This window comes from Triticum aestivum, chromosome 1A, assembly GCF_018294505.1.
Source record: "Triticum aestivum cultivar Chinese Spring chromosome 1A, IWGSC CS RefSeq v2.1, whole genome shotgun sequence".
Classification (NCBI taxonomy): Eukaryota; Viridiplantae; Streptophyta; class Magnoliopsida; order Poales; family Poaceae; genus Triticum; species Triticum aestivum.
The window spans coordinates 25,984,395-26,056,483 of NC_057794.1; the positions used below are offsets into that span (position 1 = coordinate 25,984,395).

Below are 72,089 nucleotides of genomic sequence, written 5' to 3' on the forward strand. Positions count from 1 at the left end.
CTCATGATTACCCATATCAATAGCATAATCAACTAGCAAGTCATAATAATAAATCTCGGATGACAACACTTTCTCAAAACAATCATAATATGATATAACAAGATGGTATCTCGCTAGCCCTTTCTGAGACCGCAAAACATAAATGCAGAGCACCTTTAAACATCAAGGACTGACTAGACATTATAATTCATGGTAAAAGAGATCCAATCATAGTCACACCCAATATAAATTAACAGTAATGAATGCAAATGACATCTGCGCTCTCCAACTAGTGTTTTTTAATATGAGGGTGATGACTCAACATAAAAGTAAATAGATAGGCCCTTCGCAGAGGGAAGCAGGGATTTGTAGAGGTGCCAGAGCTCGGTTTTGAAATAGAGGTGAATAACATTTTGAGCGGTATACTTTCATTGTCAACATAACAACCAAGAGATGGCGATATCTTCCATGCTACACACATTATAGGTGGTTCCCAAACAGAATGGTAAAGTTTATACTCCCCCTCCACCAACAAACATCAATCCATGGCTTGCTCGAAACAACGAGTGCCTCCAACATACATCAGGTCCCAGGGGGAGTTTTGTTTGCAATTATTTTGATTTAGTTTGCATAAAGCATGGGACTGGGCATCCCGGTGACCAGCCATTTATCTCGTGAGTGAGGAGCGGAGTCCACTCCTCTTGAGAATAACCCGCCTAACATGGAAGATATAGACAACCCTAGTTGACACATGAGCTATTCGAGCATACAAAACAGGATGATTATTTGAAGGTTTAGAGTTTGGCACATACAAATTTACCTGGAATGGCAGGTAGATACCGCATATAGGAAGGTATAGTGGACTCATGTGGAATGACTTTGGGGTTTAAGGAGTTTGGATGCACAAGCAGTATTCCCACTTAGTATAGGTGAAGGCTAGCAAAAGACTGGGAAGCGACCAACTAGAGAGCGACAACAGCCATGTACATGCATTAAAATTAATAAACATTGGATGCAAGCATGAGTAGGATATAATCCACCATGAACATAAATATTGTGAAGGCTATGTTGATTTGTTTCAACTACATGTGTGAACATGTGCCAAGTCAAGTCACTTAAATCATTCAGAGGAGGATACCACCCTATCATACCACATCATAACCATTTTAATAGCATGTTGGCACGCAAGATAAACCATTATAACTCATCGCTAATCAAGCATGGCACAAGCAACTATGATCTCTAATTGTCATTGCAAACATGTTTATTCATAACAAGTTGAATCAAGAACGATGAACTCATCATATTTACAAAAACAAAAGAGGTCGAGTTCGTACCAGCTTTTCTCATCTCAGTCAGTCCATCATATATCATCATAATTGTCTTTCACTTGCACGACCGAATGATATGAATAATAATAAGAGTGCACGTGCATTGGACTAAGCTGGAATCTACGAGCATTCAATAAACAGTAGAAGACAAAGCAATATGGGATCTTTTGTCAGATAAACAATAATGCATATAAGAGCCACTTCAACAATTTAATCATGGTCTTCTCCTACTGACCCCCAAAGAAAAGAAAAGAAATAAAACTATTTACACGGGAAAGCACCCAACAAGCAAAAGAAGAACGGGAAATATTTTTGGGTTTTCTTTTTAATTACTACTGCAAGCATGGAAAGTAAATTAATTAAAAGCTACAACTATTTTTTTTGTTTTTTCTTAAGGTTTATTAAACACACAAGAAGAAAGCATAAAAGGAAATAAACTAGCATGGATGATACAATGAAAACGTATGAGCACCGACATCTAGCAATGAGTGTGTGTGAACATAAATGTAATGTCGGTGAGAAATACGTACTCCCCCAAGCTTAGGCTTTTGGCCTAAGTTGGTTTATGGCCTCGGCTGGCCTGGCTGATATCCATAATAATAGTTGTTGGGGTCATACTATGATGCAGCAGCTATCGCCTCCTGAGCTGCAGAGTGGCGACGAGCGGCCTCCGCTCTCCTCTCGTACTCATCTGCCTCCTCTCTGGTAATAGTATATCCTCCTCTTGCCTGATAATCAAAGAAGCAGGAGCAGGGAGAGTAATATGGACAGCACGGCGTCTGTCAAAGATTAGTCGGTACTAGAGAGGTGATTCGTTCCTCTCGACAAAATGGTGGGAAACCATTGAATCAAAATATAAATAAGCAGGAGGCAACTCCATGTCTCCTTCACGAACGTCTATCTCAAGAAATTTAGCTAAGCGGGTTGCATAAATTCCTCCAAAGAAATCTCCATTATGTCTATTATGATGCAACCTATGAGCTACAATGGCTCCCATATGATAAGATTGGTCTCCTGACACAGCACTACTGAGAATGCTAAGGTCAGGGACACACATGTGACATGCTTCATCCTTAGCATTTATGCACCTACCTATGAAGAGAGAGAAATAATGTATAGCACGAAAGTGAATGCTCCCTATGGTAGCTTGCGTTATATATGTAGATTCCCCTACGGTTATACTAGCAAGAAAGTTTCTAAATTCAGATTTAGGGGGATCCCTAACACTACCCCATTGTGGAAGATTGCAAGCAAAAGTGAAATCCTCTAAGTCCATGGTATAAGATTTGTTATAAAGATCAAACATGACTGAAGGAGATCGAAAATGGCAGCAAAACGAGCTTGGACTCGGGTTTGAGCTGGTTTTTCATGTTTGTGGGAGGAAGAAGAAGAGGATGGGTGCAGGAATAAGTGGAGGAGGGCCACCGTGGGCCCACGAGGCAGGGGGGCGCGCCCTAGGGGGTGGGCGTGTCCTCCACCCTCGTGGCAAGGTGGTTGGCCCCCTGGTGTGTTCTTTGTTCCATAAATCCTCAAATACTCTATAAAAAATCATATTTAATTTTCAGGGCATTTGGAGAACTTTTATATTCGAGGTATTTTTTTATTGCACGGATAATCAGATAACAGACAGAAAATTATTTATTTTTACTTTATTTCAACTAAATAACAGAAAGTATAGAGAGCGTACATAAGGTTGTGCTTCTAGTTTCATCCATCTCATGCTCGTCAAAAGGAATCCACTAACAAGGTTGATCAAGTCTTGTTAACAAACTCATTCCGATTAACATGAAACCGGAGAAATTTCAAATAACACTAGGTTACCTCAACGGGGATATGCACATCCACAATAATAAGTATATCATATTTCTTCTTGACAGTAGGAAGAGGAAATTCAAAACCTCCAAATATAATCGATGGAACTTTTCCGATAGAATTGATACTATGAACTTGAGGTTGTTTCCTCAGAAAGTGTACCGTATGCTCATTACCATTAACATGAAAAGTAACATTACCTTTGTATCAATCAATAACAGCCCCTGCAGTATTAATAAAAGGTCTTCCAAGAATAATAGGCATACTATCGTCCTCGGGAATATGAAGAATAACAAAGTCCGTTAAAATAGTAACGTTTGCAACCCCAACAGGCACATCCTCACAAATACCGACAGGTATAGCAGTTGATTTATCAGCCATTTGCAAAGATATTTCAGTAGGTGTCAACTTATTAAAGTCAAGTCTACGATATAAAGAGAGAGGCATAACAGTAACACCGGCTCCAAGATCACATAAAACAGTTTTAACATAGTTTCTTTTAATGGAGCATGGTATAGTAGGTACTCCTGGATCTCCAAGTTTCTTTGGTATTCCACCCTTAAAAGTATAATTAGCCAGCATGGTGGAAATTTCAGCTTCTGGTATCTTTCTTTTATTTGTAATAATATCTTTCATGTACTTAGCATAAGGATTGGTTTTGAGTATATCAGTTAATCGCATACGCAAAAAGATAGGTATGGGTTTTTGAACCCAACGCTCTCTTTCTTTACCATGTTTCCTAGCAACAAAATCTTTCTTATCATAAGGTTGATTCTTTGATTGTGGGTTATCAAGATCAACAGCAGGTTCAATTTCTACATCATTATCATTACTAGGTTGAGCATCATTATGAACATCATCATTAACATTTTCATTAGGTTCATGTTCATTGCCAGATTGAGTTTCAGCATCAGAAATAGAAAGATCATTTGGATCATCAGGTGGTTCAGCAATAGGTTCACTAGAAGTTTGCACAGTTCTATCATTTTTCTTTTTCTTCTTTTTAGAAGAACTAGGTGCATCAATATTATTTCTCTAAGAATCTTGCTCAATTCTCTTAGGGTGGCCTTCAGGATACAAAGGTTCCTGAGTCATTCTACCAGTTCTAGTAGCCACTTTAACAGCATAATCATTTTTCTTACTATTCATCTCATTGAGCAATTCTTTTTGAGCTTTAAGTACTTGTTCTACTTGAGTGGTAACCATAGAAGCATGTTTGCTAATAAATTTAATTTCACCTCTAATATTATCCATATAATCACCCAAGTATTTAATCATATCAACATCTTGTTTTAATTGTCTACCAAAATAAGCATTGAAGTCTTCTTGTTTAAAAATAAAATTATAAAACTCATCCAAGCATTGACTAGCAATTTTAGCAGGAGGGATTTCAGCTTTATCATATCTATAGAGAGAATTTACCTTTACTACCTGTGTCGAGTTATCGGGGTCTGGAGGTTCTTCAATAAATAAAGGATTAAGATCATATGTTTCTTCGACAGGCAGTAAATTAGGACCATGTATTTCTTCAATAGGAGGTAAATTCTTAACATCTTCAGCTTTAATACCTTTTTCTTTCATAGATTTCTTTGCCTCTTGCATGTCTTCAGGACTGAGAAATAGAATACCTCTCTTCTTCAGAGTTGGTGTAGGAATAGGATCATTAATTGGAGTAGGAGCTGGCTCAGGAGGTGCCCAATTATTTTCATTTGTCAACATATTATTCAATAAGATTTCAGCTTCATCCGGTGTTCTTTCCCTGAAAACAGAACCAGCACAACTATCCAGGTAATCTCTAGAAGCATCGGTTAGTCCATTATAAAAGATATCAAGTATTTCATTTTTCTTAAGAGGATGATCAGGCAAAGCATTAAGTAACTTGAGAAGCCTCCCCCAAGCTTGTGGGTGACTCTCTTCTTTAATTTGCATAAAGTTGTATATTTCCTTTAAAGGAGCTTGTTTCTTATGAGCAGAGAAATATTTAGCAGAGAAGTAATAAATCATATACTGGGGACTACGCACACAACCAGGGTCAAGAGAATTAAACCATATCTTAGCATCACCCTTTAATGAGAACGGAAATATTTTAAGGATATAAAAGTAGCGAGATCTCTCATCATTAGTGAACAGGGTGGCTATATCATTTAATTTAGTAAGATGTGCTACAACAGTTTCAGATTCATAGCCATGAAAAGGATCAGATTCAACCAAAGTAATTATATCAGGATCAACAAAGAATTCATAATCCTTATCAGCAACACAGATAGGTGAAGTAGCAAAAGCAGGGTCGGGCCTCATCCTAGCATTTAGAGATTGCTTATTCCATTTAGCTAATAACCTTTTGAGTTCATATCTATCTTTGCAAGCTAAAATAGCTAAAGAAGCTTCGTGATCAAATAAATAACCCTCAGGTATAACAAGTGATTCTTCATCATCACTTTCATCTTCATAATCAGATTCAATATTTTCAGTCTCTCTGGCCCTAGCAAGTCGTTCCTCGAGAAAATCACTAAGTGGCATAGTAGTATCAGGCATAGAAGTAGTTTCATCATAAGTATCATGTATAGCAGAAGTAGCATCATCAATAACATGCGACATATCAGAACGAATAGCAGAAGCAGGTTTAGGTGTCGCAAGCTTACTCATAATAGAAGGTGAATCAAGTGCAGAGCTAGATGGCAGTTCCTTACCTCCCCTCGTAGTTGAGGGATAAATTGTTGTCTTAGCGTCTTTCAAATTCTTCATGGTGTCCATTAGATATAAATCCCAAGTGACTCAAAGAATAGAGATATGCTCCCCGGCAACGGCGCCAGAAATTAGTCTTGATAACCCACAAGTATAGGGGATCGCAACAGCTTTCGAGGGTAGAGTATTCAACCCAAATTTATTGATTCGACACAAGGGGAGCCAAAGAATATTCTCAAGTATTAGTAGCTGAGTTGTCAATTCAACCACACCTGGAAACTTAGTATCTGCAGCAAAATGTTTAGTAGCAAAGTAATATGATAGTGATGGTAATGGTAACAAAAGAGTAATGAAAGCAAAGTAATGTTTTTGGTATTTTGTAGTGATTGTAACAATAGCAACGGGAAAGTAAATAAGCGTAAACCAGTATATGGAAAGCTCGTAGGCATTGGATAAATGATGGATAATTATGCCGGATGCGGTTCATCATGTAATAGTCATAACATAGGGTGACACAGAACTAGCTCCAATTCGTCAATGTAATGTAGGCATGTATTCCGAATATAGTCATACGTGCTTATGGAAAAGAACTTGCATGACATCTTTTGTCCTACCCTCTCGTGGCAGCTGTTGGGGAACGCAGTAATTTCAAAAAAATTCCTACGCACACGCAAGATCATGGTGATGCATAGCAACGAGAGGGGAGAGTGTTGTCTATGTACCCACGCAGACCAACTGCGGAAGCGTTGACGCAACGTAGAGGAAGTAATCGTACGTCTTCCCGATCCGACCGATCCAAGCACCGTTACTCCGGCACCTCCGAGTTCTTAGCACACGTACAGCTCGATGACGATCCCCGGGATCCGATCCAGCAAAGCGTCGGGGAGGAGTTCCGTCAGCACGACGGCGTGGTGACGATCTTGATGTTCTACTGTCGCAGGGCTTCGCCTAAGCACCGCTACAATATAATCGAGGTGGAATATGGTGGCAGGGGGCACCGCACACGGCTAAGGAACGATCTCAAGGATCAACTTGTGTGTCTAGAGGTGCCCCCCTGCCCCCGTATATAAAGGATCCAAGGGGGAGGGGGCGGCCGTCCAGGAGGAGGGCGCAGGAGGAGTCCTACTCCTACCGGGAGTAGGACTCCCCCCCCCCCCCAATCCTAGTTGGAATAGGATTCCCCGAGGGGGAAAGAGAGAGAGGGAGGCCGGCCACCTCTCCTTGTCCTAATAGGACTAGGGGAGGGGGGGAGGCGTGCGGCCCACCTTGGGCTGCCCCTTTCTCCTTTCCACTAAAGCCCACTAAGGCCCATATAGCTCCCGGGGGGTTCCGGTAACCTCCCGGTACTCCGGTAAAATCTCGATTTCACCCGGAACACTTCCGATATCCAAACATAGGCTTCCAATATATCAATCTTTATGTCTCGACCATTTCGAGACTCCTCGTCATGTCCGTGATCACATCCGGGACTCCGAACTAACTTTGGTACATCAAAATGCATAAACTCATAATAACTATCATCGTAACGTTAAGCGTGCGGACCCTACGGTTTGAGAACAATGCAGACATGACTGGGACACATCTCCGGTAAATAACCAATAGCGGGACCTGGATGCCCATATTGGCTCCTACATATTCTACGAAGATCTTTATCGGTCAGACCGCATAACAACATACGTTGTTCCCTTTGTCATCGGTATGTTACTTGCCCGAGATTCGATCGTCGGTATCCAATACCTAGTTCAATCTCGTTACCGGCAAGTCTCTTTACTCGTTCCATAATACATCATCTCACAACCAACATATTAGTTGTAATGCTTGCAAGGCTTATGTGATGTGCATTACCGAGAGGGCCCAGAGATACCTCTCCGACAATCGGAGTGACAAATCCTAATCTCGAAATACGCCAACCCAACATGTACCTTTGGAGACACCTGTAATGCCCCTTTATAATCACCCAGTTACGTTGTGACGTTTGGTAGCACCCAAAGTGTTCCTCCGGTAAACGGGAGTTGCATAATCTCATAGTCATAGGAACATGTTAAAGTTATGAAGAAAGCAATAGAAACATACTAAACGATCGGGTGCTAAGCTAATGGAATGGGTCATGTCAATCAGATCATTCAACTAATGATGTGACCTCGTTAATAAAATGACAACTCTTTGTTCATGGTTAGGAAACATAACCATCTTTGATTAACGAGCTAGTCAAGTAGAGGCACACTAGTGACACTAAGTTTGTCTATGTATTCACACATGTATTATGTTTCTGGTTAATACAATTCTAGCATGAATAATAAACATTTATCATGATATAAGGAAATAAATAATAACTTTATTATTGCCTCTAGGGCATATTTCCTTCAGCAGCGGGGTCCTAATGGAATCTAAGGGATATTAAGGCCTCCTTTTAATAGAGAACCGGAACAAAGCATTAGCACATAGTGAATACATGAACTCCTCAAACTACGGTCATCACCGGTAAGTATCTCGATTATTGTCACTTCGGGGTTAACGGATCATAACACATAATAGGTGACTATAGACATGCAAGATAGGATCTAGAACTCTCATATATTGATGAAAACATAATAGGTTCAGATCTGAAATCATGGCACTCGGGCCCTAGTGACAAGCATTAAGCATCGCAAAGTCATAGCAACATCAATCTCAGAACATAGTGGATACTAGGGATCAAACCCTAACAAAACTAACTCGATTACATGGTGAATCTCATCCAACCCATCACCGTCCAGCAAGCCTACGATGGAATTACTCACGCACGGCGGTGAGCATCATGAAATTGGTGATGGAGGATGGTTGATGATGACGATGGCGATGAAACCCCCTCTCTGGAGCCCCAAACGGACTCTAGATCAGCCCTCCCGAGAGGTTTTAGGGCTTGGCGGCGGCTCCGTATCATAAAATGCGATGATTTCTTCTCTCTTATTTTTTCTCCCCGAAAGCAGTTATATAGAGTTGGAGTTGGAGTCGGGGGGTCTCCAAGGGGCCCACGAGGTAGGGGGCGCGCCCTAGGGGGGCACCCCCACCCTCGTGGCAAGGGTGTGGGCCCCCTGGTCTTCATCTTTGGCGAGAATTTTTAATTATTTATTGTAAGATATTCCATGGAGTTTCAGGTCATTCCGAGAACTTTTGTTTTCTACACATAAAACAACATCATGGCAATTCTGCTGAAAACAGCATCAGTCCGGGTTAGTTCCATTCAAATCATACAAGTTAGAGTCCAAAACAAGGGCAAAAGTGTTTGGAAAAGTAGATACGACAGAGACGTATCAGTCCTGGATGGAGTTGAAGCGTCTCTTGATGTGCTTGGTTCTCTTGTGAAATCTGGATTCCTTTGCCAAAGCAATTGCACCAGTATTGTCACAAAAGATTTTCATTGGACCCGATGCACTAGGTATGACACCTAGATCGGATATGAACTCCTTCATCCAGACTCCTTCATTTGCTGCTTCCGTAGTAGCTATGTACTCCGCTTCACATGTAGATCCCGCTACGACGCTTTGCTTAGAACTGCACCAACTGACAGCTCCACCGTTTAATAAAAAAATGTATCCGGTTTGCGATTTAGAATTGTCCGGATCAGTGTCAAAGATTGCATCGACGTAACCATTTACGACGAGATCTTTGTCACCTCCATAAACGAGAAACATATCCTTCGTCCTTTTCAGGTATTTTAGGATGTTCTTGACCGTTGTCCAGTGATCCATTCCTGGATTACTTTGGTACCTCCCTGCTAAACTAATAGCAAGGCACACATCAGGTCTGGTACACATCATTGCATACATGATAGAGCCTATGGCTGAAGCATAGGGAACATCTTTCATTTTCTCTCTATCTTCTACAGTGGTCGGGCATTGAGTCTTACTCAACTTCACACCTTGTAACACAGGCAAGAACCCTTTCTTTGCTTGATCCATTTTGAACTTCTTCAAAACTTTGTCAAGGTATGTGCTTTGTGAAAGTCCAATTAAGAGTCTCGATCTATCTCTATAGATCTTGATGCCCAATATATAAGCAGCTTCACCGAGGTCTTTCATTGAAAAACTCTTATTCAAATATCCTTTTATGCTATCCAGAAATTCTATATCATTTCCAATCAACAATATGTCATCCACATATAATATCAGAAATGCTATAGAGCTCCCACTCGCTTTCTTGTAAATACAAGCTTCTCCAAAAGTCTGTATAAAACCATATGCTTTGATCACACTATCAAAATGTTTATTCCAACTCCGAGAGGCTTGCACCAGTCCATAAATGAATCGTTGAAGCATGCACACTTTATTAGCTCCCTTTGGATCGACAAAACCTTCTGGTTGCATCATATACAACTCTTCTTCCAGAAATCCATTCGGGAATGCAGTTCTTACATCCATTTGCCAAATTTCATAATCATAAAATGCGGCAATTGCTAACATGATTCGGACAGACTTCAGCATCGCTACTGGTGAGAAGGTCTCATCATAGTCAATCCCTTGAACTTGTCGAAAACCTTTTGCAACAAGTCGAGCTTTATAGACAGTAATATTACCATCAGCGTCAGTCTTCTTCTTGAAGATCCGTTTATTCTCGATGGCTTGCCGATCATCGTACAAGTCAACCGAAGTCCACACTTTGTTCTCATACATGGATCCCATCTCAGATTTCATGGCTTCAAGCCATTTTGCGGAATCTGGGCTCACCATCGCTTCTTCATAGTTCGTAGGTTCGTCATGGTCTACCAACATAACCTCCAGAACAGGATTACCATACCACTCTGGTGCGGATCTTACTCTGGTTGACCTACGAGGTTCAGTAACAATTTGATCTGAAGTTTCATGATCATCATTATTAACTTCCTCACTAATTGGTGTAGACGTCACATGAATCAGTGTCTGTGGTGAACTACTTTCCAATAAGGGAGCAGGTACTGTTACCTCATCAAGTTCTACTTTCCTCCCACTCACTTCTTTCGAGAGAAACTCCTTCTCTAGAAAGGACCCATTCTTAGCAACGAATGTCTTGCCCTCGGATCTGTGATAGAAGGTGTACCCAACAGTTTCCTTTGGGTATCCTATGAAGACACATTTCTCCGATTTGGGTTCGAGCTTATCAGGTTGAAGCTTTTTCACATAAGCATCGCAGCCCTAAACTTTAAGAAATGACAACTTTGGTTTCTTGCCAAACCATAGTTCATAAGGTGTCGTCTCAACGGATTTTGATGCTGCCCTATTTAACGTGAATGCGGTCGTCTCTAAAGCATAACCCCAAAATGATAGCGGTAAATCAATAAGAGACATCATAGATCGCACCATATCTAGTAAAGTACGATTACGATGTTCGGGCACACCATTACGCTGTGGTGTTCCGGGTGGCGTGAGTTGCGAAACTATTCTGCATTGTTTCAAATGTAGACCAAACTCTTAACCCAAATATTCTCCTCCACGATCAGATCGTAGAAACTCTATTTTCTTGTTACGATGATTTTCAACTTCACTCTAAAATTCTTTGAACTTTTGAAATGTTTCAGACTTATGTTTCATTAAGTAGATATACCCATATCTGCTTAAATCATCTGTGAAGGTGAGAAAATAATGATACCCGCCGCGAGCCTCAACATTCATTGGACCACATACATCAGTATGTATGATCTCCAACAAATCAGTTGCTTGCTCTATAGTTCCGGAGAATGGTGTTTTAGTCATCTTTCCCATGAGGCATGGTTCGCAAGTACCAAGTGATTCATAATCAAGTGATTCCAAAAGTCCATCAGTATGGAGTTTCTTCATGCGCTTTATACCAATATGACCCAAATGGCAGTGCCACAAATAAGTTGCACTATCATTATCAACGCTACATCTTCTGGCTTCAATATTATGAATATGTGCATCACTACTATCGAGATTCATCAAAAATAGACCACTCTTTAAGGGTGCATGACCATAAAAGATATTACTCATATAAATAGAACAACCATTATTCTCAGCTTTAAATGAATAACCGTCTTGCATTAAACAAGATCTAGATACAATGTTCATGCTCAACGCTGGCACCAAATAACAATTATTTAGGTCTAAAACTAATCCTGAAGGTAGATGTAGAGGTTGCGTGCCGACGGCGATCACATCGACTTTGGAACCATTTCCCACGCGCATCGTCACCTTGTCCTTAACCAGTGTTCGCTTAATCCGTAGTCCCTGTTTTGAGTTGCAAATATTAGCAACAGAACCAATATAAAATACCTATGTGCTACTGCGAGCTCTGGTAAGGTACACATCAATAACATGTATATCACATATACCTTTGTTCACCTTACCATCCTTCTTATCCGCCAAATACTTGGGGCAGTTTCGCTTCCAGTGACCAGTCTGTTTGCAGTAGAAGCACTCAGTCTCAGGCTTAGGTCCAGACTTGCATTTCTTCTCCTGAGCAGAAACTTGTTTGCTGTTTTTCTTGAAGTTCCCCTTCTTTTTCCCTTTGCCCTTTTTCTTGAAACTGGCGGTCTTATTCATCCCTTGCATTTAATTTCTACCTCCGCAGCCTTTAGCATTGCGAAGAGCTCGGAAATTGTCTTATTCATCCCTTGCATATTATAGTTCATCACGAAGCTTTTGTAGCTTGGTGGCAGTGATTGAAGAACTCTGTCAATGACACTATCAACAGGAAGATTAACTCCCAGTTGAGTCAAGTGATTATGATACCCAGACATTTTGAGTATATGCTCACTGACAGAACTATTCTCCTCCATCTTGCAGCTATAGAACTTATTGGAGACTTCATATCTCTCAATCCGTGCATTTGCTTGAAATATTAACTTCAACTCCTAGAACATCTCATATGCTCCATGACGTTCAAAACATCGTTGAAGTCCCGGTTCTAAGCCGTAAAGCATGGCACACTGAACTATTGAGTAGTCATCAGCTTTGCTCTTCCAGGTGTTCATAACATCTGGTGTTGCTCCTGCAGCAGGTTTGGCACTCAGCGGTACTTCCAGGACATAATTCTTCTGTGCAGCAATGAGGATAATCCTCAAGTTACGGACCCAGTCCGTGTAATTTCTACCATCATATTTCAACTTTGCTTTCTCAAGGAACGCATTAAAATTCAATGGAACAACAACACGAGCCATCTGTCTACAACAAACATAGACATGCAAAATACTATCATGTACTAAGTTCATGATAAATTTAATTTCAGTTAATCATATTACTTAAGAACTCCCACTTAGATAGACATCTCTCTAATTATCTAAGTGATCGCGTGATCTAAATCAACTAAACCATAACCGATCTTCACGTGAAATGGAGTAGTTTTCAATGGTGAACATCATTATGTTGATCATATCTACTATATGATTCACGCTCGACCTTTCGGTCTCAGTGTTCCGAGGCCATATTTGCATATGCTAGGCTCGTCAAGTTTAACCTCAGTATTCTGCGTGTGCAAAACTGGCTTGCACCCGTTGTAGATGGACGTAGAGCTTATCACACCCAATCATCACGTGGTGTCTGGGCACAACGAACTTTGGCAACGGTGCATACTCAGGGAGAATACTTTTATCTTGAAATTTAGTGAGAGATCATCTTAAAATGCTACCATCAATCAAAGCAAAATAAAATGCGTAAAAGATAAACATCGCATGCAATCAATATAAGTGATATGATATAGCCATCATCATCTTGTGCTTGTGATTGAAACGTCCATTTTGCATCATGCTTTTATAACGATATTTATTGCATTATGGACTATTATTTCACTTTATGCCAAAATACTTATGGCTATTCCCTCTTATTTTACAAGGTTTACATAAGGAGGGAGAATGCCGGCAGCTGGAATTCTGGGCTGGAAAAGGAGCAAATATTAGAGACCTATTATGCGCAACTCCAAAAGTCCTGAAACTCCATGGAACATCTTAAAATAAATAAAGAAAATTCCACGCCAAAGATGAAGGCCAGGGGGCCCACACCCTGCTCACGAGGGTGGGCCCCCCCCCCTAGGGCGCGCCCCCTACCTCGTGAGCCCCCTGGTGGCTCTCCGACGTCCATCTTCTCCTATATGAAGCCTTTCGATGAGAAAAAAAATAAGAAGGAACTTTTTGGGACGAGACTCCGCCGCCATGAGGCGGAACCAATCTAGAGCTCCGGCAGAGCTGTTCTGCCGGGGATACTTGATACGTCTCCAACGTATCTATAATTTTTGATTGCTCCATGCTATATTATCTACTGTTTTGGACTATATTGGGCTTTATTTTCCACTTTTATATTATTTTTGGGACTAACCTATTAACCGGAGGCCCAGCCCAAAATTGCTGTTTTTTTGCCTATTTCAGTGTTTCGAAGAAACAGAATATCAAACGGAGTCCAAACGGAATAAAATCTTCGGGAACGTGATTTTCTCACCGAACGTGATCCAGGAGACTTGGACCCTGCTCCAAGGAACAAAAGAGGCGGTCACGAGGGTGGGCCCCCCCTAGGGTGCGCCCCCTGCCTCGTGGGCCCCTTGTTGCTCCTCCGGCATACTTTTTCCTCCTATATATACACACGTACCCCCAAACGATCAGAACGGGAGCCAAAAACCTAATTCCATCGCCGCAACTTTCTATATCCACGAGATCCCATCTTGGGGCCTGTTCCGGAGCTCCGCCAGAAGAGGGCCATCATCACGGAGGGCTTCTACATCATCCTAGCCCCTCCGATGAAGTGTGAGTAGTTTACCTTAGACCTTCGGGTCCATAGTTAGTAGCTAGATGGCTTCTTCTCTCTCGTTGAATCTCAATACAAAGTTCTCCCCCTCTCTTGTGGAGATCTATTCGATGTAATCTTCTTTTTGCGGTGTGTTTGTTGAGACCGATGAATTGTGAGTTTATGATCAAGTCTATCTATGAATAATCTTTGAATCTTCTCTGAATTCTTTTATGTATGATTGGTTATCTTCGCAAGTCTCTTCGAATTATCCGTTTGGCTTAGCCAACTAGATTGGTAGTTCTTTCCATGGGAGAAGTGCTTAGCTTTGGGTTCGATCTTGCGGTGTCCTTACCCAGTGACAGAAGGGGCAGCAAGGCACGTATTGTATCGTTGCCATCGAGGATAACAAGATGGGGTTTATTTCATATTGCATGAATTTATCTCTCTACATCATGTCATCTTGCTTAAGGCGTTACTCTGTTTTTAACTTAATACTCCAGATGCATGCTGGATAGCGGTCGATGAGTGGAGTAATAGTAGTAGATGCAGAATCGTTTCGGTCTACTTGTCACGGACGTGATGCCTATATACATGATCATGCCTAGATATTCTCATAACTATGCTCAATTCTGTCAATTGCTCAACAGTAATTTGTTCACCCACCATATAATACTTATGCTCTTGAGAGAATCCACTAGTGAAACCTATGGCCCCCGGGTCTATTCTCATCATATCAATCTCCATCACTTTAATCTTGTTTTGCTTTTTACTTTGCCTTTACTTTTTACTTTGCATCTTTATACCAAAAATACCAAAAATATTATATCTATCAGATCTCACTCTCGTAAGTGACCGTGAAGGGCTTGACAACCCCTAATCGCGTTGGTTGCGAGTAGCTATCGCTTTGTGCAGGTACGAGGGACTTGAGCATGGGCTCCTACTGGATTGATACCTTGGTTCTCAAAAACTGAGGGAAATACTTACGCTACTCTGCTGCATCATCCCTTCCTCTTCGGGGAAAACCAACGCAAGCTCAAGACGTAGCAAGAAGGATTTCTGGCGCCGTTGCCGGGGAGTCTACGCAAAAAGTCAACATACCAAGTACCCATCACAATCCCTATCTCTCGCATTACATTATTTGCCATTTGCCTCTCGTTTTCCTCTCCCCCCCAATTCACCCTTGCCGTTTTATTTGCCCTCTCTCTCTCTCTCTCTCTCTCTCTCTCTATCCTCCCTCTCTATTTGCCTCTTGTTTGCTCGCGTGCTAGTTTGTTTGCTTGTCGTCATGGCTAGTCTCGTATCTTCTCCGTTGTCTCCCGAGAGTTAAGTTCTAAATTTTAAACAAAGGGAGGGAGAAAATCTAAAAGATGCTTAGTATAGAATTTGCAATCCTCAAAATAGATCTACCAAGAAGCAATCTACCTTAGTTCTTCTCCTCAATTTTTATGTAGGTGTTAATCCTTGGTATAGATATATCCTCGATACCATTACCGGAGGGAACTTCTTGGGTAGCCATACTTTTGATTCTTATAATGCTATGCTAAATTTATTTGGCTCACCACCTCTTTTGGTTAATGGAACCATGTTAACTTTGGAGCATGTTATGCAAAAACTTGAAATTATTGAAAATAAAATTGCTACTACTGAATTAATTGAAAATCTAGATAAAAAGATCCACAATCAAATTACTCAATATGGATCTAAGGTAGGAATGACTCTGAAAAATATTAAGGAAAAGGAACCCATAGTTAATGAGAAGATAAACTTAGATTCTACTAAAATTGATAAACTTGAGGGTATCATTACAAACTTGGGAACCGCTTTTTCTTCCGTAAAGAATACTCCAAGTCCTCCTACTAAAATTTCCAAGCTTATGTATGTTCCTAAAAATAAGGGTGAATCATCTAGTAAGGAAACTGCGGATCTTAAATCTATAAGTATTCATCCCGATCTTTTTGCTATCATTAAGGAACCAATTGCTACAAATAAATTTTTCGATCATGTGCCTAAAAGTTTGATAATCACTAGAAATAAATAAATTCCTAAGGGAAATAGATGCCTCATCGAAGAATTGCCTAACAAAGATGGCAATACCTAGATCTATCCTCGCTTTTATGCCTAGCTAGGGGCGTTAAACGATAGCGCTTGTTGGGAGGCAACCCAATTTTATTTTTATTCCTTGATTTTTGCTCCTGCTTAGTAATAAATAAATTATTTAGCCTCTGTTTTGGTTGTGTATTTTTGTGTTTAATTAGTGTTCGTGCCAAGTAGAACCGTTCGGAAGACTTGGGGAAAGTCTTGTTGAACTTGCTGTAAAAAACAGAAACTTTAGCGCTCACAAGAACTGCTTTCATTTTTACTTGAAGAGTGCTATTTAGTTCATTATTTTCGTAGATGATTAATAGATAAATTCCTCACGTCCAGCAATTTATTTTAGAATTTTTGGGGTTCTAGATCTTGCGCTAGCTACATATTACTACAGACTGTTCTGTTTTTGACAGATTCTGTTTTTCGTGTGTTGTTTGCTTATTTTGATGAATCTATGGCTAGTAAAATAGTTTATAATCCATAGAGAAGTTGGAATACAGTAGGTTTAACACCAATATAAATAAAGAATGAGTTCATTACAGTACCTTGAAGTGGTCTTTTGTTTTCTTTCGCTAACGGAGCTCACGAGTTTTCTATTTTGAGTTTTGTGTTGTGAAGTTTTCAAGTTTTGGGTGAATTCTTTTGATGGATCATGGAACAAGGAGTGGCAAAAGCCTAGGCTTGGGGATGCCCATGGCACCCCCAAGATAATCCAAGGACACCAAAAATTCAAAGCTTGGGGATGCCCCGGAAGGCATCCCCTCTTTCGTCCACTTCCATCGGTAATTTACTTGGAGCTATATTTTTATTCACCAACATGATATGTGTTTTGCTTGGAGCGTCTTGTATTATTTGTGTCTTTGTGTATTAGTATGCCACAATCATCCTTGCTGTACACACCTTTTGAGAAAGCCATACATGAATTAAAATTTGATAGAATACTCTATGTGCTTCACTTATATCTTTTGAGCTAAGTAGTTTTGCTCTATGTGCTTCACTTAGATCTTTTAGAGCACGGTGGTGGATTCGTTTTAAAGAAACTATTGATCTCTCATGCTTCACTTAAATTATTTTGAGAGTCTCTTAATAGCATGGTAATTTGCTTAATAACAATATGCTTGGTATTCAAAATTTGTGAAACTTTCTTTTGAGTGTGTTGAATACTAAGAAAAGATTGAAGCATGATAATTGTTTTGAGATATGGAGGTAATAATATTAAAGTCATCTTAGTTGAGTAGTTGTGAATTTAAAGAATACTTGTGTTAGAGTTTGTGATTCCCGTAGCATGCACGTATGGTGAACCGTTATGTAACGAAGTTGGAGCATGATTTGTTTATTGATTGTCTTCCTTATGAGTGGAGGTCGGGGACGAGCGATGGTCTTTTCCTACCAATCTATCCCCCTAGGAGCATGCGCGTAATACTTTGCTTTGATAACTTCTAGATTTTTGCAATAAGTATATGAGTTCTTTATGACTAATGTTGAGTCCATGGATTATACACACTCTCACCCTACCACCTTTGCTAGCATCTCTAATATTGCGCACCTTTTGCCGGTATCATACACCTACCATATACCTTCCTCAAAACAGCCACCATACCTACCTATTATGGCATTTCCATAGCCATTCCGAGCTATATTGTCATGCAACTTTTCCACCACCTAGTTCATCATGACACATTCATCACTGTCATATTGCTTAGCATGATCATGTAGTTGACATAGTATTGTGGCAAAGCCACCGTTCATAATTTCTTCATACTTGTCACTCTTGATTCATTGCATATCCCGGTACACCGTCGGAGGCATCCATATAGAGTCATACTTTGTTTTAGAACCGAGTTGTAATCATTGAGTTGTAAATAAATAAAAGTGTGATGATCATCATTCAATAGAGTATTGTCCCAATAAAAAAAGAGAAAGGCCAAAGAAAAAAGAAGGCCCAAAAAAAGAGAATAAATAAAAAGGGGCAATGCTACTATCCTTTTTTCCACACTTGTGCTTCAAAGTAGCACCATGATATAGCGAGTCTCATATATTGTGCTTCAAAGTAGCACCATGTTCTTCATATAGAGAGTCTCATATGTTGTCACTTTCATATACTAGTGGGAATTTTACATTATAGAACTTGTCTAGTATATTCCAATGATGGGCTTCCTCAAAATTGCCTAGGTCTTCGTGAGCAAGCAAGTTGGATGCACACCCACTAGTTTCTTTTGTTGAGCTTTCATACATTTATAGCTCTAGTGCATCCGTTGCATGGCAATCCCTACTCACTCACATTGATATCTATTGATGGGCATCTCCATAGCCCGTTGATACGCCTAGTTGATGTGAGATCATCTTCTCCTTTTTGTCTTCTCCACAACCACCATTCTATTCTACCTATAGTGTTATATCCATGGCTCACGCTCATGTATTGCGCGAAGATTGAAAAAGTTTTGAAAAAGTTAGAGTATGAAACAATTGCTTGGCTTGTCATCGGGGTTGTGCATGATTTAAATACTTTGTGTGGTGAAGATGGAGCATAGACAGACTATATGATTTTGTAGGGATAACTTTCTTTGGCCATGTTATTTTAAGAAGACATAATTGCTTTGTTAGTATGCTTGAAGTATTATTATTTTTTATGTCAATATAAACTTTTTTCTTGAATCTTTCTAATCTGAATATTCATACCACAATTAATAAGATTTACATTGAAATTATGCCAAGTAGCACTCCGCATCAAAAATTCTCTTTTTATCATTTACCTACTCGAGGACGAGCAGGAATTAAGCTTGGGGATGCCTGATATGTCTCCAACGTATCTATAATTTTTGATTGCTCCATGCTATATTATCTACTATTTTGGACTATATTGGGCTTTATTTTCCACTTTTATATTATTTTTGGGACTAACCTATTAACCGGAGGCCCGGCCCAGAATTGTTGTTTTTTGCCTATTTCAGTGTTTCGAAGAAACAGAATATCAAATGGAGTCCAAACGGAATAAAATCTTCGGGAACGTGATTTTCTCACCGAACGTGATCCAGGAGACTTGGACCCTGCTCCAAGGAACAAATGAGGCAGTCACGAGGTGGGGGGCGCCCCCCCCCCCCAGGGCGCGCCCCCTGCATCGTGGGCCCCTCGTTGCTCCTCCGGCGTACTTCTTCCTCCTATATATACACACGTACCCCCAAACGATCAGAACGGGAGCCAAAAACCTAATTCCACCGCCGCAACTTTCTGTATCCACGAGATCCCATCTTGGGGCCTGTTCCGGAGCTCCGTCGGAAGAGTGTCGTCATCACGGAGGGCTTCTACATCATCCTAGCCCCTCCGATGAAGTGTGAGTAGTTTACCTCAGACCTTCGGGTCCATAGTTAGTAACTAGATGGCTTCTTCTCTCTCTCTTTGAATCTCAATACAAAGTTCTCCCCCTCTCTTGTGGAGATCTATTCGATGTAATCTTCTTTTTGCGGTGTGTTTGTTGAGACCTATGAATTGTGGGTTTATGATCAAGTCTATCTATGAATAATATTTGAATCTTCTCTAAATTCTTTTATGTATGATTGGTTATCTTTGCAAGTATCTTCGAATTATCCGTTTGGTTTGGCCAACTAGATTGGTAGTTCTTGCCATGGGAGAAGTGCTTAGCTTTGGGTTCGATCTTGCGGTGTCCTTACCCAGTGACAGAAGGGGCAGCAAGGCACGTATTGCATCATTGCCATCGAGGATAACAAGATGGGGTTTATTTCATATTGCATGAATTTATCTCTCTACATCATGTCATCTTTCTTAAAGCGTTACTCTGTTTTTAACTTAATACTCTAGATGCATGCTGGATAGCGGTCGATGAGTGGAGTAATAGTAGTAGATGCAGAATCCTTTCGGTCTACTTACTTGTCACGGGAGGGGGAAATCGTCACCATCGTCATCACCAACGCTCCTCTCATTGGGAGAGGGCAATCTCCATCAACATCTTTACCAGCACCATCTCATCTCCAAACCCTAGTTCATCTCTTGTATCCAATTCTTGTCTCAAAGTCTGGGATTGGTGCTAGTAGGTTGCTAGTAGTGTTGATTACTCCTTGTAGTTGATGCTAGTTGGTTTATTTGGTGGAAGATCATATGTTCAGATCCTATATGCATATTATTGCCCCTCTGATTATGAACATGAATATGCTTTGTGAGTAATTAAGTTTGTTCCTGAGGACAAGGGAGAATTCTTGCTATTAGTAGTCATGTGAATTTGGTATTCGTTTGATATTTTGATAAGATGTATGTTGTCTAGCCTCTAGTGGTGTTATGTGAACGTCGACTACATAACACTTCACCATTATTTGGGCCTACAGGAAGGCATTGGGAAGTAATAAGTAGATGATGGGTTGCTAGAGTGACAGAAGCTTAAACCCTAGTTTGTGCGTTGCTTCGTAAGGGGCTAATTTGGATCCACATGTTTCATGCTATGATTAGGTTTACCTTAATACTTTTGTTGTAGTTTCGGATGCTTGCAATAGGGGTTAATCATAAGTTGGATGCTTGTTCAAGTAAGAACAGCACCGAAGCACTGGTCCACCCACATATCAAAGTATCAAAGTATCGAACGTGAATCATATGAACGTGATGAAAACTAGCTTGACGATATTCCCATGTGTCCTCGGGGGCGCTTTTCCTATTATAAGAGTTTGTTCCGGCTTGTCCTTTGCTACAAAAAGGGTTGGGCCACCTTGCTGCACTTTATTTACTTTTGTTACTTGTTGCTCGTTACAATTTATCCCGTCACAAAACTATCTGTTACCACTTATTTCAGTACTTGCAGAGAATACCTTGCTGAAAACCGATTATCATTTCCTTCTGCTCCTCGTTGGGTTCGACACTCTTACTTATCGAAAGGACTACGATAGATCCCCTATACTTGTGGGTCATCAGTGATCTCCATCTCCGAAGCACCATTATGATCACCATCGACACCGGCGCGACACCTTGATCTCCATCGTAGCATCGTTGTCATCTCGCCAACTATTGCTTCTACGACTATCGCTACCGCTTAGTGATAAAGTAAAGCAATTACAGGGCGATTGCATTGCATACAATAAAGCGACAACCATATGACTCCTGCCAGTTGCCAATAACTTGGTTACAAAACATGATCATCTCATACAATAAAATATAGCATCATGTCTTGACCATATCACATCACAACATGCCCTGCAAAAACAAGTTAGACATCCTCTACTTTGTTGTTGCAAGTTTTACGTGGCTGCTGCAGGCTGAGAAAGAATTGTTCTTACCTACGCATCAAAACCACAACGATAGTTCATCAAGTTAGTGTTGTTTTAACCTTCTCAAGGACTGGGCATAGCCACACTCGGTTCAACTAAATTTGAAGAAACTGACACCCGCCAGCCACCTATGTGCAAAGCACGTCGGTAGAACCAGTCTCATCTCGCGTAAGCGTATGCATAATGTCGGTTCGGGCCGCTTCATCAAACAATACCGCCGAACCAAAGTATGACACGCTGGTAAGCAGTATGACTTGTATCGCCCACAACTCACTTGTGTTCTACTCATGCATATAACATCAACGCATATAACCTGGCTCTGATGCCACTGTTGGGGAACATAGTAATTTCAAATAAGTTCCTACGCACATGCAAGATCATGGTGATGCATAGCAATGAGAGGGGAGAGTGTGTCCACGTACCATCGTAGACCAAAAGTGGAAGCATTAGCACAACGCGGTTGATGTAGTCGTACGTCTTCACAATCCGACCGATCAAGTACCGAACGCACGACACCTCCGAGTTCTGCACACGTTTAACTTGATGACATCCCTCGAACTCCGATCCAGCCAAGCTTTGAGGGAGAGTTCTGTCAGCACGACGGTGTGGTGACGATGTTGATGTCCTACCGTCGCAGGGCTTCGCCTAAGCACCGCTACGATATTATCGAGGTGGACTATGGTGGAGAGGGGCGCCGCACACGGCTAAAAGATCCAAGAGATCAATTGTTGTGTCTATGGGGTGCCCCTCTCCTTCGTATATAAAGGAGGGGAGGAGAGGGCTGGCCAAGGGGACGAGGAGCGCCCAAGGGGGAAGTCCTACTCCCACCGGGAGTAGGACTCCTCCTTTTCCTATTTGGAGAGGGAGAGGGAAGGAAGAGGAAGGAGGGAGGAAGGAAAGGGGGGCCGGCCCCCTTCACAATTTGGATTGGGCTTGGGCGGGGGGCGTCTCCTCCCTTGCTCCATTTCCCTCCTTTCCACTAAAGCCCATTAAGGCCCATATACCTCCCGGGGGGTTCCGATAACCTCCCGGTGCTCTGGTATTATCCCGATCTCACTCGGAACCATTCCGGTATCCAAATATAGTCGTCCAATATATCGATCTTTACGTCTCGAACATTTCGAGACTCCTCGTCATGTCCATGATCACATCCGGGACTCCGGACTACCTTCGGTACATCAAAAAACTATAAACTCATAATATAATCGTCATCGAACTTTAAGTGTACAGACCCTATGGATTTGAGAACTATGTAGACATGACCGAGACACGTCTCCGGTCAATAACCAATAGCGGAACCTGGATGCTCATATTGGCTCCTACATATTCTACGAAGATCTTTATCGGTCAAACCGCATAACAACATACGTTGTTCCTTTTGTCATTGGTATATTACTTGCCCGAGATTCGATCATCGCTATCTCAATACATAGTTCAATCTCATTACCGGCAAGTCTCTTTAATTGTTCTGTAACACATCATCCCGCAACTAACTCATTAGTTGCAATGCTTGCAAGGCTTAAGTGATGTGTATTACCGAGTGGGCCCAGAGATACCTCTCCGACAATCGGAGTGACAAATCCTAATCTCGAAATACGTCAACCCAACAAGTACCTTCGGAGACACCTGTAGAGCACCTTTATAATCACCCAGTTACGTTATGGCGTTTGGTAGCACACAAAGTGTTCCTTCGGTAAACGGGAGTTGTATAATCTCTTAGTCATAGGAACATGTATAAGTCATGAAGAAAGCAATAGCAACAAACTAAACGATCAAGTGCTAAGCTAACGGAATGGGTCAAGTCAATCATATCATTCTCCTAATGATGTGATCTCGTTAATCAAATGACAACTCTTTGTCTATAGCTAGGAAACATAACCATCTTTGATCAACGAGCTGTTGGAAATATGCCCTAGAGGCAATAATAAAAGGATTATTATTATATTTCCTTGTTCATGATACTTGTCTTTTATTCATGCTATAATTGTGTTATCCGGAAATCGTAATACATGTGTGAATAATAGACACCAACATGTCCCTAGTAAGCCTCTAGTTGACTAGCTCGTTGATCAACAGATAGTCATGGTTTCCTGACTATGGACATTGGATGTCATTGATAACGAGATCACATCATTAGGAGAATGATGTGATGGACAAGACCCAATCCTAAACATAGCACAAGATCGTATAGTTCGTTTGCTAGAGTTTTCCAATGTCAAGTATCTTTTCCTTAGACCATGAGATCGTGTAACTCCCGGATACCGTAGGAGTGCTTTGGGTGTGCCAAACGTCACAACGTAACTGGGTGACTATAAAGGTATACTACGGGTATCTCCGAAAGTGTCTGTTGGGTTGACACGGATCAAGACTGGGATTTGTCACTCCGTGTGACGGAGAGGTATCACTGGGCCCACTCGGTAATGCATCATCATTATGAGCTCAAAGTGACCAAGTGTCTGGTCACGAGATCATGCATTACGGTACGAGTAAAGTGACTTGCCGGTAACGAGATTGAACAAGGTAGTGGGATACCGACGATCGAATCTTGGGCAAGTAGCATACCGATTGACAAAGGGAATTCTATACGGGGTTGCTTGAATCCTCGACATCGTGGTTCATCCGATGAGATCATCGAGGAGCATGTGGGAGCCAACATGGGTATCCAGATCCCGCTGTTGGTTATTGACCGGAGAGCGATCTCGGTCATGTCTACATGTCTCCCGAACCCGTAGGGTCTACACACTTAAGGTTCGGTGACGCCAGGGTTGTAGGGATATGTATATGCAGTAACCCGAATGTTGTTCGGAGTCCCGGATGAGATCCCGGACGTCACGAGGAGTTCCGGAATGGTCCGGAGGTAAAGAATTATATATAGGAAGTGCTATTTCGGCCGTCGGGACAAGTTTCGAGGTCACCGGTATTGTACCGGGACCATCGGAAGGGACACGGGGGTCCACCGGGTGGGGCCACCTATCCCGGAGGGCCCCATGGGCTGAAGTGGGAAGGGATCCAGCCCAAAGTGGGCTGGGGCGCCACTTCCCCTAGGGCCCATGCGCCTAGGGTGGGGAAACCCTAAAGGGGGGTGCCCCTTGCTTGGGGGGCAAGCCCCCCACCCCTTGGCCGCCGCCCCCTAGGAGATTACATCTCCTAGGGCCGGCGCCCCCCTAGGCCCCCCTATATATAGTGGGGGGATGGAGGACCTCTTACCTTTGCCTTTGGTGCCTCCCTCTCCCTCTCCAACACATCCTCCTCCTCCATAGAGCTTGGCGAAGCCCTGCCGGAGTACTGCAGCTCCATCACCACCACGCCGTCATGTTGCTGCTGGAGCCATCTTCCTCAACCTCTCCTTCCCCCTTGCTGGATCAAGAAGAAGGAGACGTCACGCTGACCGTATGTGTGTTGAACGCGGAGGTGCCGTCCGTTCGGCGCTAGGATCTCCGGTGATTTGGATCACGTCGAGTACGACTCCCTCATCCCCGTTCTTTGAATGCTTCCGTGCGTGATCTACAAAGGTATGTAGATGCAATCCGGTAACTCGTTGCTAGATGAACTCATAGATGGATCTTGGTGAAACCGTAGGAAAATTTTTTGTTTTCTGCAACGTTCCCCAACAGTGGTCTTAGAGCTAGGTCTATGCGTAGTTCTCTATGCACGAGTAGAGCACAATTTGTTGTGGGCGTTGATGTTGTCAACTTTCTTGCCGCTACTAGTCTTATCTTGCTTCAACGGTATTGTGGGATGAAGCGGCCCGGACCAACCTTACACGTACGCTTACGTGAGACCGGTTCCACCGACTGACATGCACTAGTTGCATAAGGTGGCTGGTGGGTGTCTGTCTCTCCCACTTTAGTTGGAGCGGATTCGATGAAAAGGGTCCTTATGAAGGGTAAATAGAAGTTGACAAATCACGTTGTGGCTTTCACGTAGGTAAGAAAACGTTCTTGCTAGAACCCTATTGCAGCCACGTAAAACATGCAACAACAATTAGAGGACGTCTAACTTGTTTTTGCAGCAAGTGCTTTGTGATATGATATGGCCAAAGTTGTGATGAATGATGAATGATATATATGTGATGTATGAGATGTTCATGCTATTGTAATAGGAATCAGGACTTGCATGTCGATGAGTATGACAACCGGCAGGAGCCATAGGAGTTGTCTTTATTTTTTGTATGACCTGCGTGTCATTGAGAAACGCCATGTAAATTACTTTACTTTATTGCTAAACATGTTAGCCATAGTAGTAGAAGTAATAGTTGGCGAGCAACTTCATGGAGACACGATGATGGAGATCATGATGATGGAGATCATGGTGTCATGCTGGTGACAAGATGATCATGGAGCCCCAAGATGGAGATCAAAGGAGCTATGTGATATTGGCCATATCATGTCACTATTATTATTTGATTGCATGTGATGTTTATCATGTTTCTGCATCTTGTTTACTTAGAACCACGGTAGTAAATAAGATGATCCCTCATAATAATTTCAAGAAAGTGTTCCCCTTAACTGTGCACCGTTGCGACAGTTCGTTGTTTCGAAGCACCACGTGATGATCGGGTGTTAGATTCCAACGTTCACATACAACGGGTGTAAGACAGATTTACACATGCAAACACTTAGGTTGACTTGACGAGCCTAGCATGTACAGACATGGCCTCGGAACACAGAATACCGAAAGGTCGAGCATGAGTCGTATAGAAGATACGATCAACATGAAGATGTTCACCGATGTTGACTAGTCCGTCTCACGTGATGATCGGACACGGCCTAGTTAACTCGGATCATGTTATACTTAGATTACTAGAGGGATGTCTATCTAAGTGGGAGTTCATTGAATAATTTGATTAGATGAACTTAATTATCATGAACTTAGTCTAAAATATTTACAATATGTCTTGTAGATCAAATGGCCAACATAGTCCTCAACTTCAACGCGTTCCTAGAGAAAACCAAGCTGAAAGACGATGGCAGCAACTACACGGACTGAGTCCGGAACCTGAGGATCATCCTCATAGCTGCCAAGAAAAATTATGTCCTACAAGCACCGCTAGGTGACGCACCTGTTCTCCCTGCAGAACAAGACATTATGAACGCTTGGCAGGCACGTACCGATGACTACTCCCTCATTCAGTGCGGCATGCTTTACAGCTTAGAGCCGGGGCTCCAAAAGCGTTTTGAGAGACACGGAGCATATGAGATGTTCGAAGAGCTGAAAATGGTTTTCCAAGCTCATGCCCGGGTCGAGAGATATCAAGTCTCCGACAAGTTCTTCAGCTGTAAGATGGAGGAAAACAGTTCTGTCAGTGAGCACATACTCACTATGTCTGGGTTGCATAACCGCTTGACTCAGCTGGGAGTTAATCTCCCGGATGACGCGGTCATTGACAGAATCCTTCAGTCGCTTCCACCGAGCTACAAGAGCTTTGTGATGAACTTCAATATGCAGGGGATGGAAAATACCATTCCTGAAGTATTTGCAATGCTGAAATCAGCAGAGGTAGAAGTCAAAAAGGAACATCAAGTGTTGATGGTGAATAAAACCACTAAGTTCAAGAAGGGCAAGGGTAAGAAAGCCTTCAAGAAGGACGGCAAGGGAGTTGCCGCACCCGGCAAGCAAGCTGCCGGGAAGAAGCCAAAGAATGGACCCAAACCCGAGACTGAGTGCTTTTATTGCAAGGGAAGTGGTCACTGGAAGCGGAACTGCCCCAAATACTTAGCGGACAAGAAGGCCGGCATCACGAAAGGTATATGTGATATACATGTAATTGATGTGTACCTTACCAGTACTCGTAGTAGCTCCTGGGTATTTTATACCGGTGCGGTTGCTCACATTTGTAACTCAAAATAGGAGCTGCGGAATAAGCAGAGACTGGCGAAGGACGAGGTGACGATGCGCGTCGGGAATGGTTCCAAGGTCAATGTGATCGCCGTCGGCACGCTACCTCTACATTTACCTTCGGGATTAGTTTTAAACCTTAATAATTGTTATTTAGTGCCAGCTTTGAGCATGAACATTGTATCAGGATCTCGTTTAATTCGAGATGGCTACTCATTTAAATCCGAGAATAATGGTTGTTCTATTTATATGAGAGATATGTTTTACGGTCATCTTCCGATGGTGAATGGTTTATTCTTAATGAATCTCGAGCGTAATGCTACACATGTTCATAGTGTGAGTACGAAAAGATGTAAGATTGATAGTGATAGTCCCACATACTTGTGGCACTGCCGCCTTGGTCACATAGGTGTCAAACGCATGAAGAAGCTCCATGCTGATGGACTTTTAGAGTCTCTTGATTACGAATCATTTGACACGTGCGAACCATGCCTCATGGGTAAAATGACCAAGACTCCGTTCTCAGGAACAATGGAGCGAGCAACTAACTTATTGGAAATCATACATACTGATGTGTGCGGTCCAATGAGTGTTGAGGCTCGCGGTGGCTATCATTATGTTCTCACCCTCACTGATGACTTGAGTAGATATGGGTATGTCTACTTAATGAAACACAAGTCTGAGACCTTTGAAAAGTTCAAGGAATTTCAGAGTGAGGTTGAGAATCAACGTGACAGGAAAATCAAGTTCCTGCGATCAGATCGTGGAGGAGAATACTGTTGGAAATATGCCCTAGAGGCAATAATAAATTGATTATTATTATATTTCCTTGTTCATGATAATCGTTTATTATCCATGCTAGAATTGTATTGATAGGAAACTCAGATACATGTGTGGATACATAGACAACACCATGTCCCTAGTAAGCCTCTAGTTGACTAGCTCGTTGATCAATAGATGGTTACGGTTTCCTGACCATGGACATTGGATGTCGTTGATAACGGGATCACATCATTAGGAGAATGATGTGATGGACAAGACCCAATCCTAAGCATAGCACTAGATCGTGTAGTTCGTATGCTAAAGCTTTTCTAATGTCAAGTATCATTTCCTTAGACCATGAGATTGTGCAACTCCCGGATACCGTAGGAGTGCTTTGGGTGTGCCAAACATCACAACGTAACTGGGTGGCTATAAAGGTACACTACGGGTATCTCCGAAAGTGTCTGTTGGGTTGGCACGAATCGAGACTGGGATTTGTCACTCCGTGTAAACGGAGAGGTATCTCTGGGCCCACTCGGTAGGACATCATCATAATGTGCACAATGTGATCAAGGAGTTGATCACGGGATGATGTGTTACGGAACGAGTAAAGAGACTTGCCCGTAACGAGATTGAACAAGGTATCGGGATACCGACGATCGAATCTCGGGCAAGTGTCGTACCGATAGAAAAAGGGAATTGTATACGGGATTGATTAAGTCCTCAACATCGTGGTTCATCCGATGAGATCATCGTGGAACATGTGGGAGACAACATGGGTATCCAGATCCCGCTGTTGGTTATTGACCGGAGAGTCATCTCGGTCATGTCTACATGTCTCCCGAACCCGTAGGGTCTAGACACTTAAGGTTCGATGACGCTAGGGTTATAAAGGAAGTTTGTATGTGGTTACCGAATGTTGTTCGGAGTCCCGGATGAGATCCCGGACGTCACGAGGAGTTCCGGAATGGTCCAGAGGTAAAGATTTATATATGGGAAGTCCTGTTTTGGTCACCGGAAAGGTTTTGGGGTTTATCGGTAATGTACCGGGACCACCGGAGGGGTCCGGGGGTCCACCGGGGGGGCATGGGCCCCAGAGGCATACATGGGCCAAGTGTGAGAAGGCACCAGCCCCTAGGTGGGCTGGGGCGCCTCCCACTAAGGCCCATGCGCCTAGAAGGGGAGAGGGGGCAAACCCTAAGGGCAGATGGGCCCTAAGGCCCATACTCCCTGGCCTCCCTCTCCTCCCCGTTTGTGGCCGCCACCCATAGATGGGTTTGGGGCTGCCGCCCCTCTAGGGTGGGAACCCTAGAGGGGGCGCACCCTCCTCCCCTTCCCCTATATATATGAGGCCTAGGGGCTGCCCAATACACGCGATTTGATCTCTCTCGTTGGTGCAGCCCTCCCTCTCTTTCTCCTCATATCCCGTTGTGCTTGGCGAAGCCCTGCAGGATTGCCATGCTCCTCCATCACCACCACGCCGTTGTGCTGCTACTGGATGGAGTCTTCCTCAACCTCTCCCTCTCTCCTTGCTAGATCAAGGCATGGGAGACATCGTCGGGCTGTACGTGTGTTGAACGCGGAGGTGCCGTCCGTTCGGCACTAGGATCATCGGTGATTTGGATCACGACGAGTACGACTCCATCAACCCCGTTCTCTTGAACGCTTCCGCTTAGCGATCTACAAGGGTATGTAGATGCACTCTCCTTCCCCTCGTTGCTAGATTACTCCATAGATTGATCTTGGTGATGCGTAGAAAATTTTGAATTTCTGCTACGTTCCCCAACAGTGGCATCATGAGCTAGGTCTATGCGTAGTTTCTATGCACGAGTAGAACACAAAGTAGTTGTGGGCGTTGATTTTGTTCAATATGCTTGCCGTTACTAGTCTTATCTTGATTCGGCGGCATCGTGGGATGAAGCGGCCCGGACCGACCTTACACGTACTCTTACGTGAGACTGGTTCCACTGACTGACATGCACTAGTTGCATAAGGTGGCTGGCGGGTGTCTGTCTCTCCCACTTTAGTCGGATCGGATTCGATGAAAAGGGTCCTTATGAAGGGTAAATAGCAATTGGCATATCACGTTGTGGTTTTTGCGTAGGTAAGAAACGTTCTTGCTAGAAACCCATAGCAGCCACGTAAAACATGCAAACAACAATTAGAGGACGGCTAACTTGTTTTTGCAGGGTATGCTATGTGATGTGATATGGCCAAAGGATGTGATGAATGATATATGTGATGTATGAGATTGATCTTGTTCTTGTAATAGGAATCACGACTTGCATGTCGATGAGTATGACAACCGGCAGGAGCCATAGGAGTTGTCTTAATTTATTTATGACCTGCGTGTCAACATAAACGTCATGTAATTACTTTACTTTATTGCTAACCGTTAGCTATAGTAGTAGAAGTAATAGTTGACGAGACAACTTCATGAAGACACGATGATAGAGATCATGATGATGGAGATCATGGTGTCATGCCGGTGACAAGATGATCATGGAGCCCCAAGATGGAGATCAAAGGAGCTATATGATATTGGCTATATCATGTCACTACTATTTGATTACATGTCATGAGTATCATGTTTTTGCATCTTGTTTACTTAGAACGACGGTAGTAAATAAGGTGATCCCTCATTATAATTTCAAGAAAGTGTTCCCCCTAACTGTGCACCGTTGCGAAAGTTCGTCGTTTCGAAGCACCGCGTGATGATCGGGTGTGATAGATTCTTACGTTCACATACAACGGGTGTAAGACAGATTTACACACGCGAAACACTTAGGTTGACTTGACGAGCCTAGCATGTACAGACATGGCCTCGGAACACAAGAGACTAAAAGGTCGAGCATGAGTCGTATAGAAGATACGATCAACATGAAGATGTTCACTGATGTTGACTAGTCCGTCTCACGTGATGATCGGACACGGCCTAGTTGACTCGGATCATGTAATCACTTAGATGACTAGAGGGATGTCTATCTGAGTGGGAGTTCATAAGATGAACTTAATTATCCTGAACATAGTCAAAAGATCTTTGCAAATTATGTCGTAGCTCGCGCTTCAGTTCTACTGTTTAGATATGTTCCTGGAGAAAATTTAGTTGAAAGTTGGTAGTAGCAATTATGCGGACTAGGTCCATAAACTAAGGATTGTCCTCATTGCTTCATAGAAGGCTTATGTCCTTAATGCACCGCACAGTGTGCTGAACCTCGAACGTCGTCTGTGGATGTTGCGAACATCTGACATACACGTTTTGATGACTACATGATAGTTCAGTGCGTAATGCTAAATGGTTTAGAATTGAGGCACCAAAGACGTTTTTGAAACATCGCGAAACATATGAGATGTTTCGAGGGCTGAAATTGGAATTTCAGGCTCGTGCCCACGTCAAGAGGTATAAGACCTCCGACGATTTTCTTAGCCTGCAAACTAAGGAGAAAAGCTCAATTGTTGTGCTTGTGCTCAGATTGTCTGAGTATAACCATCGCTTGAATCGAATGGGAGTTGATCTTCCAGATGAAATAGTGATGGTTCTCCGAAGTCATTACCACCAAGCTGCTAGAGCTTCGTGATGAACTATGATATATCAGGGACATATATGATGATCCTTGAGATATTCGTGATGTTTGACACCGCGAAAGTAGAAATCAAGAAGGAGCATCAATTGTTGATGGTTGGTGAAACCACTAGTTTCAAGAAGGGCAAGGGAACAAAGGGATACTTCATGAAACGACAATTCAGCTGCTGCTCTAGTGAAGAAACCCAAGGTTGAACCCAAACCCGAGACTGAGTGCTTCTGTAATAAGGGGAACAGCCACTGGAGCAGAATTACCCTAGATACTTGGTAGATTAGAAGGCTGGCAAGGTCGATAGAAGTATATTGGATATACATTGTGTTGATGTGTACTTTACTAGTACTCCTAGTAGCACCAGGGTATTAGATACCGGTTCGGTTGCTAAGTGTTAGTAACTCGAAATAAAAGCTACGGAATAAACGGAGACTAGCTAAAGGTGAGCTGACGATATGTGTTGGAAGTGTTTCCAGGTTGATATGATCAAGCATCGCACGCTCCCTCTACCATCGAGATTGGTATTAAACCTAAATAATTGTTATTTGGTGTTTGCGTTGAGCATAGACATGATTGGATTATGTCTATCGCAATACGGTTATTCATTTAAAGAGAATAATGGTTACTCTGTTTATTTGAATAATACCTTCAATGGTCTTACGCCTAAAATGAATGGTTTATTGAATCTCGATCGTAGTGATACACATGTTCATGCCAAAAGATATAGGATAGTAATGATAGTACCACCTACTTGTGGCACTGCCACTTAAGTCATATCGGTATAAAACGCATGAAGAAGCTCCATGTTGATGGATCTTTGGACTCACTCATTTTTGAAAGGATTGAGACATGCGAACCATGTTTTTTGGTAGATATGCATGAAGAAACTCTATACAGATGGATCGTTTGGACTCACTTGATTTTGAATCACTTGAGACATGCAAATCATACCACATGGGCAAGATGACTGAAAGCCTCATTTTCAGTAAAATGGAACTAGAAAGCAACTTGTTGGAAGTAATACATTTTGATGTGTGCAATCCGATGAGTGCTGAGGCATGTAGTGGATATTGTTATGTTCTTACTTCACAGATGATTTGAGTAGATGTTGAGTATATTTACTTGATGAATCACGAGTCTGAATTATTGAAAGGTTCAAGTAATTTCAGGGTGAAGTTGAAAGATCGTCGTGACAAGAGGATAAAATATCTATGATATGATCATAGAGATGAATATCTGAATTACGAGTTTGGCACAGAATTAAGACATTGTGGAAATTGTTTCACAACTAATATAGCCTGGAACACCATAGTGTGATGGTGTGTCTGAACATCATAACTGCACCCTATTGGATATGATGCATACCATGATGTCTCTTATCGAATTACCACGATAGTTTATGGGTTAGGCATTAAAGACAACCACATTCACTTTAAATAGGGCACCACGTAATTCCGATGAGATGACACCATATGAACTATGGTTTAGAGAAACCTAAGCTGTCATTCCTTAAAAGTTTGGGGCTGCGACGCTTATGTGAAAAAGTTTCAGGCCGATAAGCTCGAACCCAAAGCGGATAAATACATCTTCATAGGACATCCAAAAACAGTTGGGTATAACTCCTGTCTCAGATCCGAAAGCAATAAGGGATTGTTTCTAGAATCGGGTCCTTTCTCGAGGAAAAGTTTCTCTCGAAAGAATTGAGTGGGAGGATGGTGGAGACTTGATGAGGTTATTGAACCGTCTCTTCAACTAGTGTGTAGCAGGGCACAGGAAGTTGTTCCTGTGGAACCTACATCAATTGAAGTGGAAGCTTATGATAGTGATCATGAAACTTCAGATCAAGTCACTACCAAAACTCGTGGGAGGACAAGGATGCGTACTACTTCAGAGTGGTACGTAATCCTGTCTTGGAAGTCATGTTGCTAGATAACAATGAACCTACGAGCTATGGAGAAGCGATGGTGGGCCCGGATTCCGATAAATAGCTCGAGGCCATAAAATCTGAGAGAGGATCCATGTATGAAAACAAAGTGTAGACTTTGGCAGAACAGCTCGATGGTCGTAAGGCTATTGAGTGCAGATGGATTTTAAAAGGAAGACGGACAATGATGGTAAATGTCACCATTAAGAAAGCTCGACTTGTCGTTAAGATGTTTTTTGACAAGTTCAAGGAGTTGACTATGATGAGACTTTCTCACTCATAGCGATGCTAAGAGTCTGTTGGAATTATATTAGCGATTACTGCTTTATTTATGAAATCTTGCAGATAGGATGTCAAAACATTGTTTCCTCGACATTTTCTTGAGGAAAGGTTGTATGTGATACAACCGGAAGGTTTTGTCAATCCTGAAAGATGCTAATAAGTATGCAAAGCTCCAGCAATCCTTCTAAGGACTGGAGTAAGCATCTCGGAGTTGGAATGTATGCTTTGATGATGATCAAAGATTTTGGGTGTATACAAAGTTTATGAGAAACTTGTATTTCCAAAGAAGTGAGTGGGAGCACTATAGAATTTCTGATGAGTATATGTTGTTGACATATTAAGGATCAGAAATGATGTAGAATTTCTGGAAAGCATATAGGGTTATTTGGAAAGTGTTTTTCAATGGAAAGCCTGCATTAAGCTACTTGAACATTGAGCATCAAGATCTATAAGGATAGATCAAAACGCTTAATGGTACTTTCAAATGAGCACATACCTTGACATGATCTTGAAGGTGTTCAAGATGGATCAGTCAAAGAAGGAGTTCTTGCCTGAGTTGTAAGGTATGAAGTTAAGACTTAAAGCTCGACCACGGCAGAATAAAGAGAAAGGACGAAGGTCGTCCCCTATGCTTAAGACATAGGCCCTACAGTATGCTATGCTGTGTACCGCACCTGAAATGTGCCTTGCCATGAATCAGTCAAGGGGTACAAGAGTGATCCAAGAATGGATCACAAGACAGCGGTCAAAGTTATCCTTAGTAACTAGTGGACTAAGGAATTTTCTCGATTATGGAGGTGATAAAGAGTTCGACGTAAAGAGTTACGTCGATGCAAGCTTAACACCTATCCGGATAGCTCTGAGTAGAGATACCGGATACGTATAATGGAGCAACAATTTAGAATAGCTCCAAGCAGAACAGTTATTTGGAATGGCTCCAAATGTAGCGTAGTAGTTGCATCTAGGAGATGACATAGAGATTTGTAAAACGCACACGGATCTGAAAGGTTCAGACCCGTTGACTATAACCTCTCTCACAAGCATAACATGATCAAACCCAGAACTCATCGAGTGTTAATCACATGGTAAATGTGAACTAGATTATTGACTCTAGTAAACTCTTTGGGTGTTAGTCACATGGGGATGTGACCTTGAGTGTTAATCACATATCAATGTGAACTAGATTATTGACTCTAGTGCAAGTGGTAGACTGTTGGAAATATGCCCTAGAGGCAATAATAAATTCATTATTATTATATTTCCTTGTTCATGATAATCGTTTATTATCCATGCTAGAATTGTATTGATAGGAAACTCAGATACATGTGTGGATACATAGACAACACCATGTCCCTAGTAAGCCTCTAGTTGACTAGCTCGTTGATCAATAGATGGTTACGGTTTCCTGACCATGGACATTGGATGTCGTTGATAACGGGATCACATCATTAGGAGAATGATGTGATGGACAAGACCCAATCCTAAGCATAGCACTAGATCGTGTAGTTCGTATGCTAAAGCTTTTCTAATGTCAAGTATCATTTCCTTAGACCATGAGATTGTGCAACTCCCGGATACCGTAGGAGTGCTTTGGGTGTGCCAAACGTCACAACGTAACTGGGTGGCTATAAAGGTACACTACGGGTATCTCCGAAAGTGTCTGTTGGGTTGGCATGAATCGAGACTGGGATTTGTCACTCCGTGTAAACGGAGAGGTATCTCTGGGCCCACTCGGTAGGACATCATCATAATGTGCACAATATGATCAAGGAGTTGATCACGGGATGATGTGTTACGCCGAGTAAAGAGACTTGCCGGTAACGAGATTGAACAAGGTATCGGGATACCGACGATCGAATCTCGGGCAAGTGTCGTACCGATAGACAAAGGGAATTGTATACGGGATTGATTAAGTCCTCGACATCGTGGTTCATCTGATGAGATCATCGTGGAACATGTGGGAGCCAACATGGGTATCCAGATCCCGCTGTTGGTTATTGACCAGAGAGTCATCTCGGTCATGTCTGCATGTCTCCCGAACCCGTAGGGTCTACACACTTAAGGTTCGATGACGCTAGGGTTATAAAGGAAGTTTGTATGTGGTTACCAAATGTTGTTCGGAGTCCCGGATGAGATCTCGGACGTCACGAGGAGTTCCGGAATGGTCCGGAGGTAAAGATTTATATATGAGAAGTCTTGTTTTGGTCACCGGAAAGGTTTCGGGGTTTATCGGTAATGTACCGGGACCACCGGAGGGGTCCGGGGGTCCACCGGGGGGGGCATGGGCCCCAGAGGCATACATGGGCCAAGTGTGAGAAGGCACCAGCCCCTAGGTGGGCTGGGGCGCCTCCCACTAAGGCCCATGCGCCTAGAAGGGGAGAGGGGGCAAACCCTAAGGGCAGATGGGCCCTAAGGCCCATACTCCCTGCGCCTCCCTCTCCTCCCCCCTTGTGGCCGCCACCCATAGATGGGTTTGGGGCTGCCGCCCCTCTAGGGGTGGGAACCCTAGAGGGGGCGCACCCTCCTCCCCTTCCCCTATATATATGAGGCCTAGGGGCTGCCCAATACACGCGATTTGATCTCTCTCGTTGGTGCAACCCTCCCTCTCTTTCTCCTCATATCTCGTGGTGCTTGGCGAAGCCCTGCAGGATTGCCACGCTCCTCCATCACCACCATGCCGTTGTGCTGCTGCTGGATGGAGTCTTCCTCAACCTCTCCCTCTCTCCTTGCTGGATCAAGGCATGGGAGACATCGTCGGGCTGTACGTGTGTTGAACGCGGAGGTGCCGTCCGTTCGGCACTAGGATCATTGGTGATTTGGATCACGACGAGTACGACTCCATCAACCCCATTCTCTTGAACGCTTCCGCTTAGCGATCTACAAGGGTATGTAGATGCACTCTCCTTCCCCTCGTTGCTAGATTACTCCATAGATTGCTCGTTGCTAGATTACTCCATAGATTGATCTTGGTGATGCGTAGAAAATTTTGAATTTCTGCTACGTTCCCAACAAATACTTGAGTCACGAGTTTGGCACACGCTTAAGAAAATGTGGAATAGTTTCACAACTCACGCCGCCTGGAACACCTCAGCGTAATGGTGTGTCTGAACGTCGTAATCGCACTCTATTAGATATGGTGCGATCTATGATGTCTCCAACCGATTTGCCGCTATCTTTTTGGGGCTATGCTTTAGAGACTGCCGCATTCACTTTAAATAGGGCTCCGTCGAAATCCGTTGAGACGACACCGTATGAATTATGGTTTGGGAAGAAACCTAAGCTGTCGTTTCTAAAAGTTTGGGGATGCGATGCTTATGTCAAGAAACTTCAACCTGAAAAGCTTGAACCCAAGTCAGAAAAATGCGTCTTCATAGGATACCCTAAAGAAACTATTGGGTATACCTTCTACCTCAGATCCGAAGGCAAGATCTTTGTTGCTAAGAATGGATCCTTTCTAGAGAAGGAGTTTCTCTCGAAAGAAGTAAGTGGGAGGGAAGTAGAACTTGATGAAGTATTACCTCTTGAACCGGAAAATGGCGCAACTCAAGAAAATGTTCCTGAGGTGCCTGCACCGACTAGAGAGGAAGTTAATGAAGATGATCAAGATACTTCTGATCAAGCTCCTACTGAAATTCGAAGGTCCACAAGGACACGTTCCGCACCAGATTGGTACGGCAACCCTGTCTTGGAAATCATGTTGTTAGACAACGGTGAACCTTCGAACTATGAAGAAGCGATGGCGGGCCCGGATTCCGACAAATGGCTAGAAGCCATGAAATCCGAGATAGGATCCATGTATGAAAACGAAGTATGGACTTTGACTGACTTGCCTGTTGAGCGGCGAGCCATAGAAAATAAATGGATCTTTAAGAAGAAGACAGACGCGGATGGTAATGTGACCATCTATAAAGCTCGGCTTGTCGCTAAGGGTTATCGACAAGTTCAAGGGGTTGACTACGATGAGACTTTCTCACTGGTAGCGAAGCTAAAGTCCGTCCGAATCATGTTAGCAATTGCCGCATTCTACGATTATGAGATATGGCAAATGGACGTCAAAACGGCATTCCTTAATGGTTTCCTTAAGGAAGAATTGTATATGATGCAGCCAGAAGGTTTTGTCGATCCTAAGAATGCTAACAAGGTGTGCAAGCTCCAACGCTCGATTTATGGGCTAGTGCAAGCATCTCGGAGTTGGAACATTCGCTTTGATGAGATGATCAAAGCGTTTGGGTTTACGCAGACTTATGGAGAAGCCTGTGTTTACAAGAAAGTGAGTGGGAGCTCTGTAGCATTTCTCATATTATATGTAGATGACATACTTTTGATGGGAAATTATATAGAACTCTTGGACAGCATTAAGGCCTACTTGAATAAGAGTTTTTCAATGAAGGACCTTGGAGAAGCTGCATATATATTAGGCATCAAGATCTATAGAGATAGATCAAGACGCCTATGAGGTCTTTCACAAAGCACATACCTTTATAAGATATTGAAGAAATTCAATATGGATCAGTCTAAGAAGGGGTTCTTGCCTATGTTACAAAGTGTGAAATTGAGCTCAGCTCAATGTCCGACCATGGCAGAAGATATAGAAGAGATGAGTGTCATCCCCTATGCATCAGCCATAGGTTCTATTATGTATGCCATGTTGTGTACCAGACCTGATGTAAACCTTGCCGTAAGTTTGGTAGGAAGGTACCAAAGTAATCCTGGCAAGGAACACTGGACAGCGGTCAAGAATATCCTGAAGTACCTGAAAAGGACTAAGGAAATGTTTCTCGTTTATGGAGGTGACGAAGAGCTCGTCGTAAAGGGTTACGTCGACGCTAGCTTCGACACAGATCTGGATGACTCTAAGTCACAAACCGGATACGTGTATATTTTGAATGGTGGGGCAGTAAGCTGGTGCAGTTGCAAGCAGAGCGTCGTGGCGGGATCTACATGTGAAGCGGAGTACATGGCAGCCTCGGAGGCAGCGCATGAAGCAATTTGGGTGAAGGAGTTCATCACCGACCTAGGAGTCATACCCAATGCGTCGGGGCCGATCAAGCTCTTCTGTGACAACACTGGAGCTATTGCTCTTGCCAAGGAGCCCAGGTTTCACAAGAAGACAAGGCACATCAAGCGTCGCTTCAACTCCATTCGTGAAAATGTTCAAGATGGAGACATAGATATTTGTAAAGTACATACAGACCTGAATGTAGCAGATCCGTTGACTAAACCTCTCCCTAGAGCAAAACATGATCAACACCAGAATTCCATGGGTGTTCGATTCATCACAATGTAACTAGATTATTGACTCTAGTGCAAGTGGGAGACTGTTGGAAATATGCCCTAGAGGCAATAATAAAAGGATTATTATTATATTTCCTTGTTCATGATAATTGTCTTCTATTCATGCTATAATTGTGTTATCCGGAAATCGTAATACATGTGTGAATAATAGACACCAACATGTTCCTAGTAAGCCTCTAGTTGACTAGCTTGTTGATCAACAGATAGTCATGGTTTCTTGACTATGGACATTGGATGTCATTGATAATGAGATCACATCATTAGGAGAATGATGTGATGGACAAGACCCAATCCTAAACATAGCACAAGATCGTATAGTTCGTTTGCTAGAGTTTTCCAATGTCAAGTATCTTTTCCTTAGACCATGAGATTGTGTAACTCCCGGATACCGTAGGAGTGCTTTGGGTGTGCCAAACGTCACAACGTAACTGGGTGACTATAAAGGTATACTACGGGTATCTCCGAAAGTGTCTGTTGGGTTGACACGGATCAAGACTGGGATTTGTCACTCCGTGTGACGGAGAGGTATCACTGGGCCCACTCGGTAATGCATCATCATTATGAGCTCAAAATGACCAAGTGTCTGGTCACGGGATCATGCATTACGGTACAAGTAAAGTGACTTGCCGGTAACGAGATTGAACAAGGTAGTGGGATACCGACGATCGAATCTCGGGCAAGTAGCATACCGATTGACAAAGGGAATTGTATACGGGGTTGCTTGAATCCTCGACATCGTGGTTCATCCGATGAGATCATCGAGGAGCATGTGGGAGCCAACATGGGTATCCAGATCCCGTTGTTGGTTATTGACCGGAGAGCGATCTCGGTCATGTCTACATGTCTCCCGAACCCGTAGGGTCTACACACTTAAGGTTCGGTGACACCAGGGTTGTAGGGATATGTATATGCAGTAACCCGAATGTTGTTCGGAGTCCCGGATGAGATCCCGGACGTCACGAGGAGTTCCGGAATGGTCCGGAGGTAAAGAATTATATATAGGAAGTGCTATTTCAGCCGTCGGGACAAGTTTCGGGGTCACCGGTATTGTACCGGGACCACCGGAAGAGACACGGGGGTCCACCGGGTGGGGCCACCTATCCCGGAGGGCCCCATGGGCTGAAGTGGGAAGGGATCCAGCCCAAAGTGGGTTGGGGCGCCACTTCCCCTAGGGCCCATGCGCCTAGGGTGGGGAAACCCTAAAGGGGGGCGCCCCTTGCTTGGGGGGCAAGCCCCCCACCCCTTGGTCGCCGCCCCCCTAGGAGATTGCATCTCCTAGGGCCGCCGCCCCCCCAGGAGATTGCATCTCCTAGGGCCGCCGCCCCCCCTAGGCCCCCCTATATATAGTGGGGGGGATGGAGGACCTCTTACCTTTGCCTTTGGTGCCTCCTTCTCCCTTTCCAAGACATCCTCCTCCTCCATAGAGTTTGGCGAAGCCCTGCCGGAGTACTGCAACTCCATCACCACCACACCGTCGTGCTGCTGCTGGAGCCATCTTCCTCAACCTCTCCTTCCTCCTTGCTGGATCAAGAAGAAGGAGACGTCATGCTGACCGTACGTGTGTTGAACGCGGAGGTGCCGTCCGTTCGGCGCTAGGATCTCCGGTGATTTGGATCACGTCGAGTACGACTCCCTCATCCCCGTTCTTTGAACGCTTCCGCGCGTGATCTATAAAGGTATGTAGATGCAATCCGATAACTCGTTGCTAGATGAACTCATAGATGGATCTTGGTGAAACCGTAGGAAAATTTTTTGTTTTCTGCAACGTTCCCCAACACGAGCTAGTTCAAGTAAAGGCATACTAGTGACACTCTGTTTGTCTATGTATTCACACATGTATCATGTTTCCGGTTAATACAATTCTAGCATGAATAATAAACATTTATCATGATATAAGGAAATAAATAATAACTTTATTATTGCCTCTAGGACATATTTTCTTCATGAAGGGGCGACGCAACGGCGGCGCGCCAGTCGGTATAGCCGCGGGGACGACCTAGGGTGGCGGCGGAGATCTATCGCGTGTCACACTCGCTACGGCTCGATGGGGCGACGCAGCGGCAGCGCGAGGGTCGGTGCTGCCACGGAGATGGCCTGAAACGGACATACTCGCCTTCTGTGCAGCATCAACGAGGAATTGAAGCAGATAGCACCTGCATTCTTTACCCCAAATTGCTCGAGAAAAACACATCAGTCTCTGAACGGACATCCCAGATGCTTTTCTTCTCGTATATAAGTGTGGAATCTTACAATACGTCACTAATCCATTGTCGTCCAGCCCGGTTAGGATACCTGGCTTTCACCCAGGCGACCCGGGTTCAAATCCCGGCAATGGAGCCTTTTTCTATTTCTTTGCTTTTTGTACTTCTGTGTTGCGCTGCCCTTTATTTTGAATATTACCCAAAATTTAGCCCTAGACACACAAACAGAAGTTTAAACTTGTTTTTAGTACGAGAAAAAACTTGGCTGATTTCCCTGCAAAAACATAAGTTTAAATTTAGCTTTGCAGGTTGACAGAGAAAGTAACATGCTTAAATTTAGCCCTTGCAGTTTGACATAAGTTTAAATTTAGCTCTTGCAGGTTGACAGAGAACGTGATATGCAGGTTAGCAGTGATCTATACGAAAAGTGACTAAAAAAATGAGAAAAAACGCAAATCAGTTAGTCCAGAATCATCAGTTACAAGGCAAATCAGTTTCTCATGATATGTCACAGGCTCACAGCCCCAGCCACGACAGCAGGACATAACACCAAGGTTACAGTACACTGCTAGATCAATGAAGGTACTACACAAGATACACGTATACATGGGGCGTACTGAGCAACAGACCGGACAAGATCACAAAATTCTTGCTTGGTTGCGCAAGCACAACTCGGGGTGTGGCTCTACTTGCGCCTTGCCAATATCGGCACAGCAGTCCTTGCACTTCCAGAACCGGTGCTCTGCCGCGACCACGACGACGGCTTTGCCCTGCCCGCCATCAGCGCCGACGCTGCACTAGCTTTTATATTCCGCCTCTTCAGCGCAAGGTCTAGCTTGTCTTTCGAAGCTGAGCCTGATGGCTCCGGGAAGATGGAGGCGGCCTTGATCGCTGCTCTCTTGTCCTTCCTGTTCTTCTCGAAATTCGAGGCGAACCTCACACGAGCTGCAGCGGCAGCATCCTCTGCGGAGGGTGGCAGAAGGCGTACTCCGAGCCCCATCCTCCTCGCTGATTTCTTCTCTTCAGCAACTCTCTTCTTTTGGCTCTACATAAATAATAGGACAACAAGTGGATAAGAATCCTGACAGTTAGACAACTTACTGATGAAAAATTATACAAAGGAATTCACTAGATGACCCTAAGGCGGTAGCGGAGGGTTCTGTTCAGGGAATAATCATCAGAATGACGGCTATCAGAGAGGCGTTGAAGCCGAACTAAAACAGGCTCCTCTTCTTTCTTCTTCCGAATATCCTCTCCCTGGTGTTCAAGCTTATACATGGGATCCGCAAGCTTGTCTCTTTCTGAAGCAAGTACAATAAACCATCAGGCATTTGAATCACAAGGAAAACCATAAAAAAGAAACAAATCTGTACTAGGTGTCAGAACCTTCATCCGCAGGGAGCAGGAGCGTCTCTGCATCTTCAACATCAAAATCTTCAGTCTTCCGCTGAGCCCCACTGATTATAACATACTCAGTATTCTTCGGGTCCGTATGTATGACTATCTCATGCTGGCAACATGGTGATTTCATACTGAAGCTCCATATCTGACATAGGAAAAAGTTGTGAAACAATATCAGAACAGCATACGGGTGAATGATTTTAAGCAGAAATCTGTCACAACTGTGGAGTAGAAAATTATAGTACTGCAGTTTCTCAGGGAATAAACACAGAAAATATACAAGGCCCCAAGTCATTAGAACTTATTGGAGGTTCTTTAACACATACATTACACAGCTAGCAGAAGCAAGTACAACTGAGTTCTCTTTTCTAATAATATTAGCATGGCTAAGGAAGCAGCGTAGAAGCTATTCGGAAATATGTAGGTTCAATTGAAGCTATTTTAACTTGTCTACAATCAAAACAAATACTACCTCTGTAACTTTTATAGGACATTTTTAGAGTCTGACAGAGTCAAAAAAAGTCTTATATTAAGTTACAGAGGGAATATTTATTTAAATGCCAACAACCCCTTAAACATTTTATGATTACCCTCAATACTCTTTTGCGAATGTACACAGCAAAATGCAATAAGAAGTACTACCTCCGTCCCGAATTACTTGTCGCAGAAATGGATGTATCTAGACGTATTTTTAGTTCTAGATACATCCATTTCTATCCAGAAGGAATAATTAGTTATGACGATAAAGATGTGTGTGCCCAGCGTGAGATTAGCTCCAGGAATGAGTTAAGATGAGCTGCATGCATCCTCACGTGTAGCTGCATGCATTTGGCCGAGTCGTGTGGATGTTTGAGAAGTTGCGTAAGTGCTAAATATGTGCGTGCGCAGCTAGTGGAGTGATTAGTGGAGCAAGCCATTAGTGGCTTGACCATGTGTGAGTGTGTGCATGCTAGTTAGTTGGTAAGTGGATACGTGTTAGCCGTGTGTGTATGGCTATAAAAGCCCCAATTAATTGCCCTGTGGTGTGAGAAGTGAACAAGAGAAAAGGCAAGTGTGTGTGTGCCACAAAAAAGTCTCCGTGTGTACTTGTGTGTGTTTTCTTCCCAACAAGCGCAGCAACCACAAACTAGCGTTTACGGTGATGACAAAAATCTCATATATCTATCTTCACTTTTGTGGGAAAAAAATCCCAGTTGTGTAGAAAAACAACACATATAAATCCCAAGGCAATATCAGGTCGAGAAGCTATTTGGTTTGTAACTAAACACAGTACGCATCCTTAACATTGTTTCAATTCACATTGGCTTGGAAGCTGACGCCAGTTTAGAATACGAAATTTTCTCCAGAATTCACCAACTCACTTTTTAATTATTTTCTCCAATTATCCTTGCAACGTATGCGCACAAATTGTAGTTTAGGATATGATTTGAGGATGGTGCAGATCAACTAATGAGTGAGTTTAAGAGATCAGCCGAGGCTGACGCTGAACCAATTTTACAAAATTTTGCATTTAGACATGGCATAGCTAGAAGAAACATAATACTATGCAACTAATTGAGTAAAGATGGTAAGCCATAAAACCAAGATTCAATTGCTCTGATAAGTGATAACATGGGGAGAGGCTTTCAGAAAGAAAGAAAGAAAAGACATAGGGAGAGGATATGCTGCGCTAATTCAAGCACAAACAGCTTCCACCATTCACAGAAGAGAAAGTTAAATGAACAGCAGTGATGATGCGGTACATGTTAAGATTGGACACGAACCTTGGTAGAGTAATAATTTCCAACTTGTTTCTTTTCAGCATTAAACCTTACTCCCTTCCCTATCATGGAGCTGCATCCACCACACCAGACATTGAAAGGCATCTCGAATCTGCAGAACAGAACAAACCAATTGAGTTAATAAGCTAGATAAACACTTCAACAAGATGTTTCTACAAAAAAGTAAGCATAAAGGTAAAATCAACTTTAACATGCATCAAAGGAACAATCTCTCTATCATGTACTAATGTGTTATGCCAGATAAAACATATTGAGATAGATATGTGTGGAACTGGGCAGAAGAATGAGTTCATACATGATTCTAGCACTTAAGGCAATCAAGCGAACTGCCAAATCAACCGAACAGTATTTCACAATTCTCAACAAGATTGGTTAACTAATTGGTATATGACCGTGAAAAACTAACAAAATTGATTTGCAAGACAGATATTTTGAGATGAATCTATCTTATCAGCATGGTTTGGTAACGGAACAATGTCAACAGTTGTCATAATAACATCTGTAAAATACAAGTCATGGCCCAAATATTTTGGTGGCACATACTCCTTCCCTACTCCAAATTCACACCCTCTTACTTTGGCATCCCACCATTCTTTAAACCTCAATCAACCCACATAACTCCAACTCTATTGTCCAACCATCCACATTATAAGCCTGTTTAGATAAAAGGCCCCAGGTCCGACGCATTTCTAGCTTCACATCATCATGTTATGTCCGAACGGACGATCATATAAGAAAACAGGCTACATATCAAGGGAAACAAACCTTATAATCAGGATGCCCTGATCCAGCTTCCTCGCCCGCTCCCTGAGGGCATGTTGGCCGTGGAACTTGTTCAGCCCACCCTGATTTAACCAAACAGGAACAAAAAGACAAGCACGCAGTGGCATCAGCAACCATAAGAAAGCAGAACAAAACGAAGAGCTGCACGAATTCGCCGAGGAAGATCCGTAGTACCTTCTTCGGGCTCCATTCGGGCGGGTAGTAGAAGTTGTCGGCCCTCGCCGCGGCAAGCGTCGACTGCAGGATACAACAAATCAGTCAAATCGTCTCGGCGGACATGAAGGATCGTCAGCCGGGCTACCCCAGAAGCCCCCGGATTCGGGAAACCCTAGGATTTGGGGGTGAGGAGAGGTCGAAATCGAGAGAGGCGAATAGAGCTGATCGTACCATGTTGTCTCCGGCGAGGAGGCGGAGGAGGAGGATACGAGCGGCGCGACGAGCGGAGGTGCGGTGGCTCCGGGAGATCGGCGACGACGGGGAGGTCTCGGGCGAGCGGCGGCGGCGGCGGCGACGGGGAGGTTCCGGGCGAGCGGCGGGCAGAGGAAAAGGAGATTTGTGATTTGTTTCGACTCTTCTTATTTTAACACGACGACGGGGGTCTGTGGATGCGTCGGTTCAGGGACGTGTCGGTCCAAGTTTACGGAAGGAATGGCTGTTAAGTAAGTAACGGATCGAAACGAAACACCAATCCATTGTCGTCCAGCCCGGTTAGGATACCTGGCTTTCACCCAGGCGACCCGGGTTCAAATCCCGGCAATGGAGCCTTTTTTTTTCTACTTTTTTTATTATACCCAAATTGTAGCACTTGCTAGCTACTCCATATCACCAAAAATTGCTGCTAAGTTTGAACTTGGCTCTCTCTCTCTCCTTTTTTAATGAAAAATAGCTCATTTTCATTGATGTAGACATTTGATTTGATGCCAACATTGGGCAAAACCAAAAGTTGACAACATTTTTAAAGGTTGGTAAGAATTTATTGCTTTTTTGAAAAAATATCCTATAAAACATGGTATATTTCCTTGTCCCTTTTTTTGAAAAGCATAACGCGTGCCCTGGGCGTGAATCTTGAAGTGTTTCTTCTCCTTCCTTCCTTGTGTCACGGGTTTTCGGGAAAAATGTTGGCTAAGGACCGGCCGACCCTGCCGACATAGTAGTGACGAGCTTGTTCATAGAAGTATATGAGGATTGTTCCATCAACAAAAATAAGGACGGTGTGTTAGGCACATCATAGATCCATGAGGTGCGTGATGTCGGAACCCTCACAGGCTGCCCAACCGCGTTTACGCCTTGGTAGCCGGTAAGGTCGGTCGACGTGCTCTGCATGATCTCCACCTTGTGTGACATATGCATTACACGAATTAATTTCCTGCCATCCAACAAAAATTGCTAACAATTCACCGAATCAGTCGTGATGTGTGTGAACAGAACCGGCTTCCCTTAAAATCAATTGTCCACCAATGCTACTTCCTCGTCTCCTACCTAGTATTTGTGTCTTCATACCTGGTTTCATCTGCGGTCGGCAACGACCGCATGGGTGGTGGAGGAGAAGCTACTAGTGCAACAACTGTTGGCGGTTCTTGCTTCCAATTGGGCATGGTGTTGTCTTGAATTTTTTTTTTCTCTTTGGTTTTCCGTATGCTACTGTTACTTGGTCGTACATAACTTATGGGGAGGCTTTCGGGAGAAGTGAGTAACACTTGAAGATTTACATGAGACACGGTTTAACTAGACTTGAAAATAACCAATTTTCATAAGATTTTTTTTTGAAATTTGGTTAGCCAACTTTTAAAACATATCAACACATCCTGCATGCCAAATATTAGCATTGAACCAAGCAATCTCAATGCTTTGTGAGGCCCTCTATTTCATACATCTCCCACAAATTGCAAGTCAGGAGAACATTTTGCCTCTTGGAGAACTTGTCAATGAGGTCCTGGTAGTCCACTCTTCAAAGCTTGCATCAAAGAAAGAACAAGGGCCCTCTCTTTCCTCCTCCATAAGAAAATACCTTAACATTTCCTTCTCCCGTCGGCGCCTCCGCTTGTCCGTCCCATCTCCGGTGCTCGTCCTCGCCGCCACCTCGAATGGGTTGAGCGCTTTTGTTTCGGGGGGTTCATGATATAGCGCTCAGGTTAGTGGCCTTTTTTTAGAACTCTCAGGTTAGCGACCTGTGTATGTCTCGCATGAGGGTTAGCTAAATGGGCCAGCACAAATGCCTAGTGCATCACCGATATCAGTTTTTTTTCGCGGTAGCATCCCTTTTAGGACAGTGAGCCCAAGAACAAAGATCTGTGGTGGAGCTCGGAATTGGCAGCAATTTTAACGGCTCAGATCAACCAGATCACGCGAACTGATGGCCAAAAACACTTAGGTCATGTGAGGGCTTAGATTAGACTCGGTTTTACTGTCCTAAATAACTTCGTCCCCATCTAGAGTTATTCAATAATTACCGATAATAGTACATGAGGGAATTGGGGGGGTGATATGCCACCTCACCAAGATTCTCGTGACCATTTGATCTTTTCTTTAGTTGTTCACAACCGTTGATGCTCAAATAGGATGTATATAAAAAGGCAATGCACAAAAAACCCTAGCCCCTACATCTCTCCACTTCACCTCCTCCTCACGCGCCGCCATGAGTGTTCCTCCTCTCGCTCACTCTTGTGCCCTTCCAGGCCGATGTCTCTTGCTGCCTCCACATCTATCCTCGCTTTTCCATCCTTGTCTCCTTGTCTCTTTAGAGTGCTGATGAGTGTGGCGAGATGGTGAGCGGAGAAGCGGCAATAAGGAGGCTCTTTGTTCATCCCTATGCAAAGCGAGTGTGGTGGCGTGAGCATGTATGCACAAAGGGAAATTGACAGGGAAAGGGGACGAAGAAGGATTCCCTCAATAGCAGATCGACTACACTCAAGGCTTCAAGCGGTTTGATGTCTCTCCCTAGGCATTAGCATGGTCCTTGCCTCCTTAATCTATTTCTCCCCTTCCCCTCACCCTACCTACCTAGATATTAGGAACAAGATGCATGGAAGGTCGAGACCATGCGTCATGTGATCCAGGCCATTGTGGCGGCAAAAAGGTTTAGATCTCCGCTTGCTCTCCTCTCATCGAATTCACGTGTTAGCACGGAGGTAACCTCAAAGGTCGTTGGTGGAGGTGGGGCGCCCTGGAAGTAGAGGTTAGAAGGACTTGCATGGATATCGATGCCCCCTCTACTTTCATCATCTCTATGTCACATCGGAGGCTCCGGGTGAGCTTATCATATATTATTTCATAACTCATAGGTCAAGAATCAACTCCCTTCGCTGATTTGATTTGTATGCATTTATTTTGTCCAATCATATCTTTGTGAGATTTCCGGCCATCCTCCTCATTTCTAATGCCATGGTAGTTAACTAATTACATTCCCTTACCCTTTTCCTTCCTATTTTATGGTGTGTCCTCTTGATTCATTGCACATTTCATCTTTTTAGAATTGGTCTGCCTAAGGTGCTTATTAATTATATGCATTAGCAAAACATATTAAATATCCATCAAAGATAGCATGACAAAATTAGTCACATGGTTCATGTAATCACCACACCATTTTATACATTAGTGGGATAAAATCCAATAACGTTAAGAGAGCAATAAGCTCATGATACCACAATTCTTAATTTGATTCGCATTGATCCCTAATTTACTTTTAGTTGTTCACATGAAGCATGTGGTGTAATATTGCTAGCTTGATGACTTAGCAGTTTGACGCTTATAGGGTTGTGGGGCTACAGTTAAACTCTCTGTTTGGCCATACATGTTTGTGTGGATGAGAACATGTAATAATTTTGGCATATCATCATTGTTGTCTTATGTACGTTGTGTTATTCGAAATGTGTAGCACATTCATCAGCAACATGCATTAGTGATAATTGATCCTCCCTACACGTCATGACATACTAGATCGAATGACTTATGTACACAGTTTCTTGAAATACACTAAGTCAAACATGAGAAATTATTAACATAACATATGACTAAAAAATTCATTGTATGTATAAGAAAATCAAAAGGTGTGTTGTATATCAGTTACGTGAGTGCGATGAGCTACCATACTGATTTTTAGGGAAATTAGAAACAGTCTGAATATCTCTGGTGCTATACTAGGTCTTTCTTATGAGGTTGTCGTAATCTTGCATTCTCACCAACTTACCAATTCTCGTTTTATATGCCTTGAATTTGAGACGCGCCCCATTGATATTGTTATACTAATGATGATCAACTATTGCATATGTACTTGCCACTATCTCTACAACAAGAGATTTGCAAAGAGTAGCCTCACATATGAGCTTCAGTCTTTCTATTGTTTAACAATTGACAATCCCGAGTAAGTGGCGAACAATCTACCTTTTGTCATTGTCATAATCATTGAAAGGAAGCAAATAACAATTATGTTGATGATGATGGCATTAAAGCGACTGTTCGCCACTTAATCAAGGTTGTTGATCGCTCTATAATAGAAAGGTTGGAACTCACGTGTGAGGCTATTCTTTGTAGGTTGTCTTGATCTAGAGACATTGGCAACTACATACACATTAGCCAATTAGCATTAGTGGAACAATCTCAAAGAGGCACCCCTCATATTTATGGCACATCCAACGTGAATGGTAAGTTGATGGCAAGTCAAGATTAGAAAAAGCATCAAGGAAAGACTGTTCGTCTAGCACTAGCGTTTTTAGGGAGTTTATGTAAGTTTTTTTGATTGATACACCCCAACCATTCAAATATCCAGTATGGTATATCCTCGTAGTCATGTGATTGGTATAGTGAACCTTTCTATTATCTTGTCAAATGGTTTTATCTAGTCGTACCATATCGTATTCATCATCTCCATCATGTTTCCAGTACTACAGAATTGTATCGTGATGTGTGCACAAAAATAGCTCATCACTAGTAACCGATAAAATTACAAGTGGCGTACAAAAATGGCTAGGCGTCACTTACCAGTGACGCGCACGATAATTCATTCGTCATGGTAACGAGAGACCTACCAGTGGTGAGCTTGCACTTCTGGTCATCATTGCTATGTAAGATTACAGCGGCGAGCACTTTTCTTCGAGCAACAATAGTATGTTTGCACCTCCCACCGGCGAGCTCATTTCTTAGCACATCGGATATGCGAAAGAAGCATCCATGAATTTGAGATGCCACTAGAGAAGAGACGCGAGAAAGTATAAATACTCTTCGGATGGCAACACGCGGACTGCAAAGCAAGCAGTTATTGTAGTAGGGGTTGTTTGGTTGCCACCCTGAGAATCATGCCTAAGAAAAATCACTGCCCGACAGCAGCCGGTGAGTCATGTGATTTTTGCCTGGCCAGACAAGTTTGAGAATATGTTGTTTGGTTGGTAACCTGGCCTGTGAAGTGTTTAGCTGCTAGATGCTTTCCCATTTAAAAAATAATTAGGCTCATGTGGGTGCCTTGTTTCGGTTGTGATTAGAGCTCAGGCAGCGGCCAGGCTCTTCGGGGCTGTTTGGATGGAGGCCTAATAGGCAGCTCCTTGCTCAGTCAACGATCCTGGCCTCAGGCCTTTAAAATCCAACGCCTGAGATTGATGCCTGAGTCAGGCATGTTTTTATGGAAGCCAACCAAACAGCCTCTTGAAGTTATTTCTCAGGTCACCAACCAAACAAGGCACATGCACGTTTCATGGGAGTAAGCCTCCTTTTCCAAAAACAAAACCAACCAAACAAGGCACATGCACGTTCCAGGGAGGTCGGGCCAGGCAAATTTTCTCAGGCCTCCAACCAAACAGCCCCGTACTACCAGCACCCACACCACCAATGATGACCTAGAGATAGTTCTGCAACCGCCGACGCCAAAAGAAAAGTCAGCCTTGGAACAAAAACTTGTATCTGAGCTTTTATGTGGCCATACACTCTTTTCCCGCGTGTCAAGCTGCATTGTGATACATGTACACAGCTCACCCATAACCGACATCTCATCAGCGCGAACATGGTTAACAAGCATTGACCCATGCTACCCGTTTGCCCATGCCCGAGTGCATATGGAGGAAAATGACATCACGGTTGGCCCTGAAACTATCTGGACCCCCAATCCATGTACGGTGTACACACGGGAACATCCGGGATTGATGGTTTGATTGGCTATCGAATGGCCTAGCTTCGGGCGACGATGAGCTTCTGAAGGAGGCCTAGTTGGCCATGCGGGAAATTAATCTAGGATAGGAAGAAAGGAGCCGAAGATCACCCGATCACATAGGTGAAAGAGAAGTCCATGGTGATGGGATCATCAAAAAAGGAGGCCGAGGATCACCCAATCACATAGGTGGAACCACAGAAGTCCATGTGCACCGCGCTATTCTACGTAAACCTCCTCGGGCAGTTGTGTCGTGAGCACCCTGCTTGTTCATATTCAGCCTGTAACATTTTCTGAACTTTTAGCTTGGCTGAAGATGGTCTTACTAGTACACCAGATCAGCTGTACAAACGCTCCAAATGTACTGCCTGACTGCTTGTCTTAGTCTTAATAAAAGTGCATATCTGCAGCTAGCACCCTTTCATTTATTTGGCATATCCTACTTAAAACAGTATCCTTGGCTCGCATCGATTTCAAATAGCTGAAGTATCTTCTCTGCTCATGTTTCCACCTGAAGTCCAATTAATCATGCATTTCAATTTAGAGAGGTTCCAACGTTTTCCTTTTCTTCCGCATCCGTGCCTGCGGGCCTGTCTGCTTGTTTTGTTTATTGTTAACCAGATGGGTAGCAGCACTTGGTTGGCACAGAATATGAATGTTTAGTGCTTCTGAATTTCAATGACAAGTGGTACTGAATCTCAACCAAGTGCTTCTGAGTTTCTTGTGATGAATGTGTTGTCAGAGTGTAAATATTGATGATTTGGCACGACATATGCTACTGCTATATATTCTTCGATGTGTCAAAGGACTGCTAAGTCTGAATTTTAATGTATCAAATTCGGTACCTAATTCTTAATATATGAATGCTGTTTGCACTCTTATAAAATGACTCAAAAAACTGCTGTTTTGTTTTGTCTGATGGCCGAGTCTGAAGCGCGCGCTTTGTGTTCTGTTGCGCTGACTGCCTGGTTCTCGGACGTCAAAGTGCGGGCTGTTTTCACTTGGGCCAACGTGAGCCGTTGGATCATTTTTGGATGGCTGGCAACTGGGCGCATGAATGGGTTGTCTGAGTGTAAATATTGATGATTTGGCACAACGCACACTACTGCTAATTTTCGATGTGTCGACAACTGCTACTCCCTCCGTCCGAAAATATCTGTCATCAAAATGGATAAGAAGGGGTGTATCTATAATTAAAATACGTCTAGATACATCCCTTTTTATTTATTTTGGTGACAAGTATTTCCAGACGGAGGGAGTAAGTCTGAATTTTTATGTATCAAGAGTTTCAAGACATGAAGTCATATACGTATATTTCAGCCAAGACATAAAGTCTGTAGGACAGAATTAGGGAGTCAATTCCAGCTTACAAATAAAAAAACTGGCTGACAAAAGACCAAAACAAGCAAAATAAAGTCTGTAGTAAGTAGGGATTAAAAACGTGACAAAAATATCGCCGTTACCGGGGATCGAACCGGGGTCACCCGGGTGACAGGCGGGAATACTTACCACTATACTGCAACGACTTGATTGCTATTTGTTTCGTACAATCTTAGTTGATCCAAACCAGCACTTGCGCTCCAACGTTTTCGCTTCCTTTTAAGCAAACCACAGCTTCGATCAATCCAGAGCAGAAGAATTACAGAGCAAGACACACAAGAAACTTCAGGACAACAGATGAAACGAGAACAATCTTTAGGTTAGATATAAAAACTTTAGGGCCTTTCTCGACACTGTTTCCTCTCCCTTCCACCACCGAGAATCCGGCTTTGGCACCATACAAATATGAACTGTAGACTGAGTCTTCAATCGCTTTTCCATTTCAATGAAATTTCACACAAATTCCAGAAATTCCGGTCATTTCTATGATACTAAAAAAATCGCCCTTCGATCAAAATATTTTAGCAATCACGGCAGTGAACTCAAATCCAAATACTTTTCTACTTACTTTTCAAAATTTTAGTTTTTTTGTTATCGAATTATCATGGAATTCAATTGAAGATTTTAGTGACCACACTGATAACTGAAATCATTGAAATTTAGTGAACTTCAATGAGTTCGGCTATGGCCGAAATATTTCTAAAACCCAATATTTGAAACTAGATTATACCTCAAAACAATATGTTCTTGTTGCCACGAGATACAAGGGCCTCTACGAGTCATTCGATTGGAAATTTTTGGAATATGTAGTATTCATTAGTCTGACTGAGCAACGTTAAACTCAACATGTGTCAGCTGCACATGGTAGAAAAAAAAACATGATTTGGAACACTTTCTTTATACGTGAAATGAATAAAAGATATACAAGAAGGAAAAAAATGAGGATAGCATTTTGGAGTTGGAGCTCATGTACACCCGACGTGAACACTAAATTTGAATAAAAAAAGGAAGAAATAATGCTAAAAATATTAGCACCAAAGATGCTCAATTCTGTAAGTACTTCCGATTTTTTTTGTAGCGACATGACATCAATGGAGCTCTAGACAAAGGAAAAAAAGACGTTTTGAATCACTGATTTTGCTTTTATAGAGCACCGCATAAGTCATATTGGCACGACAAATTGCGTACAACTAGAAAACTTGATCGTCTTTGATGTAAAAAAGTAGAATTAATTGTAAATCCAGGAGTAGACGAGCTCGGGCTTATGAGGTTTTTAGGGAACACCAATGGAAAAACCAGAGATGAAATGAAAAAAATAATATCAAAATAGAAAGAGGAGATAAGAGTTTTTTTTTCACCTCGAAAAAAGATAGTAAGAGTTTTTTTTTTTGAGGTAGAGAAGATAATAAGAGCTACAGTCGGACGTGACAACTGACGACATGATCGCGTCAGCCGATCAGCCCGCACCTCTCTCTATAGATCGATCGATCTGTAGGAGTACGTGTCGTCAATGGGCAGAAGCAAGGGCGCCGCCGCCGGGCGAAGGAAGGCCGCCGTGGCCAGGGAAGCGATCGCCGGCCCCAGCATCAAGGCCGCCGGCCCGAGACTACGCCCCAGCCTCCCGCCGGAGCTGCTGGCCAACATCCACCACCGCCTGGGGTTCCTCGACCGCATCGCCTTCGCCGCGGTCTTCGCCTCATCCACCGACGTATTCAGCCCATCGGCGCCGTGGCTCCTCCTCCCCGGCAAGAACGAGGGGAACACGAAGACGGCCGCGCTCTTCTCCGTCGCCGACCGCCGCGCAGCCACAGTGCGCGCCCCGTACCCCGCGCTGCGCGACCACCTCATCATCGGCTCCTCCCGCGGATGGCTCGCCACCGCCGACGGCCGGGGCCAGATCTACCTCGTCAACCCCGCCTCCGGCGAGCAGCACGCGCTCCCGCACGTCGCCACCATGGGCGTCTTCCTCCGCACGCCCTGCCAGTGGTTCACCGTGTGCTTGAAGCGCTTCATGACCGTCCGGTTCGGCGGCGAGGATAGTTTCTGGGGGCCTGAGGGGCACAGCGCGCGCACGGTCACCGCCGACCACATGGGCGTCTGGTTCTACCGGAAGGTCGTCCTCTCGGTCTCCCCGAGCCGCCACGGCAGCTATGGCACTGCCATGATGATCCTGCATCGTGATTTCGGCGCCCCCGGCCTTCGCCACGGCCGAGGACGCCGCGTGGAAGCTGGCACCGTCGCGCGACGGCGTCGAGGACGCCATTTATCATGACGGCCAGTTCTACTCCGTCTCCTACTCCGGCGTCGTGGAGGCGTGGCAACGTGACACGGAGTCCGGCGCGTTCACGAGCACGGCTGTCACGCCTAGGCTGGACATTGAGGAAGCCGGCTCGCCATGCCACCGCAAGTACCTGGCCGCGGCGCCGGGTGGGCGGCTGATGGTGGTGCTCAAGTACGCCCAAGTGATCAAGGATCTGGACAGCCAGGACAGGTGGACGTGCTCCTTCAAGGTCCATGTCCTCGGCGACGACGGGCAGTGGAAGGGGACGAGGGACATCGGCGATGCCGCGTTGTTCATCGGGGTGAACAACTCGATGTGCGTGCCGACGAGGGGGCACCCGGAGATCAAGGCCGGCTGCATCTACTTCACCAACGATGAACCATGGGCCGCAGAGCTGCGCAAGACCAAGGACCTATCATCGTGGTCCAACAAAAGTTGCGATGATGAGCCCGTCGACTCCGACATTCGGGCCCTCGGGGTGTACAGCCTCAGGGATGACACAGTGAAGAAGATGGAGGCGCTCGGGCGGCCGTACGGCATGTTCTCGGTGCCGCCGGTGTGGATCACGCCTTCTGTCCCATGATTGCAAGGCCGATCAGTTTTGAATGAGACAGGTTCAAATTTTTGCTTAAGATCGCTAGCAGGTTTCAAGGTAAATAGTAGTACTAATTTGCACTATTGTTGAACCCATGAAAAACAATAATTTACAAATACCAAATTCTGTACAGTAGTTGCAAAGGAAGACTCTAGGCATTGGTTGGGCAAGGGAGCACACAATCCTCCGTCTTCCAGTCCATCCGATCTCGCCTAATCTTAGATGCTGGTGCATCCAATTGCCGCAACCACAAATCCTAGTGTGCAACATCTTTCCCCTACATATGCAACATCCTTGCAATATTTTTTTTCTCATGGTATGTGAAAGACTTTTTAGAACATACATACAACATAAATTTCTTATGTACATAAGCAACAAATCCTCTTAGGTTACATCAAAACAGCCAAGGATAATCATCAGAACTTATGCAACGTAGGAACCAATGTCCGCAACAACTTTGAAACAACTTTCCAGCATGAAAGCAACATTTGTATCATCACTGTTGTTCATTTTGACTCTGTTCCGTGCACGGCGAAAGCTGTTTGTGTTATGTCTACTGGATCGACTAGGAGTAGATCAGTGGGATATTGACTATATTTGGGTGTGTACCTTTGCCTTCCGGCGATCGCTGGTTCGTCGGTGAAGGTCTGCGCACGGGCAGCGATGGTCGGTGTAGAGGGCGACTTCGAGGTAGTCGTGGCATCGGTGGGCTTCCCATCGCTTCAGTGCCTCCCTCTCAATCGGACTAGGGTTAGAAGTGGGGAACAGTGGCGGCGGCGAACCTCGTACCTCGTGCCATGGTCCCCACCTCCTCTATATGGCACTGCGCGACAAGGGCCCACCAGCCTTGGGCTAGACGCCCTCGATCAGCGCGTGGGTCAAGGGTCAAATGGGTCGTTGGGCCCATTTGGGAAGAGATCAATCTAACATTCTCCCCCTTGATCTCACCATATACTTTCAACTTTATACTTTGAAATAACTTTGTGCATGTCTCATCATCACGGTCTATCCCGATAGAATCAACACCTACAACACACTCCTCTGTTTTGAAACAGATTCTTTAACCTTGGGCTCTTTTATTTTCCGGAATCAGAGACTATACCATAAAACCCATGTCAACTGTGTGTTCTCCGAACACACTGGGCGGTAAGTCTTTAATAAGCAGATCTGCAAACACTTGTCTGTTGCTTTTATACTTCAAGCATTTCTACATAATTCCGGACTTTCTCCTTTACAACGCATAACTCTGTGTTAGTGTGTTTGGCATCAACACTTGACTCGTTGTCATAGGAGCGAAAATCTTAAAATGGTTATCGTCGTTGTCAACCATTATCAACTCCGGGCATAGGTCTCCTCAACCATTTTGCCTGTCTCTCAGCCTCATATCAAGCCATAACATGTTTTTGCGTCACATTGATGGTAATTGTTTCACTCTTTGGAGCTTCTCCACGCAAAAAACTCCAAGTGTGAAAGTTAGAGACAATTGTGGATTTCGCTATACATTTCACAAGTCCTGTCTTTGCACTCACAATCTTTTGAGAGCACTTATTTCTTTCAGCATGAGGCCGATATTCTTGACTCCATTCCAGTGATCTATATATGGACCGGACATTGCCAAAACAACCCGGATACGTGAACTATGTAATATATTGAGCTTCCAACAACTGAAGCATATGACACCATATCCATTTTCAATCTTTTCTCATTAACTTTTGGAACACCAAAGTTTCCAGTTCCATTACCCTTGACTATAAGAACAGGCGTATGTTTTGTCGCATGCATACTTTAGAGACCTTTCTTAGCATGTCCATGCGACATTTCTAATACCCCCTTTTATTCTTTTCTTGGTGAATCTCGATAATTATAACGAGAGACACTCTACTGAGAACATTCTTTTGAACTTTGAGGACAAGAACTTCTTTTCTCCTCCTGTAGTAGATTGACATGACCACCAGCAAGTAGGACGTCATCCGCATGCACGGGATTAGAATGAATTTCCTATTCTATAACTTTGCATGAATACAATTGTCCTCTTATTTTCCTTAACCCAAAATAACATCTGATTCTTCTAACTTTAAATGCCATTGTCTAGAGACTTGCTCTAGTCCATAAAAGACTTCTTGAAGCAGTTACCCTTGTGTTCTTTACTTTCATTCGATGTAACTCAGATCATGATGTCGGTCATGATGTGCCACCAACACTCATTGTATCTTATCATTTAGACAAATAGACACTTCTCAAATCTCGATTGAGCGCTCTAAATGAGGTGCAATCAACCTCCATTTGAATTTCACTAACATAGGCTTTATAGTAATCAGAAGTATCTGATTTTCTCATTCCTTGAGACCATCTGTGTCTCAGATACTGGCACTTCTTTCATATGGGGCTGTTGTTACTCTGTCATTGCCAAGAGGCAAATTAATTGTATAGTCTTTCATTTCCAAGAGGCAATATGTTTTACAGGGACCTTTATCACAAGATCCATGTTTACTCATTCCTCTTTTATAGAGCTAACAACAGGTGTTGTATAAGTCATACAACATGCTCCCCTGGGTACAATCTATTCGAGTCTTAGGTATTTTCATACCATGCTCCCCCAGATAAATCCATCTTCACTAAAAATGGGTTATTTTTAAACTTTATTATTTGGGTTTATTCTGTTAAAACTTTCTTCTTTATGGCACTTTAAGCACCGTCTTAGTATTCCTTAGCCTGCTTTCGAAACTGTAAAAGATCCAGGAATACATCTATTTCTTTTCTTTAGGGGTATTATTATGATCGTCGTACTCCCCCAGACGATCACATTCTTCATCACATTATCTAAAGTATAGGGGAGTTTCATCATTCTTAATTTATCTCATATTTCTTTCTCCCCCTCGAAATGTGGCAAGAACTTTTTTGCCACAATTTCGAAAACCATACATAACTCTTGTGAATTGAGGAAACTTCGATTATTTACTTCATTCATCTGATTACTTCATACGAAATGAAGTTATCCGTTAATTGGTATGGGAGTATTTTTTCCTCATTCCATTTCGGAAACTCAACAGAGTTCTTTATCATTAGTACTTTTGCAAGTCACACTTGCATATCATTCTTATCTTTAGGTTCGCCTATAACTTTTATTCTCTTTGGATTTATTGAGTGCTTAATGACCGTTACACATAAGGTGTACGGTCGATACTAGGAAAGCATAATAGCTACTCCATACTTTTCTCCCAGAGTGGGACATATTAAAAGCACATGAGTCATCATACATTTCTCCTGTCATATAGTATAAGTCCTTTGCCAAAATTTCTCCCATCATACATGATTTTTGACGTAATACTATGTCAACTTTACACCATTGCGCAGGTATTTTCCCATACTTTTCCCGCCATGCGGGTTTTATCATAATTATATTTTCTCGCTATGCGGGTAATTCCCTGTAAGGGACATAAATGCCAGAATTGGCTCTTTTGTCTGATATTCAATCATCAAATTCAGAAATAAATTTGAATGCTCTTTGACACACATGCTTGATCCGACGTTAGTCAAATTAAACACGCATGTTGCTTGTTTCAACTCAAATCATGTTGATTGAATAATCTTCTTCATAGAGAGTACATGAAAGACATTCGTCAACCAAGACTATCAATGATCTATCTCTTTTCTTTTGAAGCCATTCTTTAGAGAGAACATACTTCCTCACGTTATGACCTTTCTTGGTCATCTTTCGGGTCACAAGTACCCAACCATTCTCTTTCACGAATGAAAGCATGAAAAACTTTTAGTCTGAGAAAACTTAGCCAATAATCAACAATATTGAGCATAAAAATTAACCCTATGTTGGTCTGGTTAAAAAATACGCACATTAAACATTTAAAACTTTCTTTTTAGATTCTAAATCACCGTAGTGGCAGAATTAAAATAAAACATCATCCTTCTACATTAATTCCATATCACCGTTGGGCGGAAAAGGAAATAATGCATATAACTCATAAACAATGTGATGATAGTATTTCTATTAAACAACTTTGCTAAGAAATAATCATCATCATCAACTTTATTGCAGCGGGAACAAGAAATATACATTTCTCTAGTTCAAGAGCATTTCTTGATCTTTATCTATTCTCTGAAAATTGATCACTTTGATACAAAATTTATCAGAGATTTAAGCTTTGAACATACGACTCATAGAATTATAGTAGTGTTATCATCAACGTTGGTCAGAAAATAACAATACCATATTTTAACTTCAAAACAAATATCTTTCTGTAGTCATAGTGGAAATTATCTGAATCTTATTTCACCCACAGGGGAAAAACAATGCTAAGAACAGTTCTTCCAATTAAATTTGCCCGTTGGTTCCAATTTAATTGGAGGATAAAACTTTTAGTTTGCAGCGGAAACTTTCTGAATCTATTCGGAAACAATTTTGTACTCTTTTACTTTCTAAGCAATTTTAACCGGTTGGTTCAAAAATGCATTAGAGAAGCAACAATTTAATCTTTTACTTTGTTGGGGATCGTAGCAGAAATTTAAAATTTTCTACGCATCACCAAGATCAATCTATGGAGTAATCTAGCAACGAGGGGAAGGAGAGTGCATCTACATACCCTTGTAGATCGCTAAGCGGAAGCGTTCAAGTGAACGGGGTTGATGGAGTCATACTCGTCGTGGTCCAAATCACCGATGATCCTAGTGCCGAACGGAGGGCACCTCCGTGTTCAACACACGTACAGCCCGGTGACGTCTCCTACACCTTGATCCAGCAAGGGGAGAAGTAGAGGTTGGGGAAGACTCCATCCAGCAGCAGCACGACGGCATGATGGTGAAGGAGGAGCGTGGTGATCCTGCAGGGCTTTGCCAAGCACCGTAGGAGAAGAGGAGGACTTGGGAGAGGGGGGGGGGGCTGCGCCAGAACTTGGGTGCGGCTGCCCTCCCACCCCCCACATATATATAGGGGCAAGGTAGAGGGGGGCCGGCCCCCTCAGATCCAATCTGAGGAGGGGGCGGTGGCCAGGGGGGTTGCCTTGCCCCCCAAGGCAAGGGGGCGCCCCCCCTTTAGGGTTCCCCCAAACCCTAGGCACATGGGCCCTAGGGGGGGAGGCGCCCAGCCCACTAAGGGGCTGGTCCCTCTCCACATACAGCCCATAGGGCCCTCTGGGGCAGGTGGACCCTCCCGGTGGACCCCCGGAACCCCTCCGGTGGTCCCGGTACAATACCGGTAACCCTCGAATTATTCCGATGACCGTATGATGACTTCCCATATATAAATCTTTACCTCCGGACCATTCCGGAACTCCTCGTGACGTCCGGGATCTCATCCGGGACTCCGAACAACATTCGGTAACCACGTACATCTATTCCCTATAACCCTAGCGTCATCGAACCTTAAGTGTGTAGACCCTACGGGCTCGGGAGTCATGCAGACATGGCCGAGACAACTCTCCGGTCAATAACCAACAGCGGGATCTGGATACCCATGTTGGCTCCCACATGCTCCATGATGATCTCATCGGATGAACCACGATGTCAAGGATTCAATCAATCCAGTATACAATTCCCTTTGTCTAGCGGTACGATACTTGCCCGAGATTCGATCATCGGTATCCCGATACCTTATTCAATCTCGTTACCGGCAAGTCTCTTTACTCGTTCCGTAACACATCATCCTGTGACCAACTCCTTGGTCACATTGTGCACATTATGATGATGTCCTACCGAGTGGGCCCAGAGATACCTCTCCGTTACACGGAGTGACAAATCCCAGTCTCGATTCGTGCCAACCCAACAAACACTTTCGGAGATACCTGTAGTGTACCTTTATAGCCACCCAGTTACGTTGTGACGTTTGGCACACCCAAAGCACTCCTACGGTATCCGGGAGTTGCACAATCTCATAGTCTAAGGAAATGATACTTGACATTAGAAAAGCTTTAGCATACGAACTACACGATCTTGTGCTAGGCTTAGAATTAGGTCTTGTCCATCATTCTCCTAATGATGTGATCCCGTTATCAATGACATCCAATGTCCATGGTCAGGAAACTGTAACCATCTATTGATCAACGAGCCAGTCAACTAGAGGCTTACTAGGGACATGGTGTTGTCTATGTATCCACACATGTATCTGAGTTTCCTATCAATACAATTCTAGCATGGATAATAAACGATTATCATGAACAATGAAATATAATAATAACTAATTTATTATTGCCTCTAGGGAATATTTCCAACAGTCTCCCACTTGCACTAGAGTCAATAATATAGTTCACATCGCTATGTGATTAACACTCACAGGTCACATCGCCATGTGACCAACATCCAAGAGTCTACTAGACTCAATGATCTAGTTCACATCACTATGTGATAAACACTCAAAGAGTTCTGGGTTTGATCATGTTATGCTTGTGAGAGAGATTGTGGTCATCGGGTCTTGCCATATTCAGATCCCTATGTATTTCGCAAAACTTTATATCGTAGATGCTGCTACCACGTTCCACTTGGAACTATTCCAAATTATTGCTCCATATACGTATCCGGTATCTCTACTCAGAGCTATCCGGATAGGTGTTAAGCTTGCATCGACATAACTCTTTACGTTGAACTCTTTATCATATCCATAACCGAGAAACATTTCCTTATTCCTCTAAGGATAATTTTGACCACTATCTGGTGATCTACTCCTAGATCACCTTTGTACCCTCTTGCCAGACATGTGGCAAGGCACACATCAGGTGCGGTACTTCAGCATGGCATACCGTATAGAGCCTATGACAAAAGCATAGGGGACGACCTTCGTCCTTTCTCTTTCTTATGCCATGGTCAAGCTTTGAGTCTTACTCAACTTCACACCTTACAACTCAGGTAAGAACCCCTTCTTTGACTGATCTATTTTGAACTCCTTCAAAAACATGTCAAGGTGTGCATTCTTTAAAAGTACCATCAGGCGTCTTGATCTATCTCTATAGATCTTGATGCCCAATATGTAAGCAGCTTTATCCAGGTCTTCCTTTGAAAAACACTCTTCAAACAACCGTTTATGCTTTCCAGAAATTCTACATTATTTTGGATCAACAATATGTCATCCACATATACTTATCAGAAATATTGTAGTGCTCCCACTCACGTTCTTGTAAATACAAGTTTCTAGCAAACATTGTATAAACCTAAAAGCTTTGATCACTCCATCAAAACATATATTCTGATTCCGAGATGCTTGCTCTAGTCCATAGAAGGATTGCTGGAGCCAGCATACCTTTTAGCATCCTTAGGATCGACAAAACCTTTTATTGTATCACATACAACTTTTCTTACGAAAACTGGTAAGAAAACTTGTTTTGACATCCATCTGTAAGATCTCATAATCGAAAAATACAGCTAATGCTATCATGATTCCGACGGACTTAAGCATCGCTACGGGTGAGAAATTCTCATCGTAGTCAACTCCTTAAACTTGTGAAAAGACTCTTTCCCACAAGTCGAGCTTCATAGACGGTAACATTACCGCCCACGTCCGCCTTCTTCTTAAAGATCCATTTATCTCAATGGCTTGCCGATCATCGAGCAAGTCCACCAAAGTCCATACTTTGTTCTGATATATGGATCCTATCTCGGATTTCATGGCTTCTAACCATTTGTCGGAATACGGGGCCACCATCGCTTCTCCATAGCTCCTAGGTTCATTGTTGTCTAACAACATGATATCTAAGACAGGATTACCGTACCACTTAGGAGTAGTACATATCCTTGTCGACCTACGAGGTTCGATAGCAACTTGATCCGAAGCTTCATGATCACTATCATTAACTTCCTATTCAACAGACATAGGAGCCATAGAAAACATCTTTCTGTGTTGCATCACTCTCTGGTTGAAGTAAAGGTTCGACAACCTCATCAAGTTCTATCTTCCTCCCACTCAATTCTTTCGAGAGAAACTCCTTCTCGAGAAAGGACCCGTTCTTAGCGACAAACAATTTGCCCTCGGATCTGAGATAGAAGGTATACCCTACTATCACCTTTGGGTATCCTATGAAGATGTGTTTGTCCGCTTTGGGTTTGAGCTTCTCCGGCTGAAGCCTTAGGCATCGCAGCCCCAAACATTAAGAAACGACAACTTTGGTTTCTTGCCAAACCAATGTTCATACGACACCGTCTCAACGGACTTAGATGGTGTCCTATCTAAAGTGAATGCAGCTGTCTCTAACGCATAACCTCAAAATGAAAACGGTAGATTGGTAAGAGACATCATAGATTGCACCATATCTCATAGGGTTCGATTACGACGTCCGGACACACCATAACCCAGTGGTGTTCCAGGTGGCTTCAACTGTGAAACAATTCCATAATGTCTTAAGTGTTTGCCAAACTCATAACTCAGATATTCTCATTGATCAGATCGTAGGAATTTGATCTTCTTGTTATGATGATTCTTAACTTCACTCTGAAATCGCTTGAACTTTTCAAACGTTTCAGACTTGTGCTTCATTAAGTAAATATACCTATATCTACTCAAATCGTCAGTGAAGATGAGAAAATAGCGATATCCACCGCACGCTTCAATTCTCATTGGATCACACGCATCAGCATGTATGATTTCCAACAAGTCACTTGCCCGTTTCATTGTACCTGAAAGCGGGGTCTTAGTCATCCTGCCCATGAGGCATGGCTCGCATGTGGCAAGCGATTCAAAATCAAGTGACTCAAAACATCCATCGACATGGAGTTTCTTCATGCATCTTACGCCAATATGACCTAAGCGGCAGTGCCACGAGAAAGTGGTACTATCATTATTAACTCCACATCTTTTGGCGTGAACATGTGTATTACCACGACCGAGATTCAATGAACCATTCACATAGGGTGCATGACCATGAAAGGTATCATTCATGTAAACAGAATAACCATTATTCTCTAACTTAAATGAATGACCGTATTGCAATGAACATGATCTAATCATATTCATGCTCAACGTAGACACCTGATAACATTTATCTAGGTTCAATACTAATCCCGAAGGCAGATGGAGCGTGCGATGGTGATCTCATCAACTTTGGAAACACTTCCAACACACATCATCACCTCGCCCTTAGCTAGTCTCCGTTTAGTCTGTAGCATTTGCTTCAAGTCACCAATAATAGCAACTGAACAGGTATCCAATACCCAGGTGCTACTTGGAGTACTAGTGAGGTACACATTAATAACACATATATACTTTTTTGAAGTTTCCAGCCTTCTTATCTATCATACATTTGGGGTAATTCCGCTACCAGTGACTGTTCCCCTTACAATAGAAGCACTCGGTCTCGGGTTTGGGTTCAACCTTGGGTTCCTTTACTGGAGCGGCAACTGGTTTGCCATCCATGAAGTTTCCCTTCTAGCCCTTTCCCTTCTTGAAACCAGTGGTCTTGTTAAACCATCAACACTTGATGCTCATTCTTGATTTCTACCTTTTGCGGTCTTAAGCACCGCGAACAGCTCCGGGATCAATTCCATCCCTTGCATGTCATAGTTCATCACGAAGATCTAGTAGCTTAGTGATAGTGGCTAGAGAACTCTATCAATCACTATCTTATCTAGAAGTTTAACCCCCACTTGATTTAAGTGATTGTAGCACCCAGACATTCTGAGCACATGCTCACTAGCTGAGCTATTCTCCTCCATCTTGTTGGCAAAAGAACTTGTCAGAGGTCTCACACCTCTCAACACGGGCATGAGCCTGAAATCCCAATTTCAGCTCTTGGAACATCTCATATGTTCTATGGCGTTCAAAATGTCATTCGAATCCCGATTTTAAGCCGTAAAGTATGGTGCACTAAACTATCAAGTAGTCATCAGGATGTGTCTGTCAGGTGTTCACAACATCCACAGACGACGTTGTAGGGGTTTGCACATCGAGCGGTGCATCAAAGATGTAAGCCTTCTATGTAGTAGTGAGGACACTCCTCGGACTACGGACCTAGTCCGCATCATTGCTTACAATATCTTTCAACTTAATCTTTCTCTAGGAACGTATTGAAACAGGGAGCTACAACGTGAGCTATTTATCTACAACATATTTGCAAAGACAATTTAGACTATGTTCATGATAATTGAGTTCATTTAATGAACTCCCACTCAGATAGACATCCCTCTAGTCATCTAAGTGAAACATGATCCGAGTCAACTAGGCCGTGTCCGATCATCACGTGAGACGGACTAGTCAACATTGGTGAACATCTTCATATTGATCGTATCTTCTATACGACTCATGCTCGACCTTTCGGTCTTCCGTGTTCCGAGGCCATGTCTGCACATGCTAGGCTCGTCAAGTCAACCTAAGTGTATTGCGTGTGTAAATCTGGCTTACACCCGTTGTATTCGAACATTAGAATCTATCACACCCGATCATCACGTGGTGCTTCAAAACGACGAACCTTCGCAACGGTGCACAGTTAGGGGGAACACTTTTCTTGAAATTTTAGTGAGGGATCATATTATTTAAGCTACCGTCGTTCTAAGAAAATAAGATGTAAAACACGATAAACATCACATGCAATCAAATAGTGACATGATATGGCCAATATCATTTTGCTCCTTTTGATCTCCATCTTCGGGGCTCCATGATCATCGTTGTCACCGGTATGACACCATGATCTCCATCATCGTGTCTTCTTGAAGTTGTCTCGTCATCTATTACTTCTACTACTATGGCTAATGCTTTAGCAATAAAGTAAAGTAATTACATGACGTTTATGTTGACATGCATGTCATAAATAAATTAAGACAACTCCTATGACTCCTGCCGGTTGTCATACTCATCGACATGCAAGTCGTGATTCCTATTACAAGAACATGATCAATCTCATACATCACATATATCATTCATCACATCCTTTTGGCCATATCACATCACACGGCATATGCTGCAAAAACAAGTTAGACGTCCTCTAATTGTTGTTGCAAGTTTTTACGTGGCTGCTATAGGTTTCTAGCAAGAACGTTTCTTACCTACGCGAAAACCACAACGTGATATGCCAGTTTCTATTTACCCTTCATAAGGACCCTTTTCATCGAATCCGATCCGACTAAAGTGGGAGAGACAGACACCCGCTAGCCACCTTATGCAACTAGTGCATGTTAGTCAGTGGAACCAGTCTCACGTAAGCGTATGTGTAAGGTTGGTCCGGGCCGCTTCATCCCACGATGCCGCCGAATCAAGATAAGACTAGTAACGGCAAGTAAATTGACAAAATCGACGCCCACAACTTCTTTGTGTTCTACTCGTGCATAGAAACTACGCACAGACCTAGCTCATGATGCCACTGTTGGGGATCATAGCAGAAATTTAAAATTTTCTACGCATCACCAAGATCAATCTATGTAGTAATCTAGCAACGAGGGGAAGGAGAGTGCATCTATATACCCTTGTAGATCACTAAGCGGAAGCGTTCAAGTGAACGGGGTTGATGGAGTCATACTCGTCGTGATCCAAATCACCGATGATCCTAGTGCCGAACAGACGGCACCTCCGCGTTCAACACACGTACAGCCCGGTGACGTCTCCTACGCCTTGATCCAGCAAGGGGAGAAGGAGAGGTTGGGGAAGACTCCATCCAGCAGCAGCACGACGGCATGGTGGTGAAGGAGGAGCGTGGTGATCCTGCAGGGCTTCGCCAAGCACTGTAGGAGAAGAGGAGGACTTGGGAGAGGGGGGGGGGGCTGCGCCAGAACTTGGTGCGGCTGCCCTCCCACCCCCACATATATATAGGGGCAAGGTAGAGGGGGGCCGGCCCCCTCAGATCCAATCTGAGGAGGGGGCGGTGGCCAGGGGGGTTGCCTTGCCCCCCAAGGCAAGGGGGGCGCCCCCCCTTTAGGGTTCCCCCAAACCCTAGGCACATGGGCCCTAGGGGGGAGGCGCCCAGCCCACTAAGGGGCTGGTCCCTCTCCACATACAGCCCATAGGGCCCTCCGGGGCAGGTGGACCCTCCCGGTGGACCCCCGGAACCCCTCCGGTGGTCCCGGTACAATACCGTTAACCCCCGAATTATTCCGATGACCGTATGATGACTTCCCATATATAAATCTTTACCTCCGGACCATTCTGGAACTCCTCGTGACGTCCGGGATCTCATACGGGACTCCGAACAACATTTGGTAACCACGTACATCTATTCCCTATAACCCTAGCGTCATCGAACCTTAAGTGTGTAGAACCTACGGGCTTGGCAGTCATGCAGACATGGCCGAGACAACTCTCCGGTCAATAACCAACAGTGGGATCTGGATACCCATGTTGTCTCCCACATGCTCCACGATGATCTCATCGGATGAACCACGATGTCAAGGATTCAATCAATCCCGTATACAATTCCCTTTGTCTAGCGGTACGATACTTGCCCGAGATTCGACCGTCGGTATCCCGATACCTTGTACAATCTCGTTACCGGCAAGTCTCTTTACTCGTCCCGTAACACATCATCCCGTGACCAACTCCTTGGTCACATTGTGCACATTATGATGATGTCCTACCGAGTGGGCCCAGAGATACCTCTCCGTTACACGGAGTGACAAATCCCAGTCTCGATTCGTGCCAACCCAAAAAACACTTTCGGAGATACCTGTAGTGTACCTTTATAGCCACCCAGTTACGTTGTGACGTTTGGCACACCCAAAGCACTCCTACGGTATCCGGGAGTTGCACAATCTCATGGTCTAAGGAAATGATACTTGGCAGTAGAAAAGCTTTAGCATATGAACTACACGATCTTGTGCTAGGCTTAGGATTGGGTCTTGTCCATCACATCATTCTCCTAATGATGTGATCCCATTATCAACGACATCCAATGTCCATGGTCAGGAAACTGTAACCATCTATTGATCAATGAGCTAGTCAACTAGAGGCTTACTAGGGACATGGTGTTGTCTATGTATCCACACATGTATCTGAGTTTCCTATCAATACAATTCTAGCATGGATAATAAACGATCATCATGAATAATGAAATATAATAATAACTAATTTATTATTGCCTCTAGGGCATATTTCCAACATACTTTAGTTCTATTCACTTTTTAAAAAGCGCTTTTATTATATATTTATTTATTTTCAGCGAAAAACATGAATAAAAAATTCATAAACTTTTTACTTTTCAGAAGCATTTATGTAACTTTCTTATTTTCTAAGCAAATCTTTCGTTGGATCAATTTGAATAGAAAAACTGGGTGAAAATTTGCCCAAAAACTGAACAAAAAACATCAAAACTGCGCTTTGTAAAAATTATCAGAGAAAACTCTCTGCATGGGCCGTTTCTTTCATGTTGGCGGCCCCGAGCCCGCTCAGCGTGTCGCTCTAGGACCTGCTGTTCTCAGCCCACGGCCAGCTGGCGAGCGCCGCCTGTCCCCCATGGTGAGAAACCGGCAAACAACCTGCTCGCGTGCACGGCTGCCGGCCTGGGTCGCCGGCTCTGCCGGCCTAATAGCTCAGTTGGCTAGCGGTTTCGGCCCAAAAAGCCCGTAGTACCTTAGGTTTTCTATCTCCGCCGTTCATGGCAATCCAACGGCCAAGTGTCAATTTTGCTCGGACAAAACAGCTCGCCAGCAAAGCCGAGGGAAACCCTAAACCATTCTCCCCCTCGCGCGCCGCTCGCCTTTTATCTTCGTGGCAGCGCTCCAGGCCACCAGCGAGACTTCGTCTGACCGCCGCCGACGGGGTGGATAACCACCGCACCGCATGCGCCTCTGCTTCCTTCCCCTTCCCCTTCTTTCTTCCTCCACTCATGCCTCCTTCAACAGAGTGAGACGCGTCGGAGCCCTTCTCTGTTCCCCTATTCAGTGCAGCGGGATGGGGTTCCGGGGGCAGCTGGCGACGACTGATATGTCTCCAACGTATCTATAATTTTTGATTATTCCATGCTATTATATTATCAACCTTGGATGTTTTATATGCATTTATATGCTATTTTATATGATTATTGGGACTAACCTATTAACCTAGAGCCCAGTGACAGTTTCTGTTTTTTCGTTGTTTTTGAGTATCGCAGAAAAGGAAAACCAAACGGAGTCCAATTGACCTGAAACTTCACGGAACTTATTTTTGGACCAGAAGAAGGCCAGGAATTAAAAGAATTGGGCCAGAAGAGTCTCGAGTTGCCCACGAGGGTGGGGGCGCGCCCCCTGCCTCGTGGACAGCCCGGAGACCCCCCTACCTTGTTCCCGACTCCAACACCTCTTATATAACCTAAAACTTCCAGAAAGAAACCTAGATCGGGAGTTCCGCCGCCAGAAGCCTCCGTAGCCACCGAAAACCAATCTAGACCCGTTTCGGCACCCTGTCGGAGGGGGGAATCCCTCTCCGGTGGCCATCTTCATCATCCCGGCACTCTCCATGACGAGGAGGGAGTAGTTCACCCTCGGGGCTGAGGGTATGTACCAGTAGCTATGTGTTTGATCTCTCTCTCTCTCTCTCGTGTTCTTGAGTCGGCACGATCTTGATGTATCGCGAGCTTTGCTATTATATTTGGATCTTATGATGTTTCTCCCCCTCTACTCTCTTGTATTGGATTGAGTTTTCCCTTTGAAGTTATCTTATCGGATTGAGTCTTTAAGGATTTGAGAACACTTGATGTATGTCTTGCATGTGCTTATCTGTGGTGACAATGGGATATCACGTGATCCACTTGATGTATGTTTTGGTGATCAATTTGCGAGTTCCGTGACCTCGTGAACTTATGCATAGGGGTTGGCACACGTTTTCGTTTTGATTCTCCGATAGAAACATTGGGGCACTCTTTGAAGTTCTTTGTTTTGGTTGAATAGATGAATCTGAGATTGTGTGATGCATATCATATAATCATACCCACGGATACTTGAGGTGACATTGGAGTATCTAGGTGACATTAGGGTTTTGGTTGATTTGTGTCTTAAGGTGTTATTCTAGTACGAACTCTATGATAGATTGAACGGAAAGAATAGCTTCATGTTATTTTACTACGGACTCTTGAACAGATCGATCAGAAAGGATAACTTTGAGGTGGTTTCGTACCCTAACATAATCTCTTCATTTGTTCTCCGCTATTACTGACTTTGGAGTGACTCTTTATTGCATGTTGAGGGATAGTTATATGATCCAATTATGTTATCATTGTTCAGAGAACTTGCACTAGTGAAAGTATGAACCCTAGGCCTTGTTTCCTAGCATTGCAATACTGTTTGTGCTCACTTTTACCACTTGCTACCTTGCTATTTTTATATTTTCATATTACAAAAACCTTTATCTACCATCCATATTGCACTTGTATCACCATCTCTTTGCCGAACTAGTGCACCTATACAATTTACCATTGTATTGGGTGTGTTGGGGACACAAGAGACTCTTTGCTATTTGGTTGCAGGGTTGTTTGAGAGAGACCATCTTCATCCTACGCCTCCCATGGATTGATAAACCTTAGGTCATCCACTTGAGGGAAATTTGCTACTATCCTACAAACCTCTGCACTTGGAGGCCCAACAACGTCTACAAGAAGAAGGTTGTGTAGTAGACATCAAGCTCTTTTCTGGCGCCGTTGCCGGGGAGGTTAGCGCTTGAAGGTATATATTTAGATCTTGCAATCGAATCTTTTAGTTTCTTGTTTTATCTCTAGTTTAGTCTATAAAAGAAAACTATAAAAAAATGGAATTGAGGGTACCTCATATGCTTCATCTTTTTAATGTCTTTCGTGAAAATAAGGATTCCGATAATTGTGCCAAAGTGTTAGAAGAAGAATGCATTAAAATGGTTGGCACTAAATCTTTGGATGATGAGCATGATTGAAATGTTGTTAGTATGAATTCTTTGAATATCCATGATGCTAATGATATGCAAAGCCACAAGCTTGGGGATGCTATGTTTGATGAAGATGATATTTTTTGTCCCCCAAGTTTTGATGAGCAAATTTATTTTGATGATAGCATGCCTCCTATTTATGATGATTATATTGATGAAAGTGGGTTTGGAAGAGTGTCAACTTTAGGAAGTGATGATCCCACTATTTTGGAGGATGTTGGA

At 43.4% G+C, this 72,089-nt stretch overlaps 1 protein-coding gene and 2 non-coding genes across 3 annotated transcripts; 2 read left to right on the forward strand and 1 right to left on the reverse strand.

The window, feature by feature from the left end:
- The first annotated feature begins 41,788 nt into the window (after window positions 1–41,788).
- Window positions 41,789–41,862, forward strand: TRNAE-UUC (transfer RNA glutamic acid (anticodon UUC)). The gene has a single exon. It is a non-coding gene; the product is annotated as a tRNA-Glu (tRNA).
- Window positions 41,863–42,166: 304 nt separating this feature from the next.
- LOC123187701 (coiled-coil domain-containing protein 130) lies at window positions 42,167–46,299 on the reverse strand. Its single transcript, XM_044599621.1, has 7 exons — window positions 46,079–46,299; window positions 45,866–45,928; window positions 45,674–45,753; window positions 44,891–44,999; window positions 43,113–43,272; window positions 42,864–43,027; window positions 42,167–42,771 (listed from the first exon to the last, which is right to left on the reverse strand). The coding sequence occupies exons 1-7, from the start codon at window positions 46,079–46,081 to the stop codon at window positions 42,412–42,414; spliced, it is 939 nt and encodes a 312-aa protein (XP_044455556.1). The 5' UTR covers window positions 46,082–46,299; the 3' UTR covers window positions 42,167–42,411.
- An 80-nt stretch (window positions 46,300–46,379) lies between these two features.
- On the forward strand, window positions 46,380–46,453 carry TRNAE-UUC (transfer RNA glutamic acid (anticodon UUC)). Its single transcript has one exon. It is a non-coding gene; the product is annotated as a tRNA-Glu (tRNA).
- The last annotated feature ends 25,636 nt before the right edge of the window (window positions 46,454–72,089 follow it).

Excerpts from the sequence above, each read along its gene's own strand:
- LOC123187701 (XM_044599621.1), bottom strand. Across the intron at positions 43,273-44,890 it reads GAAATTATTACTCTACCAAG|ATATGGAGCTTCAGTATGAA; the intron begins GTTCGTGTCCAA and ends TTCCTATGTCAG. Across the intron at positions 42,772-42,863 it reads CCCTCCGCTACCGCCTTAGG|AGCCAAAAGAAGAGAGTTGC; the intron begins GTCATCTAGTGA and ends TTATTTATGTAG.